Genomic DNA, 72,089 nt, shown 5'->3' on the forward strand with positions numbered 1-72,089 from the left:
CCTCTTCTGTACTTTTGTATCTCTTTTTGTCTGCCCTAAATCTCCATGTGTTCAGCCTACCCTGGTATATTTCATCCTAAATTCTAATGACAAACATACACCCAAATCTTCCTGTATTTTTCCTTTCTTTTACTGGCAGCTTTATTTTTCTTTTTACATTTAACAATCCCTAACATAGTGTTAAGTTCGGGAAGTAACGAGGCTGGAGACCAGGGTAGTGACAACAGCTCTTTAATATAGGGTGAACCCAGCAACTGGCTGGGGGAAAAACCTCTCCTTTTATACAGTTCTACTGGAGGCTTCGTCCAATCAGCAACGTGCTGATTTCCCGCTCAAATATTTAAAGGTACAAACATGAATACATAACACTCCTCCCCTCCCAGAAAACACTTTGCCTCTATTTACATATTTATTTACATGTTATTTTTCGACGTAGTCACGCAAATAACCTGGGCGTCTCCTAGTTCTTTCTGACCTGCGCGGTTCAGTTCTGGGTGGTGTTTTGAGCTGGTCGGAGGGGCTGTTTTCTCCTCCCAGCTCTTTCTCTGAGCCAACGGGCTCCGGATTATTGGCCGACTTTTTTTCTTGGCCATCCGGCCTTGGAATACTTTTGAAACTGTCCCTGCTGTTTCCCTCGGGAACCTGATGGCGTCGCTGGAACTCTGGGACCTCAGCTAAGTCTTGCGCCTCCCCCGGGTCATTGTCAGCTGTGAATTCAAATTGGTATTGGTCATGATCTGTTTCATTTGGTTCGGTTTGATCAGTTATTCGTTTCCTTATCTGATCTATGTGGCGCCTCCACACTCGGTTGTCTGGTAGCTCTACCACGTACGATTTTGGGCCGGTTATCTTTATTATTTGTCCTGCGAACCAACTAGGGCCGTCCCCATAGTTTCGGGCCCACACCCGGTCGCCTATGCTCATTTCCCTTGTCTTTTCTAGTTCCCCCTTGTAACCCTCTGGTGTGTAATGGGGATTCAAACGGTCAAGTGGGCATCGGAGTTTCCGTCCCATTAGTAATTCGGCTGGGCTTTTCCCGGTGGCCGTGCTTGGGGTTCTGTGCTGGACGGCTAGGAAAAAGTCTATCTTTGTTTGCCAGTCACCTGGCTTGAGCCTGGACAATGCCTCCTTAGCGCTCAGGACGGAACGCTCTGCAAGGCCATTCGACGCAGGGTGGAAAGGCGCAGAGAGGGCATGTCGGATGCCCTCCTCTGCCAGGTATTCTTCAAACTGGGCTGCCGTGAATTGAGGCCCATTGTCGGACACCAGAGTGTCCGGCAACCCGTGAGTTGCAAATAGGTGGCGCAGGGCTGCGATTACTGCTTCGGCCGTAGTGGATTTCATGAGTATGATCTCCAACCATTTAGAGAATGCATCAACAACCACTAGGAACGTTTGGCCGTGGAAGGGGCCAGCAAAATCAATGTGGATTCTTGACCATGGCCCTTGGGGCTTTTCCCATTCCTGACTGGGGCCGTTGGGGTAGAGGTCTGGACTCTTGGCAAGCCTGGCATTTCCCTACCCTCTCAGCAATCTCTGCGTCCATGAGTGGCCACCACACATAGCTTCTAGCTAACCCTTCATCCTTACGATCCCTGGGTGACCCTCGTGGAGGAGGTCCAATACCTTTCCCCTTAATTTATCAGGAATTATTACACGATCACCCCATAACAGGCACCCCCCTTGAGCCGAGAGCTAATCTCGTTTTTTAACAAATTCTTTGGACCGTTAAGCCCGGTAGCGGCCACCCTCTCTGTACCCAACCGAGTACAGTCCTTAACACAATGTCCCGGTATGATGCCCGAGCCACTTCCTTAGATGTGACTGGGCCAGAGTCCAAAGAGTCAATAAGTAGAATGGGCGTCCCCGGAGTAGGGTCGTCGGTTGCCCCTGGTAGTGGGCATCGGCTTAACGCGTCTGCATGCCCCACTTCTTTTCCTGGTCGATGCTGCAGCTTGTACGAATAAGCGGCTAGGAATATAGTCCATCGGGTCAGTCGTGGCAAAAGTGCCACAGGCGTTGGTGATCGCCAGCCAGTATCCCTAGTAGCGGTCTGTGGTCAGTCACGATTTCAAAATTCCGCCCAAAGACATATTTGTGGAATTTTTTAACCCCTGACACAATGGCTAGTGCTTCTTTATCTAGCTGGCTGTAGTTTCTCTCTGGGGAGGACATCGTTCTAGAGTAAAAAGCTATAGGGGCTTCTGTGCCGTTTGGGAGTCTATGGCTGAGTACAGCTCCCACCCCATAAGGGGAGGCATCGCAAACCAGCACTAGGGGTAATGAGTTGTGATATTGGATGAGCAGGCTATCACTTGAGAGCAGGTTCTTTACTGCTTCAAAAGCCCTATTTTCCGACTTTCCCCAAGACCAAACAGTATTTTTCCTAAGAGCCTATGCAGCGGTTCCATAGCAGTTGCTTTGTTCTTTAAAAGACCGCGTAAAAATTCACCAATCCCAGGAATGCCTGCAGCTCTGCTTTGTTTTTGGGCGCTGGAGCCTTCCTAATTGCCTTAACCTTGCTCTCAGTAGGGTGAATTCCTTTCTTGTCTATCCGGTAGCCCAAGAAATCGACGGATTCGACCCCTATCTGGCATTTGTTTGCCTTGACTTTTAATCCGGCTGTCCGGAAAATGCCCAAAACCTTTCTTAACCGCTCCCCCAATTCCTCCATGTTTTCCCCTGAAATTAGGACATCATCGAAGTAGGGAACTACCCCTGGGAGCCCCTGCAGTAGTCGTTCCATTAGGTTTTGGAACAGCCCTGGTGCCACACTAACCCCAAATTGCAATCGGGTGCACTTGAAGGCCCCCCTGTGCGTTACAATCGTTTGGGCTTCGGCCGTGCGGGCGTCTACGGGCAGCTGTTGGTAGGCTTGGGCCAAGTCTAACTTTGCGAAGACTTGCCCTTGCCCCAAAGAGTGCAGTAAGTGTTGCACCACGGGAACCGGGTAAGCGCTTTTCTGTAAGGCTTTGTTAAGCGTCGCCTTGTAGTCAGCGCAAATTCTAATTGACCCGTCCGGCTTTATTGGGGTGACGATTGGCGTCTCCCACTTTGCGTGATCGACTGGCACCAAAATCCCCTGATTTATGAGCTTGTCCAGCTCCTTATCGATTTTTGGTTTTAGGGCAAAAGGGACTCTCCTCGCCTTAAGCCTAATGGGGGCTACCTGGGGGTCTAAGTTGAAGGAAATAGGGGTCCCCTTGTACTTGCCCAGGCAGTCCTTGAAGACATCTTCGAACTCGTTAAAGAGAATGTCTTTCAGGTTACAGTCACTTCTGTAGATGCCAGTCACTCCCATGCCCAAAGCACGAAACCAGTCTAGTCCCAACAGACTGGGCAGAGTTCCTTCGACGATCGTGATGGGCAGGGTCTTCTTGTGTGGACCGTACTCGACTCGGACGGAGGTGGTCCCTCGAACAGGGATGCGATTCCCCTGGTAGTCGTGGACTCGTAGCCGTTGTGCTTGCAGGTGGCGCTTCGCGACAGGCGGCAGGGGCTTCGCCAAAGTGGCCCAGGACATGATGGGGGTCGGTGATTCCGTGGCTACTTCAAGCCCGCACCGTCCCCCCTCTATTTTGGCTTGGTGAAGATCTTCTCCTCCACTCGGGTCGAGGCGCGGCCTATGACCACAGTTGTTTGGTTGGAATCCGCGCCTTTTTTGTTTGAGCCAATCGCGGGTCGCCTTGCCGATTCCGCGCTCTGATTGGCCGATTTGAATTTTCGGCGGGAAGGTTGGGCCGCTCGACAAACTTGAGCTAGGTGCCCTTTCTTCCCACACCGCCGGCAGGTCGCGTCCTTAAACTTGCAGCGTTGCGCTGGTGTTGACCACCGCAGCTCCCGCATTCATCTCTGTCCCCTTTGTCGCGTTTCTCGGTTCGGCAGACCCCTTCCTCATCTTCACCGTCGGATTCGGTCTGAACCTCCTCCTGGTGCACCGGGTTGCCTTTGCGCTCGCCTTTGGTGGGACAGGCTTCTGCAGTGTCTCCGCCGCTTGGGTGGACATTTCATGTGCTCTGGCTTCGTCCAGAGCGGTGGCCAGCGTTAGGTTGCTCTTTGCTAGCAGCCGTCGCCGCAAACGGATGTCTTTGACGCCTCGGATGAGTTGCTCGAGGAGCACCTCGTCTAGGTCGCGGTATCCGCAGTCCTTGGACGCTTTTCTTAGGGCGGCCATGTAGTCACCGATGGTTTCGCCCTCCATCTGCCTTCGCTCTCCCAATTCAAACCGCCGCACGTATCTGGACGGCGTTGGTGCGAAATGGTTTTTAGTAAAGTCTGTAGAGTTGGCCATGACACCGACTGCAACGGCGTTGGCTCTGCCAGGGCTTCCGCGATATCAATGACCTCCGGACCACAGTGGCTTAAGAAATAAGCCCTTTTTCGGTTATCTGGAACTCCTTGCAGTTCGTTGGCTTCTAGAAAGCTTTCGAAACGGGTCATATACGTTCCCCATTTCTCCTTAGCCGGGTCAAACGGTGCGGGCGGAGTGTAACTGGCCATCTCCGCTTTTCTGCCCTGAGTTTGCTGGGTTCGGGTCTATCGTGCTTCAGCTCGGTTCTGGTTCTCCTTAGCCTCGAGATCCCATCCTCGTCGCCAATGTTAAGTTCGGGAAGTAACGAGGCTGGAGACCAGGGTAGTGACAACAGCTCTTTAATATAGGGTGAACCCAGCAACTGGCTGGGGGAAAAACCTCTCCTTTTATACAGTTCTACTGGAGGCTTCGTCCAATCAGCAACGTGCTGATTTCCCGCTCAAATATTTAAAGGTACAAACATGAATACATAACACATAGAATTAGTTGGTGTAGATCAGGGGTGTCAAACTCGATTTCATTGAGGGCCGCATCAGAGTTGTGTTTGACCTGGGGTGTGTGGCCAGGGTGGGCATGGCCAGCTCGATGTCACTCATGTCATGATGGCCTCCTGCAGCCCTCTGCCAATGAAAACAGAGTTTGGGAGCTCCATTTTCACTCACGGAGGACTGCAGGAGGCCGTTGCGTCTGAAAACGGAGCTTGGGTGGGGGCAACATTTGTCCCCACCCAGCTCCGTTTTTTCTGGCAGAGGCACCACAGGCCAGTCCTTCACTGTTTCCAGGGCAGCCCCGCAGGCCAGATCTAAACATCCTGCAGGCTGGATCCAGCCCATGGGCCTTGAGTTTGACATCCCTGGTGTAGATTATTTCCAACAAGTATACCACCATAACTATTACATTTGTTTTTAGACCAGTCATTATCAGTTCGGACCATCAAGTGATATTACAATTTTTAAAAATTGGATATTTACTACTTAATTTATGCTTTGCTTAGAATAAATGAATTTTTCTCACACAGACATGCATCACTACTTTTCCCAATCCTTTTTGAAGTACCAGTATTTGAAATCATTTTAATCACTCAAACTAATGTAGTGTTCCAGAAGAAGAGAGTATCTATACCTCAGGGTTGAATGTGAAGTTCTTGGTTCTTGCTGAGATTGGTGGTTTGCTCGTAAATGTTTCATTACCCAACTAGATAACATCATCAATCTAATTTGGTGATGTCAACAAATTTAGCCACATCATTATTCATGTTGGTAGATTACTCCACTGAAGAAAAAAAAAACAATTTCCATCTAAAAGTTGAACTTGAAGCTTTTTATTGTACAATTTACATAATTGTAAATTACAATCTATTGTCCATTTACATAAAAGACATTGTAATACAAATGTATTTTAAGGCAGATACTCAGTTTCCTTCACTCTCTTCTAACAAGGACGTGGAATCCAGGGTTCAAAGATTAGGGGTAAATATTGATAAAAGAAATTTACTGTTGACATGTAATAAAGTACATTATTGTTTATATGAGATTTCTAAAGGAAGTTCTTTACAAAATAACAAATATGTCTGTAAAATCCATAGGACATTAGGTTTAAGAAGATTTCCATCTCAGGAGGGAGAACACCATATGAATTACATAAGTCAGTGTGACTGCAAATGCAAAAACCTGGAAGAGAAGAGAAGAGAATTTAGTTGGGAGTTTGGCCAGTCAAAATCATGTAGTCCTGTGGTCATTTTCTAATTTTCTTCTGGCTTTTCCTAACACTGACCTTTTCCAGAGCAACAGTCTTGCTGTCATTTTGTCTTGCCTTTGCTGTTAATTTTCTGTCCCAGCACAGAAACATTTTCTGCTTAGCCCCTTCTCTCTTTTTACTTTAGTACAATCAGATCACAGGCACATTTATTGTATGCTGATTTTACGCACACACACACACACATCATGATCATCACAGCATAACTATCAGTCGATCCACCACACTTGGATGTTTTTACTATTGCAAAGTATCAATAAGGGCGTCTAGCTATGTGGACTTGCTCTTCTAATGTCTGTGTAGGTTGTACATAGATCCACTGTATCAATGTTGCTTTGCAGATGTCCTCTTAAGATGGCAATATTAAATATAATTAACATTTAAAGATTAAGAACACTTCTACTGTACCAGATTCTCCATTTCCTAATGTCTCTGATTCCAGGTTCAAATGTTCCCCAAATTTATCCGCAACCATGCACATGGACACATTTGGGAAACTTTCTGTTTGACTTTCTACCGACACGCTTGCTTTTGTAAGAATAAAATTAAAGGAGACCCTCAAGCAAACTGCCTTGAGATTTTAAAAAAAGTCTAATTTTAATAATTAACTCATAATTAAAAAAGCTGTATCGCAATAGCAAACCACTGATCACAAAGTTATATCGTCATCAGGGGGGTTATATTAGTGGTGAAATCCAAATTTTTTTATTACCGGTTCTGTGGGTGTGACTTGGTGGGTGTGGCTTGGCTTGGTGGGCGTCGCTTGGTGGGCGTGGCTTGGCAGGGGTAGCAGGAGAAGGATATTGCAAAATTTCCATTCCCACCCCACTCCAGGGGAAGGATACTGCAAAATCCCCATTCCCTCCCCAATCCTGGGGGAAGGATATTGAAAGATCTCCATTCCCACCTCACTCTGGGGCCAGCCAGAGGTGGTATTTGCTGGTTCTCCAAACTACTCAAAATTTCCACTACCGGTTCTCCGAACTGCTCAAAATTTCTGCTACTGGTTCTCCAGAACCTGTCAGAACCTGCTGGATTTCACCCCTGGGTTATGTCTGACCCAGGGCTGGAAAGTCCCTAAATCTGTTGCGCAACCAATAACCTGAAGAGCAGAATTAAGCAGGTGTGACTATCCAACTGAAATTAGTATAAATTTCTTTAAACTTAGCTGGTCACACTTTGGGGATTTTATGAGATTTATAAATGTGAGAAATAAATGTGAATCTCAGCTGAGTATCTTATAAGGAACCTTTAGAATCTGTATTAATTGGGGTTCTCACTAATACAATAAGTAGATGAGGAAATTCAGGTTAGAGATATAGTGAACTCCCTATACACATTCAATTGAATGCATATGTTAGAGGTGCCACTATGGAACCAGAATTTATTACCAAGGCCAAAGTTGTGGTTCCTAAAAGTATCATAAGTTAATTAGCACCAATATGGAACAAAGACAAAGGCCATGGACAGCAATAAAGACTTGTCATCACTCTTAATCTCAATGTATATTCCTCATAAGAATCTGATTTTTGTTTATTAATGAAAAATGCAAGGTCATGACTGTTATTACTATAATAAGTTATGTCCAATACTAAGTGTAACCCTATATAATAATGTGTTCTAAGATTTATATACTGTAATTCCTTATAATCTCTAATTCTTAATTGTTTGTTTTCCACAGTGACTTGTGTTGTACTGTTATTGTATTTTTCAGAGAGTGAAGGAAGGAAAGAACTTACCCTTGACTTTTGCTTTATGCAATAATCCATTTATATTCTTGTAGTTGACAGATTCACCCACATATGCCTTAAAAGTACCTGATTGTGTTCACATTCTGTTTTAGCCATTTTAGTTAAAGGCATTTTCTATCTATACAGTCTTTTTCTCTATAGGGTCACCCGTAGATAAGGATGAACTGAAAACAGGATATACATAGATAGTTTTGTTTGGGATCTTGAATTAAGCCCCAATTACTCCCAAACCATGCCAAAAGGTGTTATATATTTGCAAAAAACTTCAAATCACAGCCAAAGAACCAGCACTTCTTAAATCTCTAATTCCATAATGTCATTTAGCCAATTTATTTTATAACTATATATGCCTATCATTTGAGGAAAACCATAATTCAGAGGCACAGCACATTATGGTTTCAGAAAGTTCCAGACTCAACCTCGATAACTAATTATCCATGAAAAAAAAAACTGTAGGTAAGCAGACACTACTGGGATAAACAAGTAGTTTCACTCATTTTAACAAAATTCTTCATTGTAAGCAGAGCTGTCATCTAATCAGATATCTCAGCCTTATATCTGTTACTCCATTAACTGAATTTTCATATAAAGGTAAAAAACAGCTCTGAAGCAGCACGCAAATATATGAGAAACTGGCAATTGTCTCAGCTATTTTATATTTTACTAATAAAATAAGAAATTGTTACCAAATTAATCAAAAAAGATTTGTACCCAAAAAGTTTTTATCAAAAAAAAACACACCACATTCCATTCACTTCCAATTTGTAAATTAAACCCAGTTCTCTTTCAGTTGCCCAGTCCATCTGGAAAGCAGGAGATTGAAGAACCCTGCCCTAATTAATGAATCATTTCAATATTAGTTGAAGGACATAGTTGAAGGACATATACTCACCACAGCTGCTATATCTATTTGGTAATCCTTGAATTTGTCAGTAAGAAACTTCATTCCTATCGTTGTGTAGGCTTGCAAAACTGCTGCACTCAAATAGAAAAGTGATGCAATTACCTGGTAGAAAGCATCCTGGAAAAAAAGGACACCAGGGGGGGGGGAAAGTCTTAAGAACTCTGTAATTCTGCTATTTATAGGCAGCTACCAACATTCCCATCTCACCCTTTGCTACTATAAGCATCTATTATGAGCAGTTGATTCCATTTGCATTTCTTTTCAACAATGGCCATTTATAAAATGCTGTAACATCAGTAATGACTTTTCCTGCTTGCACCAAGCATAGCACAACAATATCACAGCCTCCTTTAGCTTATGCAATGTTCTCAAGTTGTTTTCCTCTATTCATTCATAAGCCACACTCAATCAGCTTCAATTCAACTCAAAAACAAATGTTAAGAGGAATACTGTAGATAAATAACTAACTACGCAAAAAGTGATAATAGGAGAAATTTGTTTTTAGCCACTGTCTAAATTATTTCATTGATGGACTGCTGGCACACAATTGGTTGTAGTAAGTAGTAGTATAAATGGCCAAAGCATGGTGAGCTTGATTATGAGAACTTCAAGAGTTGTGCAAGTTTATTTATTTATTTATTTGTCAAACATGTATAAGATAACAGATATAAATATAAACATGATTATGAATACAGGAAATGGATACGAATAAATGGGGACAGTAGGACAGGGACAGTAGGCACATTGATGCGCTTATGCACGCCCCTTACAGACCTCTTAGGAATGGGGTGAGGTCAACAGTAGACAGTCTAAGGTTAAAGTTTTGGGGGTTTGGGGATGTAACCACAGAGTCAGATAGTGCATTCCAGGCATTGACCACTCTGCTGCTGAAGTCGTAGTTTCTGCAATCGAGTTTGGAGCGGTTTATCATAAGTTTGTATCATTGTGTGCTCGTGTATTATTGAGGTTGAAGCTGAAGTCATTGACAGGTAGGACATTGTAGCAGATAATTTTATGTACTACACTTAGGTCAGACCGAAGGCGGCATAGTTCTAAGTTTTCTGAGCCCAAAATTTCAAGCTTTGTGGCATAAGGGGCGTGCATAAGGGGCGTGCATAAGAGCACAAATGTGCGTACCATTCCTGTCTTATTGTTCCCTTCATTATATCCAATTAATATAGTTGATGCATAATTTTAATTATATATATATATATATATATTCTTCAAGATATGCTGTTTTATATATGACATTTGTTTGTGAATACTGTTGTGACAAAAATAAATAAGGTATTCTGTTGTGAGTAGAGGAGTGGAGGACTCTTCTTGTGAAATACCTCTGGACTCATTCAATTGTATTAATGTCCGATATACAGTGTGGGATCCAGGCAGATGAGCTGTATTCGAGAATTGGTCTAGCAAAGGTTTTGTGTGCCCTAGTTAGCAGTACAATATTACTGGAGAAGAAGCTTCGCAAGATTAAGTTAACTACTCTTAATGTCTTTTTAGGAATGCTGTTACAGTGAGCTCTGGCACTTAGATCATTTGAGATGAGTATTCCCAGATCCTTGACAGAGTGAGTTTTAACATTTTTTTTAAAAAAAATTTAAAAAAATTAAGTTAAAAATGAAAAATGTAGTAATAGAACCCATTAAATAATGATTTTTTTTTAAATTATAATATTATTGAGTTTTGCTCCCTGTACATTCCAGAAAATTCATGACTTATCTTGCTGTTATTTTTATTTTTCTGAGGGTGAAGGAAAGCAAAAGATGATCAATTATCCTTGACTTAATACTAATCAACAGGAAAGATTCACTTGAAGAGGCGGGAGTATCAGAAAGAATAGGGAAACTTTCTCATGTTGGAACTCTTGATTTTAACAGAAAAGAAATGTGTATCTTGGACTTTAGAAAAAGAAACCCTGAACAATAATGAGTAGGATTTCAATAGAAAAAAATTGAAGATGCGTGGGAGTGCCTAAAAAGGAATACTAAAAGCATAATAGCAAACAAGCAATTCCCCTGGGGAGCGGGGGAATAGAGGACAAATAAAAGAAGCAAATGTGGCTATTTAAAAAAAAATATTGAAGAACTGAAATCATTGAAGAAAGAATATTTGGAGGAGTTGCAAAAAGGATCAGGTAAATGAAGGAGAGTACAGGTTGATAGCCTGGATTAATAAGAATAACATCAGGCAAGCTAAAATTCAGGAAGCAGTAAAGTTCTTTTATTTGTTTGTATGTTTGTTTTTTAAGCTTATATGCCATCCATCCAGTAGTGGGTTTCAAATCCCGGTGCTATTGGTTTGCTTGTGGCCATGCGCGCGCACCGCTTCTGCACATGTGCAGAGCCATCTGGGCTGGTGGGTGGACCTCCCGCCACCGCTGCCATTACCGGTTTGTCCGATCCGGAGTGAACCAGTAGCAACTTACCACTGCATCCATCTCACTGATTTTGGGAGACTTACAAAATGATAAAAAAGATAAATATAAAAGCAGTTAAAATTAATAAGACTTAAATAAGAACTAAAACCAAGGGGGTAGATAACATGAGGGTGGGGGTTTTTCTCTTATCCCATCAATTGCCTCCGGTGAAGAGCGCCCCCATGAGGGCTCAAGCTAGCCAGCAAAACCAGGTTTTAAGGCTCTTGGAAAGAAAGATGTCAAAATAACAAAAACGGTTAGGATTAGAATAAAATGCAAAAGAAAAATAAAAGAATATATATATATAATATATATGCTCACTGAAGACAACTAAATACTAACAGATGATGTTTCAGTTTTCTTAACAAAACAAATGCATGTGTTTCACCAGAAAATTGTGCAGAGAAGGACAAAGTTGAAGAATTGAATAATGAAACTTGGGGGGGATCATGGGAATATCCCCAAGGTTGAGGAATTGCATCCTAGCATATCTGAAGAAATTAAGTGAATAAATGATTTGATCAATGTTTCATTTATTGACTTTGAAAATTCCTGGAGAACTTATGAAATATCAGATGTGTGGAGAAGGAAAATATTGTCCCTATATTCAAAATTAGGAAACAGGAGGATTCTTTGAGTATTATAATGCTAATACTGATGTCTGGGGAGATTCTAGAAAAAAGCATGAAGTGATTGATCTGTAGCAGAACCAGTGGTGGTTTGTTCCCAGTTCTGTCTGGTTCTATAGAACCAGTAGTAAAATTGGTGGGAGGCTCCGCCCACTCACCCGGACATCATAAATGACGATCTATGCATGCACAGAAGCTTCTGCACATGCGCACGCAGCCCTATTGCGAACCAATAGTAAAGGTAAGTAGAACCCACCCCTGAACAGAACATAATGTAGGTCTGATAAAAACAAGTCTTGCTACACTAATATTATCTCATTCAATCAGGTAAATTCATTAATACATAGGAGAGTACTTGGAGTAGTTTCTAAGCAAGTTCTTTGGAAATGATTTGCCATTGCCTCCTTCCTGGGCCTAATAGAGAGTGACTAGTCCAAGATCATACAAGTGGGTTTGTGTCACAGGCAAGACTAGAACCTCTGGTCTCACAGTTCTTAGCCTAATCACTACACCAGATTGGCTTTTGTAAACATTATATGACTTAATTGGGTATATAATAAGGGCAATATGGCCTAACAATTAAATGAATGCATAGATAGTTCAAAAATCTTATGTAAAATGAGTCCATCAATGGTTCCAAATCAAACTGCAGAGATGTATCAAGCACAGTGCCATAAGATTCACTCTTCAGTATTTGACAGACAAGAATGCATACCAATTTTTCAAAGAAGACTGCAATCGCCCTTGATTAATTACAGAAATAGCTGAAAGAAATATTATGAAAGTTAACTAAGATCAATGTAAAGTCATGTACTTAGACATCAATGACTTCACGGTGATATTTTTGAAAATATTGAAATAATAATTAAGTGAATCTGTAGTATAATGTGGCTGCAAACAAATGCAAATCTGGTCTACATCAATAGAAATACAGTTTCTAACTCATAAACAGTAGAATTTTTACTGATTAGGTCTCATCCTGAGTTTTGGTTTGGACATAAAATTTTAGGAAGATTTCAGAAAAACCGAAGGGCAAGAATAAAAGAGGATCACGACCAACGATCAGCTTAATCAAAAAGTCATGCTAGAACAATTGATCCATTTGCTGACATAACTTATGAATGAAGTAGTTCTAGAATGGGCAGGAAGACCTTTTCTGTCCCAAATTATTGGATGAAATATGGGCATAGAATGGCTAGAAGGAATAAGAGTCTCAATGATCAGTAGCTGAACTATTCATTCTGAGGTATGGTGGCATTGTGGAAGACTAGAATCTGAAGATAAAATTCCAGAGATCAGTGAAAATGGTTTGTCTTTACTCAATGTACTCACTAGCCAAGAATTATAGTTACTAACATCTTCCTACATCTCAATGGACAAAAAGATGATTTGTTATCAGTTCTTCTTAAATATGCACCTAATGACAAATAATTTTATATTGTTGGTTATTTTAATTATTTTTAACTAGGAAGGAAATTCAGGATTATAAGTCTAAGTTTTCATGTATATAATTTAGGGCTCAAAAATTGTTAAGTAATAATAAATATTATAATTTGGTGGTATGAATGTTGCACATGATACATGAATGAGAAGTGAAGAAGAGAATGGAATTTATAAGGGTGAATAAGCTGGATACATCCATGAAGTCCAAAGTTAGGATTTCTCACACATTCTGATCATAATAAGTTGTGATGAGGGGACAAAAATGGCTAGAGCAGGGGTCTGCAAACTTGGCTCTTTTAAGACTTGTGGACTTCAACTCTTAAGAGTTCCTCAGCCAGTTGGCTGAAGAACTCTGGGAGTTGAAGAGCCAAGTTTGCAGACCCCTGGGCTAGACTGCCAACATCTGAAGCCATTATATATGAAGCCATATACTTTGAGGATGCATCTTCCTTTTGTATAGCTCACCAGTTTTCTGCATCATGTAAATTAAATTCAGGAGTGAAGAAGGATATGATGCATTGTTGTTAAGATCTGATAATTTGGAAAGAGACAAGATTTAACATACGCAATATTAGTCTCTCTGAAGTGACTTACCAAAGCAACCCAAGCACTTTTTCCACCGTGAGCTCCACACAAATATAAGAGGAAAAGAAGTGTAGAAATTACAAAGCAAAACACTGAGACAAACATCACCCAGCCTTGACTTATTGTGATATAAACTTTGGTAGAAGCCACAAGAATCCAGACCAGGCCACCAAAGACCTACAAGAAAATATAAAAATAGTTTATCAGTAATAAATAACATGTTGACTAGATTTTCACAATGTACTAGACCAGGGGTCTGCAAACTTAGCTCTTTTAAGACTTGTGGACTTTAACTCCCAGAGTTCCTTTAACTCCCAGAGCTTTGCTGGCTGAGGAACTCTGGGAGTTGAAGACCACAAGTCTTAAAAGAGCCAAATTTGCAGACCCCTGTACTAGACTATGCTAAAACAGACAAGTTATAGAAATCCAGACATGGTATCTTTACAAGACTTAAACAGATTTAGAAGAATGCAGATAATTTTTTAAAAAATCATTTATATCCATTTGTTCTCCTAGAACAGGGGTGTCACTCGATTTCATTGAGGGCCACATCAGGGTTGTGTTTGACCTCAGGGGGCCAGAGTGGGTGTGGCCAGGGTGGGCGTGGCCAGCTCAATGTCACTCATGTTGGGGGTGCCTGTGGTGGCCTGTGTGCTCTGCCATTTTCAGTGTCCTGCAACTCTCTGCCAGTGAAAACAGCTGAGGAAAGCCACGTGCAGCCCTCCAAACTCCTTTTTCACTGGCAGAGGCATCATGGGCCAGTCCTTCGTTATTTCCAGGGAGGCCCCACAGGCCATGAGTTTGATGAATTCCCATTCTATCCCCTTGCCTAAATTTATTTATTTATTTGTTTGTTTGTTTCATCAAGCATGTATTTTATAACAGATACAAGTGTAAACATAATTATAAATACATGTAAAGGATATAAATAAAAGAAAACATTAAGACAGGGACGGTAGGCACGCTTATGCATGCCCCTTACAGTGACCTTACAGACCTCTTAGGAATTAGAATATTGAAGAGTACTTAGCCTAAGACAGAGTCTGGGGTACCCACTGCATATTTCTCTCCATGTAGATACAGTTCCATGGAGGACTACACATTGAGTGCAGTTGGTCAGCCAGTTATGAATCCATCTGGTGGTGATGCTCTCTAACCCACATTTTTCTATCTTATCAAGTAAGAGGTTGTGGTCTACTTTATCAGTCCAAGTAAAATATATCCACAGCATCTCGCTGGTCCACTAATTTTGTCACTTTGTCAAAGAATTCAATAAGATTTATCTGACATGATCTGTTTTTGACAAATCCATAGTGGTTTCTGGTTATGACTTTGTTCACCTCTAGATGCTTGCAGATCCATTGTTTGGTTATCTTTTCCAGAATCTTCCCAGGTATTGATGCCAGGCTGATAGGTCTGTAGTTCTCTGGATCTGTTTTTTTTTTCTTTTTTGAAGATGGGAACTACAGCAGCCCTTTTCCAGTCCTATTGTAGTTCCCCCGTGCTGCAGGATCTTTGAAAGACATGGTTCAGTGGTTCTGAGAGCAATTTCTGAGTGGTTCTGTCTGCCAATTTCTTCAGAACCTTGGGGTATAATCCATCTAGTCCTCATGATCTGAACTTGTCAAGAGTGGACAGTTGTACTTTACCATTTTCTTGTTTATTTGACTTGCATTTTTAATCTGCATTTTACAGTATTTGGGGGAGGGAGATAAGTCGGACTGTTTTTTTTTCCTTTTGTGTAAAGACAGATCAAAAAAATAAGTTAAGCAATTCTTCTTTTTCCTTGCTGCTCATCGCTTTTTTGTCATTTTCTCCCATTAATGGATCAATCATTTCCTTGATTTTTTTCTGCTTTTTACATGTTGAAAGAAACGGGGGCGTAGTGGTTAGAGTGCAGTACTGCAGGCTTCTTCTGCTGACTGCCAGCTGACTGCAATTTGGCAGTTCGAATCTCACCAAGCTCAAGGTTGACTCAGCCTTCCATCCTTCCGAGGTGGGTAAAATGAGGACCCAGATTGTGGGGGGCAATATGCTGACTCTGTAAACCGCTTAGAGAGGGCTGTGAAGCACTGTGAAGCGCTATATACTGTAAGTCTAAGTGCTATTCCTATTGCTATTTTTTGCTATTTTTGATTTTTGTCACAAGCCTTAGTTCATTTTGAGGCTTAGTTTTCCTGATTTTATCTTTGCTGGTTCAAGCTATTTGCTGATATTCTGCCTTAGTTATGTGCTCCTATTTCCACTTTTTATACTGTATTTGTCCTTTTTGTCTTTCAGTTTATTAGTGATGTACTTTCTAGGATCCCAAACCAAGGCACATGACATGAAAATATAGCTATAGCTTATAGCACATTTTCCCTTATCATGAATGATGACAAAGTGTCTATCTGAAATCCCATCAGAACAAGCTAAGTACTGGGTGATGTCACTTACCACCAAAGGAAAAGCATTATGGATATATCTTTATGTAAACATTGGTTCATCCATATATCAGTTTCCTTCAGGGGCCTTGGAACAGCTTACTAATGAGTTACCAGTGTGATAGAGTGTTTACCGTCTTCTGCAACTATATTACTCTTGGCGGGATTCGGATTCTAGATGATGTTGAACCATTGACTCAGTTGGCACAAACTCATTTTCTTAGTTTCATATTTGCCATCCAGCACTTTGCTCACAGTTACATTCCTTTGAAGCTTGGGTTTGAAGCTTTTCCAGCTCTGACAATGTACAAATACCTTTGTATCTCTACTACTGATACTTGCTTTATTGCTTTCTTTTTAGCATGTAATAGATTTATGATCTAACACTTTGCTTACAGATTTTACTTTACATGCTAAAAAGAAAGTAAGTTCAGAAGTTATAAAGCCTTTTCCAGTGGGGCAGAATTTCTTCTTCTGGGCCATGAGAACAACAAGGGCTATAGGAGTTTGTTTGTTTGTTTACTGGATTTAGGGCTCTGATCTGCTCAAAAGCAGTAGAAAAACTGAATCAGTCAAGTTGTCAAGATCCAGAAAGTATAGGCAGAATATATATTGGGAATATTTATTTCAATTCTCTGTGCTCAGAGAATTTCTGTCTCTCTCTATCTCTTTGCTTATGTGCCTGCAGCAGAGTAATAAATGCAAGCTTTTGTAGGATGATCCAGGCCCCTTATAACTTGGTATAGCTAACTTATTCCCCCACTACTTTCTTTGTTCTAGTACTGTTTATTTCAAAAGCACTTGCCCTGATAATGCTGGTTAAAAGGGGAAGCTGGAGTTATTTATTTAAAGGCTTAGCCTAGAGAAGAAATTTCCTGTTCCATTTCCTTCAGATTCCAGGTGAAAGGATAGGGCACCTTCTCTTCAAAACAGATTGTGGAGATTTAATTACCTGCCTGAGTAGGTCCCTTTCCCTTGGGAAACAGGTCTCCTGGAACTCAAAGGAGATATGAGAATAAAGCTAAATATGGCAGGTTTGTACCCTCCGTTTCCCATCAGACACCTTGCTACAACTCGCTACTGATAGAGCTATAGTTTCCAGGAGAGCTAATAAGGTACCACATTTGCATATTGTTTACATTTTCCTTTCACAACAAAGGCACAATGGCCCTAGTTATCAGCCGCAATTGAATCACAAGTATGAGACGGGTGACTATATAAATTTAATAAAGAAATGCAATTAATTGTTACACAGTAATTCTGCATTGACTGCCAAAGCAGACCCAGGCTTTGTTCACACAACTCTAGTTATAATTAATCTCTTTTCCAACCCTCAGTTGAACTATAGCAGTCAGCTCAGGGGTGAAATCCAGCAGGTTCTAACAGGTTCGGGAGAATCGGTAGCGGAAATGTTGAACTGTTCGGAGAATCAGCAGCAGAAATTTTGAGTAGTTTTGAAGAACCGGCAAATACCACCTCTGGCTGGCCCAGACTGTGGTGGGAATGGGGATTTTGCAGTATCCTTCCCCTGCCATGCCCACCAAGCCATGCCCACCAAGCCACAACATGCCCACCAAGCCATGCCCACAGAACCGGTAGTAAAAAAATTTGGATTTTACCACTGAGTCAACTATAATTCAACCCTTCCCAAGAAAGGAAGGGCTTTGGGTTCAAGGATGCTCAGATCACCTTGCATTTTTATCATGGGCAGATACACAATATTTCATAGTTTATAAACATTCCCTATCAAGTAGCTACTTTGCCACTGCATCAGTCTTCCCTTACCCAATTCATTGTGTTTATTGCTTACAAGGTCTTCTACTTTGTATTTGTGTTTAGCAACACAGCAAATAACAGAGAAGCAACCAGTGACAGGCAGTTTTAAGATAGGAAAATAGGCCGCATGTACTTAGCTATCACATACTTTATTTGAATCTGCTTGGTTGAGCTTTGACAACCATGATTTGGGACTTTTAAAATGTTATGAGAACCCAGCCAACTGTGATTCAGTAAATATTTTTACACAAACTATGGCTTCATATGGTGTGTCAATTGGACAATACTTTATCAGCTCCCCACTTGGGACAGCTTCCTTGTTCCTTGGTTTCTCAACCTTGAAAACATTGTCATTTGCCCTTCTCAGCTAGTTTTGGTTGCTCAGCTAGTAGTGTGGGTTCTTTCAAATCTTCTTGCTTGCATAAATGGATAGAAATTCCTCTTAAAGCACAAACATGTGGCTGAAACTTTGATTATATGCTACATCCTCTTCTGTCAGCGTTCCTCCCCTAGGTTTACATCTTACGATTATTAGATTGTAATAATTTACTCTGCAATTTTCTGGTAAATTGTTCTGTTGGGGTGACTGAAATTTGATTTGGGGAGGATTTCTATCAGAGTGCAGGAATTTATCACCCAAGCATTTTGTGAAGACAAAATAGGGAGAGAAAATTCTAGTTAAATTTTCTCATCTTGGATTACTCAGAGTAAGGGCACTAAATATACAGCATTGCTACTTTTCTGACCTGTGATTTCTATCCTGCTTCAACTGGGCCAAATCAACAAAGCAACTTAAAAAGTCATACAAAACAAAGAAGCAACATAGTTCAAACCACGATCATACTTCACATTTCCCCTAAATTTTGTACTACTTCTTACTCTGTAAACAAGACTTCAACACTATCAAAAATAAATATTTTCTACACTATATAATAAACAAGAATGGTACTTTTGAAAAGATTGTTCTCTAGGTAAAATGCATGGTTCTCCTGACATCTCTCCCAGCTAATAGAGAAAATAATTCCAATTCTAATTATAAATCATCCCTGTAGAAATTTACCCATAATTTAAATTTTCCTGGACAACATACATTGGAAAAGGAAGTTGTGACTGAAGACACATATTTTGTCTGTAGACTGTGTCATGGCTCTTTTCACTTGAGCCAACATAAGTAGATTAATCAGAGTGGAGAACTACAGATGATCCAAGACGATGCATGGATATTTACCATAGCCTCTTGGAGGAAATAAATAGGAGTAGGCAATTATGCAGTAGGTGAGAAAAATTGATTACTATAGCCCCAATACATCTAAAGGCAACAGCTTTAGAAAAGGTTGCATTGTTTGCCCACATTCCAGACCCCACCTCTCTCCTAGGAAGAAATGTTTTCAGTTCCGGGACCTCCATTTGTTTGTGGAGAAAGAGAAAATGGTGATGCCCAAGTGAGGCCAAGTAAAGTAGCTCCAGGTAATGCAGGTTTTAAGTTTTTTTCCAGGTGGAAATATTTGTTTTAAGGTAACACAATAACAATACATTATTAGCACTGCTAACACGTACTGTTTAGTTTCCTTGTACTAAATTATAATCCCCGAATCTTGAGGTTTCTGATCCATTATTTGAAGGACATCTATGGGCTCTGCCACAAAAGAGCTTTCTATTGTTTCAGAAGCATCTCTGGACGTGGGTGCTTTTATGATATGAGATAGAGATACTGTAGATGAGAGTGGGAACGGGGAGAGAAAGGGAGGGAGAGACAGAGACAGAGACAGAGAGACAGAGACAGACAATAACAGAGAGTAGGAGGGAGAGAGGGAGAGGCAGAGAGATGATGGACTGGACTGGACTGGACTGGACTGGACTGGACTGGACTGGACTGGACTGGACTGGACTGGATTGGATTGGATTGGATTGGATTGCCTTTACATGACTTGACCTGACTTGACTTGACTTGACAGACAGACAGACAGACTTTGGAAGCCAGACCATTTTTAGTACAGCTCACTTTCAACTCATCTACAAGCAAAGCAAGGGTATTCCCTTCTTCACAATATCATGAAGTTGATGAGTGACTTGTTTTCCCAGGGATACACTCTTGCCTCAGCCCACACCCCAAATTCAAGGCAGCCACAATCTTCCCCATCTGCTTCCCCATAAGCTCAATTGTATGGTCTGCAAAGAAGCTTTCACCCCACTCTCATCAGTGGGAAAACATGTTACCACTATTGAGAGAAAACCCACATATTACCTTCACCAATTCAAGTTGCTGGATGCAGCTAGGAAATAGAGCTTGACAGCTTTGCATCTGTTTCTTTTACTAACTGCTCAGGCTTTCTGGTGAACAGATAAATGTATGCATGTGTTGAAAGCCAGGATGGCACACAGTTATTTTATTTCCTTTAAGGGTGGTGGCTAAGGAGATTTTTTTAAACCCAAGAGCTGCAGCAATTCAGGGACCAAACATTTATTATATTCTATCCTGATAGCTGCATTCTACCAATGGGTAGCTATTCCCAGCAATTAGAGGTCAATGGAAATGAAGAATATTGTTCTGAATTGTTGGCGAAGAAATGGAAAGGGAAAATCATTGACAGTGCCCTATAACTGTGGGTAGAGTTACTTGCAGAAGTACAGCAAACATTTCCACTACCCATGTTCTAATCACTATTTCACTCAATTCCACTTCTCCAGATGGCAAGAAGTTCTAGGGGCAAAGATTCACTGGGTGATGAAAGATTACCAAGTTCTTTGTACTAAGTACAAAACTAGTGTTTTGTAATATTTGCATTTATTTGCACATATACACATATAACCCTGAAAGATGAATAACCTAAATATTTTGAAAGGCAGGCGTACCAGAAGACGTCAGCAATTTCAAATCTGCCACACTAAGATGTCTACGAGTCCAAATTTGTCTTTTCTTTTTTATACTTAAGGTGTTGGTTATGCAATTGCCCTACTTAATTTGCAGAAAATAATGTCTTCGTATATGTAAATTTGTATTGCTTCCTACACCTGATGCACATAAAAAAAAAGGCAATGCTTTAGTTGTACAGTTGCAGCTGCAATTTTGTCCTCCTCTGCCCCACCGACACTTCTGGTGAAGAGGAAATTCTAGGAGTACAAATTAGGACAAGGAAAGTTCAAGCATGCAGAGCCAGCTTGTCGTTGTTTTGCTTCTGACCAATGAAGTCAAGATTTCCTTTTCCACTGAGCACAGCATTATAGCTAAAAGCTCTTACTGAAATGCATAAGCTGTATGTAATATCCAAAGCTGTAGCTTTACAGTATATTGTGAAAGGAGGGCACAATCTGTAAGTATTTTAATTCAGCCAGTAGTTGTGTTTGCAGAACATACATATTCATACGTAACTGAACTCGAGTCGATTTCCTATGTCTACACAACAGGATGACCCATCAGCTCACCAAGGGAGCCTGAAGTTCCACAGCACATTACCCTAAAATCAGTGGCTTCTGGTTCAGTACACCATGATGGAGGTGTCAGCTTTGGAAGCCATATTAGGCTGGAAGCTTCTGTGCTGCCACTTTCTCATGTGTGGGAAAGTAAGGGGGGGATTTAGTAGAGGGGTTGTCTTTAGACATAATAGCATTCTTCCTGTCAGTCAAGGTCAGGCTGATCCTGCATCTGGAGAAGGAGTGGTTGGAGTGCTGTCTCAAGATGGGATGGTTGGCAATTGGGGCATGTGATTTGCAGTGGAGTCAGGGGGTAGTTTGGGGTTTTTTGATTTATTGAGGGAAACCCAAATCTCTCAAATTCGGGTTTTCCCAGATGTGCCAGTTTACCTATCCTAATAAATAGAACTTTGAAAGATGCTTGCTTCAGAGTTTTTACTTGGAGTGGGGGTTTTTTTCTGGAATGCTGGCAGGAGGTTCTACACTGTGAATCCAAAATTCAGAAAGTACTGGTAAGTAGGATACAAGGCTGAGCACTGGGGTATTTGGGAATGAGGAGAGACTCACTCAGCAGGTCCTAGATATGAAAACTGGGATATTCGAGAATGACAAGATGTCATGTTTCAAAAAGGTCTCTCCCTTTCTCTGAACAATATCAAAGAGCATGGCTGCTGCGCTTGCAGAATAGGCCAAAGGCATTTTTTCTCCCTCTCATCTCAGACCTCAAATGGCATCTACAGCCCTTCTTCTTTTTCTTTTTTTACAGATGACCCACATTATAGCTTGGACTTGGAACCTATTGCAGGACTTAACTGCAACCAAACTCTACTGTTAGTCAAGAAGAAGTTCTGACTTCATGCACAAACTGGATTCCTCTGCCACATCATACAATTTTCAATTGTACGACAATGTGGTGGGACAAGAATAACTGCTCCTGAATGCAAGATTGGCTTTCTGAGATACAGTAAAAGGGGCTGTTTTAAAATATTTGTTACAGGGTGTGTCACCAGATTGTGCAATTCCTTTTGACCAGCTCCTGCTCAATGCCTAACAGCAGCTCACTAGCTTTCCTTAGATAGGGGTAGAAATACCTCACTTAGCAACAGAAATGTTGAGGCCTCGTAAGTCAGTTGAGGCCTCGTAAATCAAGGACTATGTCAGGGTTCCAACCAATGCCCTAATTAAAATATGAATCTCAAGACGAGGTTCAAAAGAAATCCAGTTATTTATTAGGAGCTTCATGTTGGCATGTACCAAGTGAAGCCAACTCTGACTTCACTTAATTCGCACCTTGGTTCTGACCCTGTTTCCCCCGCCCCCCAAGGTGTGTCATCAGTCACATTCCCCAACGAAGCAATTTCACGGGTTGTAGAAGTCACTCCCTCCTGCCACTGTGGTTCTCCGTGGAGATGACCTTGACATTTACCGGCTGGAATGTGCTTTATTTTGTCTGAGGTGCAAACTCAATATAGCTGCGAGGCTCAATTCTCCATCCCTCTGCCTATGGCAACTCAAGAGCAGGTTGCGAAGGCTTCGCTAGTTGGCAGACTACCTGTACTGAACTCTGTTGGCCATTTTACTACCATCCTTCCATTCTGGAGAGATGCTGTTGGAATCCTTCACTGTCCCCTTTTAACCTTCTAAAGAATTTATTAGCAGTAACAAACTTGACTACTTCAGCTGTCACCCTTACTTTTATCCTATAGTGTAAAACAGCACCAAGGCTATCCACATAGATTTTCTTGCCTGAATGAAGTTCAATCAATCTACATCTTGGCCAGGCAGAACCATGAAATCATTTAGTGGTGGTAAATACAAAAAAAATAGCAAGAAGGTTAAGACCAACCCTGGCCTACAGTATGTATCTTTGCCCATATAAGTGTAAGAATAAAGGATTCTTGAGATGTTCAAGCCATCTGGAAAACAAGGATCTCTTTTAGAACAGGTTTTCTGAAGAAGAGGGATTTCAAATCATGCATACAGCATCCTTCACATCCACAGTGGTATCTTCCAGGTATATTATATTACAACCCATTCTTCCCTTGCCAGGTACATTTCAGATGTATTGAAATTATAATTCTATAGTTCCTAACCAGCATGAGTCATTGGATATTCTAGATGGGAATACGGGGAGCCATTGTCTCAACACATCCAGAGAGCAGCAGGTTTGGAAAGGCTACATTCATTAGATGCGTAAAAGTAAAAAGACATAACTTTTTTTTTATTTGTCAAGAATGTATTAGGTAATAAGTATAAACATGGATTGAATACATAAAATTTCAAATAGAGGAAACATTAGGACAGGAATGGTAGGCACGTTGGTGTTCTTATGCACGCCCCTTACAGACCTCTTAGGAATGGGGTGAGGTCAACAGTAGAGAGTCAGGTTAAAATTTGGGGGGTTTTGGGATGAAGCCACAGAGTCAGGTAGTGCATTCCAGGCATTGACCACTCTCTTGCTGAAGTCATATTTCCTGCAATCAAGTTTGGAGCGGCTCACTTTCAGTTTGTATCTATCTTACTTTACCATACAGTGGATTGCTACTGGTTCGCCCCAGATTGGGCGAACAAGTAACAGCAGTGGTGGGAGGCTCCGCCCACCCACCCAGATGTCTCTGCACATGCGCAGAAGTATTACATGTGCGCTTGTGCGCATGCACACCCACAATCAAACCAGTAGCGATGGGATTTGAATCCCACTACTGATGCCATATTCCACCTTGTGAATATTATGAAGGATATTGAATGTCCCAAATTCAAAGACGATGACAGTCAATATTTCTCAAGTGACCATGTGAATTTTAAAAGAAAGGGCAGACACAGGAGGAGGAGGAGGTGGGAATGAGAGAGAGCTTTGCAGATTAGTAGCCTAGACTTTGCAGATTCATGGCATAGGAGCATGCCTCTACATCAGGGCTGTCAAACTCCCGGCCCGCGGATTCAATGTGTCACATGCTGCCATGCCCATGCCCATGCATGGCTTGAAATAATTTAGCAATTTTAACTGGGGTTTATTACACTTTTACTTTTGTTTTTAAATTTTACATTCGTCCAAATTGAATTAGTTTTTAACATATTTTTAAATTTTATATTATATATATATATATATGTTTTATCTGGCTGGAAACCGACCTGAGTCCTTTGGGAGAAGGGCGGTATAGAAATCAAATAAATAAATAAATAAATAAATAAATGCCCAGTTTAGCAAAGGGGGGGAAAGTCCCAATACGTCACATGACACTGCCGTGACAATGTGAGTTTGACACCCCTGCTCTATATTCTTGTTAGCTGTTCTACAAATGCTCTCAATAAAGTTTAGGGTTTTTTTTAAGACAGCCTGCATCAGTCTATCGCAGATTACCTGGTTTAACAGGTTTCTAGCAGCTGCTCCACACAAAAATAAAATGGGCCATTAATTCTTCTTCCCCTTTCCTTATTCTCAGCATTGAAGCCATAAGTCTGCCCCCTCACTCACTGCTCTTGCACCACCCTGTTCTTTATCTTTGCTACTATCAGGTTTTCTGCTATTGTATCAGGTGGGTGGGAAGCTAATTTTAAATAACCGAACTATGTACCCATTCTGTAATCTTTCACTAAGTAGGCACCACCTCTATAAGCCTTACTATTTGCTATTTCCCCATGTCTGCAGTTTATTATCAGTTTGTTTAATGGTGAAAATAAAGTTGGGTGTGCTGAGATCTTAGACTTTCGCAATAGTACACACTGTGGCCACCTCTTTCCTGCTACCCTTAAGCTTTTGGGATAGGTATATTTGCCCAAACACATCAACTGTTGGGGGAAAGTAATGTTAGAGTACATTGCTTTTATGAACAGCAGCTTCTAAGCTACACTCAGGTAACATACTCATTGCTCATTTCAAAGCGATAACACTCCCATTAAGAAAGTATCCCATAATGATTCTCATTAGGAGTAATAAAGTATAAGGAGTCCAGAAAATTTCTTCATGGTGGCCAAGCATGGAAGCCTTCAGGTATCAAACCAAGGCCAGAGCACTATCCCATTTTGTCCCTTAGTACCTGCTATTGAGAGATATGGTACTTCTCCTTCTGGAGTCAGTATGTCTCTATCAGTAGCAAAGACAGAATACTTCTATTTTGTAATCTCCCTCTGAGTCCTGTAACAGTTCATCATGTTCCATCTTTTACCTTTTCCCGTCCTTCCTTTCTCAAACACTTATCTTCTGCTGCAAACACAGAAACTCCAATGGAATAGATTTCTGCAACCAAGTACTTATATACTGTTGGCGTTTCTGTTGTTTGATCTTTTCTGTTGTTTGAGTCATTTAAATAATAATTTTAAAAAACTCTTTTCTTGAGAGACAGACAGAAATGCACAAAGGGTTGATACTTCTGATAAAATAGGTTAAAGTTGGCCTGTAAAAGCCTGTGTTATAATCAGGTAAGTTTTAAATCCCACCTAAATTTGTTTCCAAGAATTATAAAAGTTCCTCCACACGCTCTGCTTGCCTTCACCGAAAAATACCACTAACCTCCTGTTGAGGGCATACATGCTATTTCCCTCCTAGGTGGACCACCATAAAGCCAATTTCCATCCATAATTTCTTGCTCTGTTACAAAAACCGTGTTTTTCAACTTCTGCCAGCACTAGCCATTCCAAATGGCAGGCTTCAATGAACTGTCCCAAAATAAACTGCCCTCTCTTACTGGTCACCTGAAGCTACTGCCGGCACATTCCCTGCTCTGACCGCTGGCCACTTGTTTTCAGAGCTGCTCATCTGTTAGCAGGATTCTCTGTACCAAAGATTTCTGTTACCTCTCTTGCCAATTTAGGCAAGGTAGGAAATATGGGGAGAGAAGAAAGGGAACTGGATATTTTGATTGCCAGTTCTCCTAGCTCTACAAAGACTCTCTTCTTCCCTAAAAGTGCAGAAGGGGAATGCAGGTTTTCTGCTGTCAGTTCTTCAATCTTTGTGGTGTTGGTGAACTGGTAGCAAAGGAGGAATTCCCCACTCTCACTCTTCCCTCAACACACAAACTTCTGATTTTTTATTTATTTATTTTGTCAAACACAACAGTATATATAAGTATAAGCATGAAATAACCATACAAATTGGATACAATCAAAGGGAACATTAGGACAGGAACGGTAGGCACGCTGGTGCTCTTCCCAGGCAGAATAAAGGCTGAAAGTGCAGCTATGGCTTCTTTAAGGCAGCATAGTATTTTTGTCTGTTTCTTTACTTCAGATGAGATTATTATGCTGTCTTGTGGAAGAGCTTAGTTTGTATTATAAGGCTCAGAAATTTAAGTACAAATCAGGAAATTCCTGATTCAAATAACACCTCTGCCAAACACAAGGTACAGCTAAGTAAACCAGTCCTTAGAATATGGAAGATAATTCCCATTTAAACTAAAATAACAAAGTCCCTAGGGGTACCACAAGAGGCTGTGATTTAAAAATGTACGTAATTTTTGAATTTTGTACATTATGCTAATACATAATGTCAGAATTTTTACACACTGTAACATGGCCCACACACTTCAATTTAGCCATATTGCTACTGTTGTAAATGTTGGAAAAAGAGAACTGTGTAGGTTAGAGGTCTATGGAGATTCTCAGTCATCCAGGTCATGGTGGTCCCAAAGGTGTTTTTCAAAAGGCAACTAAATTTTCTTGGGGGGGTTTTCCTTGAAGATGTTTTGCTTCTCATTCTTGGATGAGAAATAAACGTCTTCAAAGGAAAAAACCAAGAAAGTCCAGTTACCTTTTGAAAAATACCTTTGGGACAGTGTAGGTTAGAAGTAAATTGAATTGTGTTGTTTTCATGTTTGTTCGTTTGTTTTTGTGGAATGGATTCCCTGAGATCTGAAAATCAGAGTGTATAAAGGCTGCCTTAGAGAGTCAAGAAAGTTGCAGACAGATCAAGAGCATGATGGGAAAATAAAATAGCAGATAACATGTCATCATTCAACTTAGTGTGCTGTGTTATCCAAAGGCTATTTTTAAAGAAGGACTTAAATCTGGATTCAAGTTGGAGAAATTTCTTGCTTGTCAAAAAAAAATTGAGTTTGGGGAGGGGAGTAATCTTGCTACATTAATTAGATGTGATTCAAAAGACGATCAACTCCATCTTATATATCAACTTTCCCATCATATGATTTTCCACATCTTGGGACCACAGATCACAAAACTCCCCCCCCCATATACTTAATAAAGTCCTATTAATTCTAATCTCAACACATCTGGAAAGAACCAGGTTAGAAAATGATAACATGGAGCTGTGACTGATCTGGTGTAGATTGTTATTCACATATTTTAACCTTTCAGTAGGCATTATTGTATGAAAATGAATATAACTTTGCTGCTTCAGTATTCATAGTGTCAATCACTCTATTCAGAAGTCTCTTATTTGCTTACATATCCACAATATTTTATAGGCAAATACAAAGTCTTGCATTTGCTTTTAAAAAGCTATTAAAACAGATTTATAGGATTCCCAGGTTACTGGGAACAGATTACTGTTGGCTTATTTTTCCCTCCATAAACATGCCAGGAATTTTACTTTCATATCTGGATTTCTGACACATCCCGGTATTTGTTTTTTAAAAATGCAATCATATCTGTTGCATGAAATGTTTCTTACATGTAACAATAATTTTAAAAATGATGATTTAAAAATGCAATCCTATCTATTGCATGGAATGTGCAATCTGTTCCTTTCAAGAGTCAAAGGACAAGAGATGCTGCTATTCGTGTTGTATAGCAATACAAAAAACTGACTCTTTCAGCAGAAGTATAAAACATGTTGCAATTTAAGCAACTTGAATTTTCCCCACTTCCCAAAAAAAACCAAAAACAGGCATGCAGTACAAGCTAAATTTATTTATTTAGTCGAGTACGTATTAGATAATATATATAAGCATAAGCATGAATTGAATACATAAAGTGAATATAATTAAAGGGAACATTAGGACAGGTCAACAGTAGACAGTCTTAGGTTAAAGTTTTGGGGGTTCTGGGATGAGACCACAAAGTCTGGTAGTGCATTCCAGGCATTAACAACTCTGTTACTGAAGTCATATTTTCTGCAATCGAGTTTGGAGCGGTTCACTTTAAGTTTGCATCTATTGTGTGCTCGTGTATTGTTGTGGTTGAAGCTGAAGTAGTCATTGACAGTAGGACATTGGAGCAGATAATTTGATGAGCTATGCTTGACCTTCCCAACCACCCCCTTAGTGTTCTTCTTGACCAAGAACATATTCACACCTTGCTAGATTTCAGGCTCCCAAGAATCAAAATATTTTCATTGTACAGGGTTAACTTGACTTCTAAGCTAGGAATTGGTAGAAATCTTATAGGCATGGCACAGCTATATTGGTTGATTATTTATTTATTTATTGAATTCTATAGGGATTATGGAATTCATAGGGCCATCCAACTCAAACAGTGTGATTCTGAGCAGTGTGCAACAGAAGTGTAACTATAAACCTAAAGGACCATGTGACATTCAAGCCGTGTAACATTACAATAATCATACAAGAATAAGATCAAATGACACTTTTTAGTATGTGCTTTCAGTGCACAAGTGCCTCTTTATACCACTGGTAATTCAAATCTTTAGCATTTTCTTCTCACTCTTTGTGCAGCACTGGATAATACTGACGCTGAGCAGAGTTGAGGATTCACAGAACTGTCAAATCTAGCCTGAGAATCACTGGTACTTAGCTTCTCACATGCAGTCATACCTCACATGTGCAGTTTCCAGTGGAGTGTACCAAGTGCTTTTACTGACATTTCTTCCCACCCTAATCTTTCTATCCACATAGCTTTGGAATAACAAGAAAAAGCTAACTGGAAAGTTTGAACTAAATAAAAAAGACCATATTTTCTAAGTGTGATCTATCCAATTCTCTCAGTGTTTGAAAATGGCAACTTAGTAATTATTAACCGTTGCAGAACCCTTTATGAAATAAAATACCTGAAAGCAAGTATTCCAACTCATTTCCCAATATAAGAGGTTATATGTCATCCTGTTTCTCCTCTACTATTACCTAAATAACCTCATGACAAAACATGGGGGTTTCCAGCATGAGTCATGGCTGACTGAAGACATCTCAATGAACAAGAGGAGACAACAACCACTGTGAAGAATGAAGGAAGGTAATAGACAAGTCTTTTGGATTTTTTCAGAGAAGGGGAGATTGCCCATGAGTGCTCTCCATCTAAACCTACAGGGGATTCTGTACCATTAGGCCGGCACTGCTACTGAAAAGATAAACTTGGGCATTCCACAAGATGGCATTAAATCTGATAGCAATAGCACTTCGACTTATATACCGCTTCACAGTGCTTTACAGCCCCCTCTAAGTGGTTTACAGAGTCAGCATATTGCCCCCAACAATCTGGGTCCTCACCTTACCAACCACAGAAGGATGAAAGGCTGAGTCAACCTTGAGCCACTCATAATCAAACTCCTAGAGTGAGCAGTGAGTTAGCCTGCAATACCACATTCCTACCATAGCTTAGTGATGGAAGGGATCCTGAGTATGCTTTCTCTGCATGCCATCACCTTGAATTGAATTGATCCTAGAAGCCTACTCAGAACTAGCACAACTCACAGAGCAGTGATGATACAGTGGAATAATAAGAGAAGCCAAAAACTACTCACAAAACTATATTCTGGACCAATTGCAGTTTCCAAGTGCCTTTCAATGGTAGTTTGATGTACTGGTACAATAGAGCATACTACAGTAATCCAAATAGGAGGTGATTAAGGCGAGATTCACCATGGGCAAGGACTCCAGATCCAAGTACAGGTGGAACTAGCATGTGCAAGATGTGCAAAAGCCCCCTTGGCCATGGCTGCCATTTGATCTTTGCTCAGAAGCTGAGGAAGACCTCTAAACTAGGCACCAGCTTTAACTGGGAAAATGCACCATCATTCAGAATTAAGATGTAAAGTCCCGAGAATCAGGGTGCCCTAAAACCCACACCCATTCAATCTTGGCAGGGTTGAGCCAACATCTGTTCTTCTCCTCCAGACCATCATAACCTCCAAGCAATGGTAAAGGTCTTTGTCCATTGCCTGGTTAGTCCAGAGTGGAGAAGTACAACTGGATATCATCAGCATACTGATGATAGTGGCCCCCATGTTGATGATTACCTTGCCCAGTGGCTTCTTATAGTTGTTAAATAGAACAAGGGAAAAGGGTAGAGACCTTAGGCTCAACTTGCCTCCCTCCACACAACACTGACTGGAATCAGTTCTGGAGAAAGGAGGAGAACTACTGTAACACAGTGCCTCCCATGCCCAACCCACTGAAATGTTGCAGACTGATTCATGATCAATGATATCAAAGGTCACAACGAGATCAGGAAGGACCAGGATGGATGCACTATCCCCATTTCAAATCCAACGTCATTGCCAAACACTATCAATGTTGTCTCAATGCAATATTCAGTCCTGAATCCTAATGGAAAAGATTCCAGATAATTTGCTTCTTTCAGTGCCTTCTGGAACTATAATGCAACCACCTTCAGTAAAAATTGTCCAAATGCATTGGGTCCAGTATACTTCTGTTAAGAGGGGCAAGCAACTTCCTCTTTCAACACACAGCCACACAGCCACCCACCTCCCAGAGGAGAAGTATTTACCTCTGCACAAGCCCAGCCACTTCCAGCCCCCAAGAGACCTTAATCAACCAGGAAGGATAGAAATCTAAAATACAGGTGGCTGAATTCCACTCCAAGGACCCTACCCAGTTCATTAGAACCGACAGAACTCTTAGCACTTTTTCCAGTTAACCAGGCAAGACCGTGCCTCAGGCAACTCCACAGAACCTGTACAACTGGATTCCAACTCTGAATAACTTTATCCAGTAAATGTCTAGAATAATCTTCTCAGGGGCCCTACAAGAGTTCCTGTGGCTCCTCCTTGCCCAGAAGGGGCTGGGTCGTCTTAAACAAGACCATTGGCCAGCTCTCTTTGGACACCATAAAGGTAGAGAAATAACTATTCTTCACTAGAGATATCACATAAAGTAGTCCTTAAGGAAGGATTGTAACATGCCAATCAAATTCACTCTTTGTTTTTCATTATTTCACATACTGTCATCTGGGCCTACTAAAATTCAAAAATTCAAAAAGTACAGGGAAAAAAAGAGAGAGGAAAAAAAGAAAAGAAAAAAGAAGACCAATAGAAAAGAGATAAATCTCTGGTAGCTCTTAGTGGACTTTTTGCTTAGGACTGTGTGAGGATTTGTTTATGGATACAATATGGGAAGAAGCGATTTTTTTCTCTGCTACAGTTTTATTTTTTCTTTCACAACATAATGGTTTTCCAAGACTAAGTACAAATCTCACACTCTCACTTTACAATATAGCTGGGGATTATCATTATGGCATGCTGTACATTTCATATTTTTTATAAATATATAATGCAGGTGGAATTCATCATATTACATAGTCCAATTGGAAAAGATGTCACCCAGTTCATATATGAATGGTATGAATTCAAATGTTAAAGGTACGGCTCCAACCAGAGATTAGACTCTTAATTGACTAATATGGTGACCTGCCACAATCCCAAGAAATACCAGAACTAATGGACCAAAGGTTTTGGAATTTCCCCATAGTCTGTCCTGTTCAGAAGTAACTAAGCAAGTCTATGTAAACAGCTGGAGACTCCTAAAACAGAAGGAACTGGTAAAAACAGCTGATTTAATGTGGTTTGCATGTCAAAGCTGAGATCTGACACAATTCTGTGGTTGGAACTGGAGATACTTCTCAAGATGCTTTTTACTCATTATAAGACAGTTAAGGACATAGCTTTCAAAATATGTCTTTCAATTAGCATATATTTTTGATGAATACCCTGGAAAAATACTATTTTGTTAACATATCAAAATTTTCTTTTCACCTAGGCATAGGTGAGTTAGTCAGTCTCTCTTATTGTATTTGTAATGTTATTTTTATTTTGATTACTAAAATATTTATGCTTTGTAGTTAATCCTTATCTTCGAGGAAAGAAAAGGTTTGTGTGCCTTCTGTTATGAATGGGAGGTTTAGACAATAGATGATTTGAAGGTCAAATTGTACATGAGAATGATCATGCCACTGGCATTTTTGAATGATTGGATATGAAATTCCATATTTTTCTTCTTCTTGAGAAATCAGCAACTAATGGCCCCTCCAGGTGCGAAGAGAGAATTTTGAGAGTCTTTTAAGGAAACTGTAGGACTAGAGTGAAAATCCCCCCCACCTCCTGCTGACAGTATACTTGGCTATAGTTAAAATTTTAGAAGACAAAAACTGAATCATTCAACGCCCAAAATTATGCTCAAATGGGATTGGGTACTTTGCCATTCAGTCTATTGTGAAATAGTTTTCTTAGGCTGTGTAAACTAGGCTAGTACACTAATGAATAAAATGCTTCTCCGTTTGGGCAGAGTTTGTTAGAAGAATATAGCAATTGTGTTTTGATTACCTGGGATTAGACTACTGTGTGAATCCAGTCACAGAGGCCCAATCAGTATTCATAAGGAAATAACCTGATGTTTTCAAATAATTGCTAGGACATGGGTTGAGATTAAAGCTTGCAAAATGTTCAATGCAGCATACATACAGTAATAAACATTGAAATCCCTTTACCTGAAAAAGCATATCCACAACCGAACCCCACCCTGCTAAGTCACTAGACTTGATTAATCTCTACGATCTTGTATTTATTATGAGCACTTAACATTTGGAGAGGATATCAAGTCTCCCGCTGAAGAAGGAAATACTATCTTTCTGGGTAGCTCTTTAATAACTCCACTCTTAAGTCTTAAAAAAAAATAATAAGTAGAGCTGCAATATAATAGCAGACATAGGTAAGAGAATCTACAGGCTGTTTTAGCACGCAGATCTAACAGGTAACTCAAGGCTGTTGTGCCAATTAACAGGGTTCCTATAGAGGTAGAAAGTCACTAAGCTATCATATTTTCAGGTATTTCCCTGGGAAACCACCTGTTGAATGCCTACCTTAAGGATAAAGCTCCTTGAGGATAAATAGGCCTCCTTGTAAATACACAGATTATTAGAAACGCAAGTTCAAAACCTCACTCATTCTTGAAGTTCAGGAATGGAACCTCAATGGCTCCCTCTGACTAATGTCTTACAGAGTTGTTCTAGGTGAACAGAAAGTAAGCTCTATGTATATACCCCTCCAAGCACCCTGAAAGAATGAAAGTTATAGTTTCCCAGGATGGATGTGGTGAGCTATGAGAAAAGAATTCTCCACTAAATTTGATCAACTCAAAAACCTGGGAGCTGCATTGGGCACAAGACAGTCAATCTCTTTTAGCCTTTCAATCACTGCAAATGTAGCTACTCCTCTAGTCATTCACATTCCAAGCATATGTTCTACATATTCTAATATCTATTAAAAGACCTCCACATACAAGAATGGCATGCCTTGTTTCTCCAGGAAACAGCAAAATCAATAGACCTTGAAGATTGGTTTTCAGTACACAGGTCACCAGTTCAACCAAATAATTAGCTACTTGAGTGCTGCACACCTGCACAGTGTGCACCTGCTATGTGCATGAATTAGCAGAGTATAACCTTGAAAGTCAACTAAACATGCTCTTGGAATTTAAAAATAGAGATTTTTAACTCTGAAACTCGTCAACATGGGATGGAGGAGGGGGGGCATGTTAGTTACCTCCTTGCTAGTGTAGTTCTTTAAAAAAAAAACTTGATACACAGACTCACGTTATTGTTTTCAAAATATAATTCATTCTAGTAAACTATAGCTTATTCCCCTAAAAATGTATTTAGTGTTGGGAGGAAAGGTATTAGCAAAATTGGAAAATCTAGATACTTTGCTTTCAGAATCCCTATGAAACAAATCTGAAGGCATCTAATCAGGGCTTTTTAAGATACAACCTTACCATCAGAATAAAGACAGACAGTTTTTATATTTTAAAACAGAGCAACTAAGCTAGATTTTTAAAAGAAAAAGCTATACTCACAAACTCAGGAATAACAAGGATGTCAGGAAATGAAGCCAGGACTGAAGCACCACTGGGTAAAGCAGCTGTGGCAGTCGCTGAAGACATTGTGCTCTTTCCTTTTCAAAATCGCACACACAAGTCCTCACGCTACACAGCTAGATTCTGGTTTCCTTTCTTCCTCTTGGGTATGAGAGATCTTAACTGTTCGGCTACTTTAAAGTTGCCTGCCCTCCAGGGATGGAGCTCAGCATAGGTGTGGCTAACCAACCACAGGTACCTGCCCATACTCTTTATGTGACCTTAGGAAAGTAAAAAGACTGTTCCAAAGAATAGGTCTTTTTTTGCTGTCTCATAATTCCGCAAGCACATTTGAATGATCATGTGTAGAAGGCAAATGTAACTAGAATAATGGGCAGCTAGCTCTGAACCTAAGATGATCAGTTCTTGAATAGCATCACTGGAGCTATGTTGCTTCATTATTCTGGTACATTCTGGTATGAGTTTTAATTTCATATTTTTAGGTAATCTTATTGTGCTAGGATACAGAGCTAAATAATAGAAGCCAAAATAAGAAATAACTTTATGGAAACAGCAGAAATCATGTCTCTAGCTCAGTCATGAGAGATGATGCCTCAATCAGAAAAGGTGGCGCAACACAGAATACCCAGTTAGTAGTCTGGGAACCAGGATTCAAAGCTTCATGCTACAAAGAAGTTTGGGATCAGTGGGTTAGGGATAATGGAGAAACCAGTGTGATTTGCTTGTTTTATACAAAGGTAATTTACCATACTCCTCCTTAATTAGGCATGGACAAGCAGTCTGAAAGTTCAGGTTAGTTGATTATATATGGTTATTGTTTCATTTACATTAGAATAGAATAGATTAGAATTTTTTATTGGCCAAGTGTGATTGGACACACAAGGAATTTATCTTGGTGCATACGCTCTCAGTGTACATAAAAGAAAAGATACGTTCATCAAGATACAACATTTACAAAACAAATGATGGGCAATATATAAATATAAATATAAATATAAACAATACAAATCATAAGGATTACCCTCAATATAAAATACTTTACTAAATGCCAGACTGTTTTTCAAGAAATTCCCAACATATAATTTAATGCAAGAATTCAGCAGAGGAAAGGAGGCAATTTAAAGGCAAAGTGGGATGCAATAGGCAGCTATTCACTACTATATACTCAGTTTCAGGAAGGAATGGAAATGCTTCCCAAAAATGTGAGCTTTCAAGAGTGATTTGAAGGAAGAGATGTGAAATCAGTCAGATTTAGTAGACAAGCACTTTTCAGGTAAATAGAACAGGAATAAGGAACACAAAAAAAACATTGTCATGGAACTGGAATAATAAAATTGTGACTAGGGATCAATTGGTATATAAGAACAGTGTTAAGAAGCAGCAAAATTATGGATGACTTCAGCAAAAAAATATAAGAAATTTATGTTAGAACCTGAATCAGATAAGAAGCCAGTCCCAGATTTAAGGGGAGACACCTGTGATCTGATTGAAGAGCAAGGTGTGTGATGTTGTAATACGAATCACCCACCTCTGTGAGGGGGCCAAGTTGGGACAAACAGAAGACCTGTCAGTATAGGAAAATTCTGTTATTTATCTATTTTATTTATTTATCAAATTTATATGCCACTCATTTCACAGTGCAAGATGACACTGGTTATTATAACATACAGTATAATAAAACTTATTTTATTCCCATATTCACAATGATTGCAACTGGCTATTCTAGTCTAGTGAAAAGAAGGTATTTGAGGGAGCTGCCAGAAAGCTAAGGGGGACAACCTATTTTCCAAAACACCAGAAGGCAAGATGAGAAACAATGGATAGAAACAAATCAAGGAGAGAAGCAACCTAGGACTAAGGAGAAATCTCCTAACAATGAGAATGATTAACCAGTGGAAAGGCTTGCCTTCAAAAGTTGTGGCTGCTCCATCCCTGGATGCCTTTAAAGAAGAGATTGGACAGCCATTTGTCTGAAATAATATAGGTCTCCTGCTTGAGCAGAGGGTTGGATTAGAACTCTGTTATTCTGTTATATGGAAGTAATATAGTTATAAATACAAAAACAGATTAAAATGGCAAGAAATGAAACCAAACTAAAAACGCATTTAGAGCAAAGAGGTGGTGGTGGCTATATTTTACAGAGCAATTTTTTATTTAAAACACCAAATCTTGTGGAAGCAGCCTTTATTGGTCAGTCTGAGTGTCTAATCCAAGTCCAGTCAAAAAGACAATCCTAAAAAGGGAAAGGCTCTTCAGCTTTGAAATGGAGATGAGCACTGCCCCCTAGAGTCGGGAACGACTAGCACATATGTGAGAGGGGAACCTTTACCTTTACCTTTAAAAAGGAAAAAGGGAGACTTTGACATTATTCATCAAGAATTAGCATAAAATTCAGACATAAAAGACTATTGTATTTAGAAGATCATGATCTGCAACTAGGATGGCATGCTTTCTTATGGTATGAATAAAATTCATAGATATTTCTAAAATCAATATGTAGAAAATGCGCTATTTTTAGTATGGGAAAAGATAAAAGCTAAAATACATATGAAAATACCAGGATGGCTTTCAACAATGGAAGCATTTGTTTACCCAACCCAGTAAACCTTGAAAAAATTCTAACCTATAGAGATATTTTAAATAAAAAAAGGAAACTAAAAACCAAACAAGAACTACAAGAACAGGGTGTTGATTTATCATGGTGGCCACAAATGCAAATGTAATTGAGGTAAAATAAAGATGCTAAGATATATGACTTTTATAAAGAGCAAACAACATTTTACCAAATACTGTTAACGGTAGATGAAAAGTTAATTAAGAAACGATATAACTTTTTACTAAGCCTAAGAATGGAAGACGAATGAGAGTATGGACAGAATTTTTTGGATATAATATAGAACTAGATAACTGGCAAAAACTCTGGGAAAGAAACTATAAATTGACGATGGCAACTACTTACAAAGAAAATTGTATAAAATGTTTTATATATCAGAGGTATCCAACCTTGGCAACTTTAAGACTTGTGGACTTCAATTCCCAGAGTTTTGGGAGTTGAAGTCCACAAGTCTTAAAGTTACCAAGGTTGGAGACCCCTGTTATAGATGACACTTACCACTGGCTAGGTTAGCAAAAATGTTTAAAAATATGTCTGCCAAGTGTTGGAAATGTAATAAAAAACCAGGCACATATTATCCTGTGATGGATGTGCCCAAAAGCAAAAAAAAGAAAAGAAATGGGCAAAAATGCATACTTGGTTAGAAAAAATGTTAAGACATCATATAGATTTCAAGCCAAAACTATTTTTGTTAGGCATAATACCAGAAAAATATTCTGATTTTTGATATTGCATGTTTTAACAGCAGCAAGAATTGTATTTGCACAACATTAGAAAAGCGAGTAAACACCTATGGAAGAAGATATAATTTTAAAAATATTGGACTGTGCAGAAATGGACAGATTAACACTGAAGATAAAAGAAAAAGCAGACACAGAACATTTTCGTACTTGGGACTTGTTTTATCAATAGTTGGATAAAAGGGGCAGAAATTAGGAACTTAAGAAATATTACTATGTAAGCAAACTGACATATATTAAATTATAACTATTTTTAATGGTTCATCTCTCTGTAAAATTTGTATATGCAGGATTCGGGCAAAATAGAATTCTTTGTCCTTTTTTTAAAAAAATGCACAAATGATCAAGTCCACAAGTCTTAAAGTTGCCAAGGTTGGAGACCCCTGATTTATAGTAATGCTTTGCATAAAAGATGATCAAGGAACAAACCAATGTATCATCCAGAAAATGAAATTAGTGGAGTGATCCTTTTTTTTTTTTTGTAGGGATATAGGTTGTATTCTTCACATGGAAATGAATTATTTAAACTGCATACCAATTGATAAATAAAACAAAAATCATGATAATTTCACAATCTTGGAGATATGCTAGCTGCCTTTTCAGCCTTCTTACTTTCTTAATCTTTTGCAAACTCTATTAATAAATACAGTGTTCACTTTGAGTTCTCCCAACCCATGAATTTGAATTTTCCAACTGATAATTTGCACATTGTGAAATTTGTTCCTTCCACCCAAAAGGAACATTTGGTTCTAAAACTTACACTCCTCAAGCAAAGGTCATCAATGTGTTAGGTGCCAATCAGCCAAACTGACTCCCAGCACAATTGCCATTTCGGTATATCTCTAATAATATTCATTTACCAATTTATATGCCGCTCATCTCACTAATCCATTATATCTCTTCCAAGGATACACTGAAAACTACTTAATCCCTCTGTCTACCAAATTTCTTGTCTTCTTCTACTTCCCCTGAATCCTCGACAAATATATTTGACCAGAGTTGCCTTATCAGTGAAATGGGTGGCATATAAATTGAATAAATAAAAATTTTCCTAGGCTGTTGTCTGCTTGCAACATTTGTCCAGAGAACATGAGTTTGCATTGAATGTCACTTTGGGGAGGACTCTGTCCTTATTTGACCAAGAGGGAGAGGTTGCTTCTTCTTGCAATCCATGATAACCATCTACAGATCCCTATTTAGAAGGAATTTATTGTAAATTATCATTGAAAAGATATTTAACTATTATCATGATCTCAAAGATCTTCATTTGTAGAAATATCCTTATACTTCAGGATCATGTCTAAGTTTGTCATTGTCAATCTCCCTAAAATTAATTTTCCTTTTATTTCTCCAGCACATTATTCACATTTATCTATTCCGGAGCTCAAGAAATCTAAAATATCTTTACCTTTGCTTCCAGGGTTGAGGGAAAATGGTGACAACAAACAAGTCCCCACTATTCTTTATGCATGTCAAAAAAAAGTAAAGGTGATTGCCACAACCATACAGTCGTAGTCCTCTTCCTTTTTTATGTAAATCACTGCAGGTAAAATAAAGATAAAGCTTTCACCACATGGTTGTGATATTGTTGATGTACACTCCCCAAGGACACCATTTCTTTGCTCTTAATTGTATCTTCACTAAGCTTGTTGGTTAATATTATTTTTAGGCAATTGTGCATTGCGACTTAAGTTTCACATCTGCCATATATAAATCAGCTTAAGATATTCTTTTCCAGATTTTAAGTCCTTTCTTCCTTGTGACTACTGATTGCAAGTTGTGTTGTCAGACTGTGGTCAACATTGTGCACAGTGGATGAATTTAATAGTAACCCAGATTTTTTGCTTTCTGTTTTCATTTTCATATTGAGCTATTCCCATTCTTTTTTTTTTTTTATTTGCATTTATATCCCGCCCTTCTCCGAAGACTCAGGGCGGCTTACACTATGTTAGCAATAGTCTTCATTCTATTTGTATATTTATATACAAAGTCAACTTATTGCCCCCAACAATCTGGGTCCTCATTTTACCTACCTTATAAAGGATGGAAGGCTGAGTCGACCCTGGGCCTGGTGGGACTAGAACCTGCAGTAATTGCAGGTTCTGCTGTTAATAACAGACTGCATTAGCAGTCTGAGCCACAGAGGCCCTTTTTTCCATATATCAAATTATGCATCTTTTGGACTCCTGTTTTATCCTTGCTCTCACCTCTTCCAGCCTTGCCATCTTTGTAGTACATTTGCTGCATGTGTTAAAAGAGATATGAGAACAATTTATATCCTCATCTCGCTCCCTTCCTCATACTGAGCTATTTTATTCCTCCAGATTCAGTTACGGCAACCTTTAGCAAAGGTTCCTGAAATGAACAATCAGACATTATCTTTAAACTGTATGATCTATATAAAAAATCAAAGGCTTAGTTCTAATTAAGTAATTAAGTAAAGATACAATTCCTGATTTAATCCTTTTGCTTTCTCCAATACCTTATACTTAACTAGATATCAGTTTTCTTGTCACTCTGCCTTTCCTTTTTTTTGAAAACAGGATATGAAGGGAGAGAATTGCCTGGGGGGTGGGGGGGAACCACAAAGTAGGAAGTCTTCAGGCAAATGCCACAACCTACGTACAAAAATCAGATATCATGATGTAAATACAAAATGGTGGTATTTGCCTGATAACATCATCATGTGTGTGGCCTTATTTTGGTATCATTGCAATTTGCTGCAGAGGCTGCTGTCAAAAACTTACTTGGTCATTTGGCATTTTGTTCTCCATATATTGCTCTGTTCTTCTTTAGCAATACTGTACTTTGCTTGTGCAAGGAATTAGTGCAATGGTTTGGAAAGGTGTGAATTCTCTTACATCACTCTTATTCAAGATAGGTAGGTACAGTGTTCTTTTTCAAGCCTTAGGCCACAACCTTCTTCTGAATGTTTTTCTAGAGAATTGTCATCAATCTAATTATCTTTTCTCTTGTAAGAATTTATCTTTTGTAAGAAAACTATCTTTATTCTTGTAAGAATTTCATCTGTGCCAGTTGCTTTGCAAGCTGAAAACTGTTTTATTGGTCTCTTGTAACTCGCTTTCCAATAAAGCCAATTCCTGAATATTCTGTGTACATTTTTCCCATTTGCAAAGGATTTTTATATAGTTCTATATTTCTTTAATCACCTTTTTATTACATATTTTAAATGATTACTCTTGAATGGTTCTATCTTAGCTATAAAATTTCCTATGATTTCTCTAATTTGCTTATAACATTTCTTTTTCTTTTCTTGCTTGTAGCGGTGACATTCTTAAGCCTTTCTTGTCATTTATTCCTTATTTGTGTTCAGTTACTGTATGTCTGCTTTATTCTTCATCCTATTTTGATTAGCCTTCAGAGGTTACATTGAATGCTATTGTCCACGAAGATAATAGTTTTAGCTATTAGGTGACTATGTGACCCAATAATTTTATGTTTACTTTATCGTTAGGAAATTTTACTGATGTGTTGTTGGTATTATTGTGAGTTGCAGTGAAATGGGTGGCAAGGCAAGGCAAGTTCCTTTGGCCAGAGCAACAGCCAGTTGCTCATTCATATGGCTGCTGAATGTCCTCTGAATATTTCTTCCTATCATAAGTCCTTGTACTGGGTCTTTGTCAACCTCATTTCCATCAGTTATCTCATGTTTATTTTCATGTCTCTTTTCCTCTTTCCCACAGCCCTACTCAACAGTTCCGATCTGGTTTGCAATAGATTTAGCCTCAGCTCACTGTTTTATGTTTTTATGACTTATTCTGATGACCTGACAATAACCAACCTCTAACATGTTCATGGCACAATCCTACACACACTGGTTCAAAAATATGTCACATTTTCTGAATTTTAAGTATCACTGGTCAATAGGCGATATTGTCATTGGTTTGGTTCTGATTTAGCACTGGTCAATCCAGCTGCTACATTCAGTGACACTAATTCCTAAATAAATACTTAGAGAAGTGAAAGGAAACCTGTTGCCCTCCAGCTATTATAACATAGTATAAATAATAAACTCTTAGCCATTCTAGCCAATGATGGAGGTTGCTGGCAGCTGTAAGTGAATCACTATAAGATTGTTGAAACATCTGAGAGCCTCTCACTGGGATATTCTTAAAAGAAAACAAAATTTGTCACCCAATTTACTTTTTTTCATTTAAATAGTATAAATAGGTCAAACAAAAAAGGCAAGTGAAATAATTCATAATTAGCAGATAGTCAAGTTGATTATTACTTAGTTTCAGAAGTTTCATAGGTCCTATTGTTGGTCTGAAGACAATACAGGTAGCAGGCAAATATATGCATTCTCTGATGTCATACATGAAGTCAGAATTAAAATAATTTCAAATTTGGGGACTTCTCAAGATTTGGTTCTTTAGGACAGAAGATGAGTTGCAGAAAACATATTAACTTTTATCATATATATGAGTTTGGCAAGTGAGTCTCTTACTCTCCTCCAATAATTAATAAAAAGGAAACTTTAAAGTATGACAATATTCAATAAAAATTTAAAATAGTTAGGTAATTTTAGTATTCTATATTTTAAAATTCCATAAAAATTGGGGATGGAAGTGAATTTGCCCACCATGGGGAATATTAACTAATAAAGTATATTAAGAGGATTCATTTATAATAGCACCTGGATCTAGTTTTTCAAAGAGTGGAAACAGGTATTTAGCCCACATACAAAACATCATGCATAGGTTCTGAGAATGTAGGGGTGTCTGCAAGAAGGGTTAAAGGATTAAGATGGCAGTTCAGCTGTGCAATCAAAACCCTGCCCCTTTTGTAAACTAATTTCATAAGACGTGATGGTTGACTAGTTCTAGAGCTTTTACTGAGCATGCTGTTGTCATGGAGATAAGCTAAAGTTGAATGTTAAGGCAGCATTCCGATCTCTTGCCTAATATCACAAACAAGGTATAATCTTATAAGTCTTGGCAGAGAGACATTTAGCGGTTGGAGCCTGATTTCTGGCAAAAGTGATACCTGTGGCAGATAATTCCTTCAATGCCATTTTCTTCCATATGAAAAGGACTTAGAAACTTTTCTAAACTAGGCTTCAATCAACCAAATCAAGCCAAGCAATAACCATCCTTAAAACAAAGCATGTAAAATAGTCAGCTTTGCATGACATAATTCTTGGATTAGATTCATCCAATCACATTGAAAGTATAAACCCTCTACGGTTTTTCTCCATTCTGTTCTCAAATAATATTTTGTTGGTGTTTTGCAGGATTAGTAACTTTACTCTAGATAAGAAATACAATGGTATGTATGAGAATCCTTTTAAAAAATTGTTTACCTGTGAAAAAGGATTATGAGGAGTCACTTGAAATATTTGATTGGATCATTTATTTATTTATTTGTTTATTTATTAAATTTTTATACCGCCCTTCTCCCAAAGGGACTCAGGGCGGTGTACAGCCAAAAGATAAAAAACATAAAAAATATACAATTAAAACAACAATTTAAAACAGAGCATATTAGAAAAAAAATGGCCAACATTAAAAAGTTTAAAATTTAAAATTACGAACCCTAAAATAATAAAACCCCAGTTAAAAATTTGAAAATATTAAGCCAGTCCCGCTTGAATAAATAAGTGCGTTTTCAGCTCACGGCGAAAGGTCCGAAGATCAGGCACTTGACGTAATCCAGGGGGAAGTTCGTTCCAGAGCGTAGGAGCTCCCACAGAGAAGGCCCTGCCCCTGGGGGCCGCCAGCTGACATTGTTTGGCGGACGGCACCCTGAGAAGACCCTCTCTGTGTGAGCGTACGGGTCGGTGGGAGGCATGAGGTTACAGCAGGTGGTCCCGTAAGTACCCGGGCCCTAAGCCATGGAGCGCTTTGAAGGTGGTGACCAAAATCTTAAAGCGCACCCGAAAGACCACAGGAAGCCAGTGCAAGCCGCGCAGGATTGGTGTTACATGGGAGCAACGAGTTGCTCCCACTATTACCCACGCAGCTGCATTCTGGACTAGCTGCAGCCTCCGGGTGCACTTCAAGGGCAGCCCCATGTAGAGAGCATTGCAATAATCCAAACGGGAAGTGACAAGAGCGTGAGTGACCGTGCATAAGGCATCCCAGTCAAGGAAGGGGCGCAACTGGCGAACCAAGCGAACTTGGTGAAAAGCCCTCCTGGAGACAGCCGCCAAATGATCGTCAAATCCAGGAGCCCATCCAGGAGGACGCCCAAGTTGCGCACCCTTTCCATTGGGGCCAATAATTCGCCCCCGACAGCCAGCTGCGGGCTGGCATCCACAGCCACTCCGTCTTGGAGGGATTGAGCTTGAGTCTGTTTCTCCCCATCCAGACCCGTACGGCTTCCAGACACCGGGACAGCACTTCGACAGCTTCGTTGGGGTGGTCCGGGGTGGAAAAGTACAGCTGCGTATCATCAGCGTACAGATGGTAACTCACCCCGAAACCACTGATGACCTCACCCAACGGCTTCATATAGATGTTGAACAGGAGAGGCGAGAGAATCGACCCCTGCGGCACCCCACAAGTGAGGCGCCTCACGGTCGATCTCTGCCCCCCTGTCAACACCGTCTGCGACCGGTCGGAGAGATAGGAGGAGAACCACCGATAAACGGTGCCTCCCATTCCCAAACCCTCCAACCGGTGCAGCAAGATACCATGGTCGATGGTATCGAAAGCCGCTGAGAGATCTAATAGGACCAGGGCAGAGGAACAACCCCTATCCCTGGCCCTCCAGAGGTCATCCACCAACGCAACCAAAGCTGTCTCTGTACTATAACCGGGCTGGAAACCGGACTGGAACGGGTCTAGATTTTTAGGTCTCAGATAAAATAGAAATATATGTACAAATCTTTAAACATGGATTGATTTAAAATAAATATTACTATTGCTATTGCTTCTTTTTTAACTGAGAGCTTGATGGTTATGGTGGTCTATTTCAAATTTCAAGAATTTGATTTGGAAATGGAAGAATTCTGCACTGGATTTAGAGAGTCAGTGTGTTGATTAAATGGCTGTCACACAAATAACCAAACACCAAATTTATCAGAAAGCAGAGACCAAGAATGAATTCAAAAGACATAGTCCAGTATAGCACTAAAATAGCTTTGATTGTTCTCCTTTGTTAGATAAGAGATGAAGGAATATAACTTTTAAAATTCTTCTAGATATTCCTATATTCTTTAGCATAAAGGCCATAGTGTCGTACCAGATCAACTAGGTGACTTAGATACAGAAAACACTATGATGAAGTAATTTCCTTTCTACATAAAAAGTTGCAGAAAAATATTGGGGGATTTCTGATCCCTCCATGGCAATTGGAGTGGATTGTTTTCCTTTTGCTTCACAGTGCTTTTACAACTCTCTCTAAGCGGTTTACAGGGTCAGCATATTGCCTCCAACAATGGGAGTCCTCATTTCACCAACCTCAGAAGGATGGAAGGCTGAGGTAACCTTGAGCCTGGTGAGATTGGATCTGCCAAATTGCTGGCAGTCAGCAGAAGTAGCCTGCAGTACTGCATTCTAACCACTGTACCACCATGGCTTTAAATATATAAAACTAATGGGATTGTCATCCTGGAAATTTAGATGATAGTTCTGAGAGAGTATTGATAACACACAATTTTGTAATTTTGTTCTTCCTGAATCAGAGGAATTATGTAGGTGCAGGAAAGCTAACTTAAATCATTGGAGGCTAAATGGCAGCCTACATTGATTTATTATTGTATATGCCAGTAATGGCTAATATTTTTGCCATTGTGTGCCAAAAGCAGGGGAGCACAGGGGAGCGCACGTGCCCACACCAATAATTCTATGTGCCCCATCCCACCCCGCATACATGTGCAATCCCCCCCATGCTCCCCACGCTTTTGGTACATGATGGCATGGTGGGCATAGTAGGCCTGTTTTTCGCTCCACCCAGGCTCCAGAGCCTTTCTAAGAGCCTGGGGTGGGCAAAAACGGCTCTGGGGAGCCTGGGGAGAGTAAAAAATGGGCCTTTCAGTGGGAGAGAAAATCAGCAAATGGGCCATTTCTGGCCTCAGGATGGCCTCCTGGGGGTGGGGAAGGCCATTTTCACTCTCCCCAGGCTCCTAGAAAGGTTCAGGAGCCTGGGGAGCATGAAAAACAGGCCTTTCCCACCTCCCAAGGCCCTCCAGAGTCCAGAAACAGCCTGTTTCCTGACCTCCGGTGGTCCCAAAAGGCCTGAAAATCAGCTGGCCGCCACGTGCATGCGCACCGGAGCTGAAAGCGTGTGCCCACCGATATGGCTCCATGTGCCACCTGTGGCACATGTGCCATAGGTTCGCTATCATGGGTATATGCCATTAAGCTGGTTTTTATTCTTAGATAGATTTCCTCCTTGATGATCTGTCCTATTTTGGTCCTTCAATAGTGCACTCTATTGCACTTCCAAGAGTGCACCCTCACTACTGTAATTAGTTTGTCTATCTACCTTGCTATTGATCATCCTCTTCATTCCTTCCACTTTTCCCACCACTAGAGCCTTCTCTAGAGAGCCAGATGGTCACATAATTGTATCCAAAACAAGATAATTTGAATCTGGTCATTTATGACTTAAGTGACACCACAGGTTGATTTGTTCATCAAGAAAGCATTTTAAATTATTCTCTGCCCTCACTTGGCTCTTCTGACCATCTCTCTGTGCTGTTTATCCCAGGATATAAGCCTCTATTACTTAGAGAGAAACCAACTGTGAAGCAAGTGAGGATTTGAGAACATGGAGCTATAGAAGCATTACAAGATTGCTTTGAGTGCATGGATTGGGGCATGTTTGAAAAAAGCTGCAAAGGATATTTGCATATTAATGCAAACATATTAATGTAGAGGAATATGCCACCACTGTGTCTGCATACATTCAGGTGCACTGAAGTTGTCTGTGTCCTTAAAAACATTGTTGTGCAGGCTAATGGAAAACTTTGGATGACACATGAAGTTTGCAAAGATGTTGAAATCACAGAATGTGACTTTTAAATCCAAGATATACTGGCGCTTAGAACTGCTAGAGCCAATTTGAAAAGCACCATAAAAACAGCAAAGCAAGCCCATTTTCAGAAAGTTCAGAACTTTTTTCAGGACCCTACAAACACCAGGTGTATGTAGTAAAGCATCAAGGCCATTATAAACTATAAGGTGGTTCCATTGTCTTGTAAGGGCAACATGTACTTTTTAAATGAGTTGAACACATTTTTGGGAAGATTCATTGCATCAGATAGTATCCCGTGAGGAAACCTACACCTCATTCTGACAGGCAAGTGTTTAGCGTGCAAGGAATACGCAGATGAGTTGGCTTGTGTTCTTACAGATATTTTCAATCTTTCATTGCAGCATGTAGTGGTCCCTTCATGTTTTAAAACTACAATTGTTTTGCCAGTACCTAAAAAGTTTACAATCATGGTTCTTAATGATTATCATCTGGTTGCACTTATGTCTGTCATTATGAATGTTTTCAAAGGCTGATAAAGGATTTTATTGTATCCACAACCCTCCAGCACTTGATTCACATCAGTTTGCTTACTGGGTGAATCGCTCTACAGAGGATGCCATTTGCTCTCTTCTCCCATCAGAGCTTGGCACACTTAGAGGAAAGAAATACATGTGACAACAGAGAATGAGGTTGCTGGATGGAGTCACTGAAGCAGTCAGCGTGAGCTTTAATGGACTCCAGGGGATGGTAGAGGACAGGAAGGCCTGGAGGAACATTGTCCATGGGGTCGCAATGGGTCGGACACGACTTCGCAACTAACAACAACAACAACAATTCAAAATAGACTGTGATTAACACATACACATACACACAAACATACACACACTACATTCAGAAAGTATTCAGACCCACCTTCACTTTTGTCAATTTTGTTATACTACAGCCTGATTATACTACAGTTGTTGAAATTCATTTTTTTTCTCATGAATCTACACTTAGTACCTCATAATGTCAAAGTGAAAACAGAATTTTAGAAATCTCTGTAAATTTATTAAAAAGAAAAAAACTGAAATATCACATTGGCATAAGAATTCAGATCCTTTGCAACAACACTAGAGATTTAGCTCAGGTTCCTTCCATTTCTCTTAATTGTTGCTGACATGTTTCTCCACCTTGATTGGAGTCTATCTGTGGTAAATTAAATTGATTGGATATGATTTGGAAAGGCATACATATAGAAGGCCTGACAGCTGACAGTGCGTACTGTAGCAGAGCAAAAGCCATGAGGTCAAAGGAACTGCAGCAGATATAGACAGGATTATTGCAAGGCATAGATCTGGGAAAGGCTACAATAAAATTTCTGCTGTACTAAAGGTTCCTAAGAGCAGTGGCCTCCAAAATTCTCAAATGGAAGAAGTTTGGCACAACCAGGACTCTTCCAAAAGCTGGTGGCCCAATCAAACTGAACAATTGGGGGAAAACAACCTTAGTAAGAGAAACGACAAAGAACCCAATGGTCAGTCTGACTGAGCTCCAGAGATCTTGTGTGGAGATGGCATAGAGTTCAAGAAGGACAACCATCACTGCAGCCCTCCACTGATCTGGGCTTTATGGCAGAGTGGCTAGATGGAAGCCGCTTCTCAAAACACATGAAAGTTCACTTAAAGTTTGCAAAAAAAGCACCCAAAGGGCTCTGATTGTGAGGAACAAGATTCTCTGGTCTGATGAAACCAGGACTGAACTGTTTGGCCTCAATTCTAAGCATTATGTCTGGAGGAAACCAGGCACCACTCATCACCTGCCCAACAGTGAAGCATGGTGATGGCAGCATCATTTGCAGCAGCAGGGACCAGGAGACTGGTCAGGTTTGAGGGAAAGATGAATGGAGCAAAGTACAGGGACATCCTCAATGAAAACCTATTCCACAGTGCTCAGGACCTCAGACTGGGCTGAAGGTTCACTTTCCAACCTGACAATATTCCTAAGCACACAGCCACAACAACACAGGAGTGGCTTAGGGACAACTCTGTGAATGTCCTAGGGTGGCACAGCCAGAGCCCTGACTTGAAACCTATTGAGCATCTCTGGAGGGACCTGAAAATCGTTGTCCAACCTGACTGAGTTTGAGAGGATTTGCAAAGAAGAATGGCAGAAAATTCCCCTAATCCATTTGTGCAACACTTGTTGTGTCATACCCCAAAAGACTCAAGGCTATAATTGCTGCCAAAGGTGCTTTAACAGAGTACTAAGTGAAGGATCTGAATACTTATGCCAATGTGATATTTCAATTTTTTTCTTTTTAATGAATTTACAGGCATTTCTAAAATTCTGTTTTTTCTTTGTCATTATGGGGTACTGAGTGTAGATTGATGAGAAAAAAATTGAATTTCAACAACCGTAGAATCAGGTTGCAGCATAACAAAATTGACAAAAGTGAAGGGAGTCTGAATACTTTCTGAAATGCACTGTGTTTGTGTATATGTTCCTCTTTTGAGAGAGCATTGGAATTTCATATTAATGTGCGTCATTGTGTACACAGAAAAGTAACAATAAAAGTTATTTTATCTTATCTCTTATCTTCAGTGAACCATCTATTTGTTTTCTTAGCAGTTCATACTATTCAGCAACCCATAGACAAACCTCAAGTTTAAGGAAGGCAGATGTGGATAAACACTTTCAGGTGTCCTGGTCAAGTTGCATCCCCTGAAGGAACATATACGGTATTTCAAGTTCTTACTTGATTCAAAGCAGAGGTTCAGAGTGTATCAATAGCAAGGCTTGTTTCTGCCAGTTTATTTGCTAGATATATGTCTTCCTAGACCAGGTTTTTAGTTAGCTATGCTTTTAATTATCTTTAATTATTCATGACCAATATTCTGCCCAGTTAGATTGCTAGAACTCACAGCCAGTACAGAATACAGTTATGAGGTGTATCTTGGTGGGCAACTAAAATCATATGGTATAGATTTGTTTATCTGACGTATAGCCAAAGTCAAGATGTTGGTAGTTACATATAAAGACATATAGCAAGAGTGAGAAATGTGTTAATGCCATTCTCTGCTTTGAACTTTGCACAGGCTTCCAGAAAACCCTTCCTAATTTGCAGTTAAACATTAGCAGTGATTTGGATTTCAGCAACAAACCACTTGGAAATACTTTCCTTAATGTTTAGAATTGGTGAGTTACTTATCTAATAGACTAAACGGCAGTACAGGGAAAAACAACATTAATTCATAAAAACTATTAGATATTTCACATGATAGCAAAATGGGTTGATGCTTGCTTTCTATGTTATATACCCATGCCCATACACATGCATAGCTTTGTTTTGCTTTGAAACATTTATTTTTAATTATTAGAAAAAATGAGCTCTGCAGGCACCATTTTGCATTGAAGTAAATTGTCCTATCTTCCAATGTTTTCATGCCTCTCTTCTAGAAAGCATTTGGCTTGCCATTTCTAAAAGTAAAAAATGTATTTCAATTGTTCACATACTTAATTTAATTATCCATTACTATTTTAATTAATTATAATCCCTACACCATGGGATGAGATATCATCAATATACTGATGATACTCAGCTTTATATTATGTTTCCATAGTTGGTGATCAAATGATGCTGTAACTGCCCTTTCATGGATCCTGGAGACTGTGGGGACCTGGATGGGGGACAACAGGCTTCAACTGAACCCTGGTAATACAGAGTGACTGTAGGTATGCAGAGCCTTGGGATCCGGAGGCTTATCCTCTTTAGTTCTGGATGGGGTGACACTACCCATGTCAGGGTATGTAGATTTAATAGCTGTAAGCTGATGTAAGGTTGTAAGTGGAGACAACCGGAAGCTGATGCAATGGGAATGAGGCAGCAGGGTTACTGCCACTTTAAGAAGCTGGGTAAGAAGCTGCCTATATAAGGGAAGCCATTAGAGGGCATCTCCCTTCTCCTCATGTTCTCTCTCATCGTGTATCTCATTGCTCTCCATGTGTCAGTAGCTGCATGATAAGATATTTACCACGTATAAGTCTGTATATATTTAGCTGTATATAAATGACTGTTATTTAACTAAAGGCTCTGTGTGCTGTGGTTTTGCTCCTGGGTTTATCTCATAATACTAGTTACACTGCCTAAACTCTGACAACCCAGTAGCCCCATGCAGAGCATGTTGCGATAATCCAGCTGGGGTTGGATTGTGAGTGATGGAGTGCAGTACCTCACAATCCAGAAAAGGGTGCAATTGGTGTACCACATGAAGTTGTGTGAAGGCTCTTGTAGCCACGAATACTACCTGATCTTTGAGCAGGAATCGTGAATCTAGTAGAACCCCACAATTTACTCACTGGCTCTTCCTGGGTGCTTAATACCCCTCCCAAATCTATGTGCATTTCTATGTCATGACAACCCGATCCCCTACACCACAGGTGTCAAATTCACACTGCCGTCACGTGATGCCATCACGTGATGCTGCAAGACCAAGAAAGGCAGAGTACACATTGAGAGCCAATGTGGTTTAGGAGTTAACTAGGATTTAAGACAGGAAGACAGAAATTCAAGTCCATCCTCAACCACAGACAGACATGGGATGATTCTCGGCAGTTACTGGATAGTGCACACACAGTGGGCCAGTAATGGAGATATGTTGTTCTAGGTATATTTTAGTTCAAAACAGATCTAGGATAGGGTAGACTAAACTAAACTCTACCTAATGTGAATTTTGCTACTAGCCCTTCAAGAAAAGGAGCTGGAAAGAAAGAAGAGCTGAGAAAAATAAGTTTTTTCATTACCTATCCCCAAGGCTTGGTAGCACAGAACAGGACACAAGCCACAACTATTACTGAACTGCCTCCCTGGCCAGTTCGGAAGAACCTAGTGATATAATGAACTTTGCTAATAGTTTCCTGGCACAAGTGCTTCTGGGATAGCAGGAAGTTCCTGAAGAATTTGCATTCCTCAAACAAAGACTTTTGATCCAGTTGGTGTAATGGTAGACTACCTGAACTGCTGGTAAGAAGATGTGACTAGGTTAAGCATGTGGATGGGACAGGGCCACCAGCTTTCAATCCAATCCAACACAGCTCATGGGGTTATTCTAGTGGAGAAAAATTGACGAAGGGAGTACTATAAATAGCCCCTTGGGCTTCTGTGAGAAAGGCAATATAGAAATCTAATCCACTGTGTATATATATATATGTAAATACCCACTATAAATACCCACCAGTATTTATAGAGAGACGGCAGCTCCGACCACGCTTTGCTCACACAAGCAGGAAGCCAAAAGCACCAGCCTGAAGGTGATGAGTGAGACCTCATCGAAACGTCGCCAAGATACTCTCAACCTTACATGGGAAAAGACCCAAATACCTATACCCGTGAAAACCTACAAACATATATATATAACAATAGATAACAGAAGGGAATAACAGAAGACTGCTGCTGGAAGGATTCAAATGGGAGGAACTATATGCCATGGTCTTGATCCACTGGCCCACATTTGCAATTTCCTATATAATTTAGAAACTGTGTTATGGCCGAAACAAGTTTAGATTTAGATTTGTTTAAAGAACGGAGCCTCTGTTTCTTATACCTACCAAATGAACACCAAAACACATTTTTTACACCTGATAAAATAACTGTCATGCAATCTCATGAGAAAATGGTCATTTGTCACCAAGAGACCAAGGATCATATTAATATGTTGTAATTCTGTGATTTCTTGTCTAGCTTACAAGATACATTATTTTTCAAAATACTGCAAGAGAAATGGAACAGTCAGTATGGCATAGCTTAAAGAGAACTGCCTTTAAAGAAAGCTGCCCTTAGGTTGGAGAAACATGGAATACTTCCAGGGAAATAATTTATTACTCAGTTGCCTTTCCTTGTATACAAATTTTTGTACAGAGCTTGGACAACTTTCTCTTACATTTGTTACATGTCACATTTTTTCCATCAAGATATTGGTCTTTTCTTTTACCAGCAAAATAGCATAAGCAAGTAAATAGTTGGCAATACAAAGAGCCATCTGCTTGGAACCAGTACCTTACTTCAATTCTCTGTCCCTTTCCTTTTAGGTCCCTTATTTTAGGTCCCATTCTGTCTCTGCACTGCAAAATATGGTAGGCCTTGTGTTGGTGAAAGCAACCATTTTCTCAGGCAAAAAGCTCATTTCTCTTACGTAGTAATCAACACGGATTTCTCAGGAGCTGCTTTGAGGAATTAATTTCTTCGTTTCATTATTCTCTATTTATATCCCACCTTTAATATTTTTTTATAAATAACTCAAGGTGGCAAACATACACAACACATCTTCCTCCTTCTATTTCCCCCACAATAACAATCCTGTTGGGGGATGGGCTGAGAGAGAGCGACTGGCCCAAAGACACCCAGCTGGAATTCATGGCTAAGGTGAGACTTGAACTCACAGTTTCTTCCTTTCTAGCCTAGTGCCCTAGCCAATAAGTGGCTCTCTTTTTGGATTGCATTGTCAAAAGCCTCATCAGAAGGACACAAAGGCATGTTATGAAAAGACATATGGATTAATGCCCCAGGTATATCCATGGCTACCAGATAACTGTCTCAGGTCCAGAGGTAATCTAAAGGAGTTTCTATGCAGTTATTCAAGAAACAGTACAGTGAATCTGAAATGTATTTGTAAATAGATGAACTTGTTTTTTTCCCGCAAAGATTACTTACCCCCTTTAACCCCACTTATTTCTAGAGACATTTCTGCTAGGTATTCAGGAACAGCTCCAAATCATAGGCGGTTGGGTTGATGGAAGGAGAAGTTTGACTTTTTCAGAAGAACTGCATCTTGGTACAGCTGAGCATAGAAGAAAGCCTATACTGTATTTTGTAGTTTTTCAGCAGACCATTACAGACACCTGGTGGCTACTCAGACAATTACATGTGGCAGAATAAAACTATTTCATATTCATCTATATTTTGAATTAATAGCTATATTAAAATGGGTGAGTTTGGTCTTCCAAAGATAGGAAGGTTGCTAAACAAAATGTGTCCATACTGATTTCCACTTCTGGACCAGAACATAAATTTAAGGAAATCAATTGGTGATATTCTTCATGGCTGGGGCTATGCATGCCTCCTGCCAATTGTTGAAGTGCCAATTCCTGCTACAAGAGCAGAGCTTCCAGGGTCCTATCTCTAACATTTAGCTTCTTTTTCTTTAAGAGTTCTCTAGTTTTGGTTTTTTTCCAAAGATACATAAAGAAATATGTAGTTCATGCTCTATTAAAATGCTCAATAAGGAACTATTTTCTTATGGTTGCATTTTAAGAGTTTGCAATTTTTGAAACATGTTATCTATTCTTATTTAATAAATTAGACAATGCCTCAGCAGGGTTTTATTTATTTATTTACTTTATCACATTTTGAAACCATCCATCTCTCACACAGAAGGACTCTGAGCAGTGTATATGGACTGAATTGAGCTTTGAAGTGTAATTGCTGTTATCTCCAAGTCCCAACTCCACGGGATTTAAGCTATTGCAATTATGAAAACAAGAGTACGTCCAAATAATTCTGAGATGAGGTGAAGGGGGGGTGGCAGTCATTTTGCGATTGCCAAGAAAAAGAGAGGCACTATTGGAAAAAATGCGCAAACAAGCAGCAGAGATTAAAAATGACTGAAGAAGCCTCTTCTTCAGCAAAGAAAGAAAAGAAAAGCATGTACCCTAAATTAAAATAGTTTAAAGATTAGCCATTTCTAAGGAGGGGCTACTTTGTGAATTTTAATCTTTTTTTTCATACTGAAAGATACAAGGTTTTTCACTGTTTTCTTTGTTTTCTGGCCAATTACCTCTTTCTCTCCCATCATCTCAGTCCACATTGTTTCTCTCTCTCTTTCTCTCTCTCGCTCTCTCCCTCCCCCTCCCTCCCTCCGCAGGGCAGCTGCCCCTCCCTTTTAATCCTGGGTTTCTTCTTTCTTTTTTGTTGTTTCTTCTGGAAAAAGGTGTATGTAGGTGCATGTGTATAAGCATGTGCATTTACATTTATGTGTCTGAGAATAATTTGTGGGCACTGAAAGGGAGAAGGGTTGGCATAAACAGGTGGAATCAATTTTGTTACCTTTAATTGATAATTATACATTGTTAATACTGTTTTTAAGCACAGCCTCTAGCAGGTATATATGTACACATGTAGTTATGTATATGCATACATATGACCTATAAGTATATGCAGTTTATATAGGTGTGTCTGCATGTGCATAATAATACTGGTAGTCCTCATAGTTGAGCCCAAATTTCCTGTTGGTAACTGAGACAGTTAAGTGAGTTTTGCCCCATTTTATGGCCTTCCTTGCTACAGTTGCTAAACACTGAATCACTCTGTTCTAAGTTAGTAACACAGTTGTTAAGTGAATCTGGTTTCTCCACTGACTTTACTTGTCAAAAGGTACAAAATATTATATAGAATTTCTGTCTGTGTTTATAATTTTTTTACCCATTCCTTTCCGAGATCTTAAAATTTGGCTTCACTTCTCTTTTGCATGACATGCTACGAACTACTTAATGGATTACTTACTAATTAATTACTTTCTAATGTAGACTTCTGTGTTGGTGAAAACGGCTCTTTGGGAACTCATCCAATTCTGTAATTGCTAATTCCGTTATTTCTGTGTTTCTTACTCTCTTCTGATGATGACTCTCTGATGAGGGACATGCCCTGAACCCTTTATCTTAAAAATACATCCAGTGGATAATTAAGCAACTCGTTGGAAAAATATCAAATCTCTTCTAAAGGAATTGAACAATGCAACTGACAGCACTCTGATGATTTTGTCTTGGCGGCTAACCAGGGTGAGAACGGGTTAACCTTTAGATGGGAGAGTACCAAGGATTACCAGCCCTTCAGATAACATTAGGAGGTGAAAAAAACTTTCCAGAAGGAAGCAGTGTAAATGTTATCTTTGTTACATGGGTGTGGATGAGAAGTCACCAAGCATCAAACTCAATCAGGAGAAGTTTTTGCCCCATGTTACAACCTTTCGTGCCACAGTAAAGTGAAACATTGCTCTTGTTAAGTTAGTGGCCCTGTTGTTAAGTGAATCTGGCTTTCCCATTGTCTTTGCTTGTCAGAAGGTCACAAAAGGTAATCGCATGGACACTGCGACCATCATAAATACATGCCAGTTGCCAAGCATCCAAATTTTGATTGTGGGACCATAGGGATGCTGCAATGGTCCTAAGGGTGAAAAATGTTTATAGGTGCCATTGTAACTTTGAATGGTCCCTAAACAGATGGTTGTAAGTCGATGACTACCTGTAATGACATCCTTAATGTTTTCAACATATGTGCATGTAACAGTAAGGTTTGTACTATTTTTTATAGATTTATAATTGGTACTGGCAATTTGGTCATTAAGTGAAGTGGTCTTTAAGTGAAACCATGGTTGTGCTTATGATCTTACTTCAGTTTTCCTTTACTTTAAAGACTGAGGAGGTTGTAAATGCATGGACTAGTTTCAGCATTAATTTTTTATCACAAAACTGCAAATAGTCACTGTACAAGACAGTCAATAAACAAGGACTACCTGCATTCATAGACAAGGCAATGCGTACTAATGTTCTCTTACTAGAGAACTGAAGGTACAGGTATTCCTTGCTTAATGACACTAACTGGGACAGACAACTCCATTGCTAAGCGAAATGGTTCTTAAACAAGACATCACATGACTGCAATCTGTGACTACCTGCCACTTTCTGTCATGCCCCTCTCGGAGTCTGAATCCGAAGGGGAAGAGGAACAGCTGACAGAAAGTAAGAGAGTGGATCCGTTGGCTGTGGAAGAAACTGGGGAAGTGCAAAGTCAGGCTGGGCAGAGCAGGGGAGAGGTAGAACAAGGGAGAGGGGGTTCAAATGAAGACCAAGATCCACCCCCTCCTCATCCCAGGCAGTGCAAGGGGAAACAGAGAAGAGAGCAATGTGGGTTGCATGGCTTACGAGGGAGGAAAGGGACCCGATCCTCTTTACAAGGCACAGCTGCTGATGGAGTTTAAAAGTAGAGGCAAATGGAAGGGGAGGTTGCTGGGAACAAACACTGAGTTTATCTGGTTTTTTTTTTGAATCCTGGCATCCTCCCAACTGGTTTGATTTACTGCCGTGCTACTTTACTTGTGGAATTCCTTAGTTTGCTTGCCCTGCCAGATTAATTACCTTGTCTTGCCTTTGGATTTTTTGTTAGAAGTTTTCTGCTTACAATGTTTGGGACTGAAGTATTGCCAGCCAAAGACTATTACAGGTTGGTGGAAGAGCTCTCTCCAGGTCGGAGAGTTGAAAGGGACATTGGGGGCACAGTTGGTGATAATAAATATCGGTTCTTTGGCTGTGTTGCTTTGTGTCATGCCCCAGGTCATCACAGTTTCCTCATTGACTTTGCTTGTCAGGAGCCAGCTAGGAAGATTGCAAATGGTGATCGCATGACCACATGCTACCACAAATGCTGGTGGTAGCCAAGCTCTCAAAATTGCAACAGTAACCACTGGGAGACTGATGGTTGTTGGTTCAAGGACTAAGTTGTAAGTTGTTGTTTTTTCAGTGCCACCATAACTTCAAACAGTCAGATGTAACTTGGAAGAGCTGAACGGTTTACCGCTTCAGAAATCAGAAATCCTCTCGTCTCGAAAATAAAGTTGCTTGAAACCTCACTTCAATACTTAATTGCATGTGTTAATGCTAACTTTTCATGGAAAAAGGTTGATGTAGCATTATGCTGATTTTGTAAAATTTTAGCCACTTAAAAATATATGTTCTGATTTGATGGGAGGAGGCATTTTCCACATCGGAAAGTATTTTGTAATGTTGACATCGTGATGACAGACTTCGGCAATTGGTGGTAAAGCAAAATAAATAAAAGATATCACAGCACTTCAAAGCCATAAACCCAAATGAATTCTTAATTACCTTTAAAAAACTATCAAAGTAATTTCAGTGCCTACATTTCTCCATGTGCAGATATAGAAGGAATCCTCAGTATGCCTTGTGAGCTTAAGGATAAGTTAGAGAAAAGTGTTTTATCCCATAAATCTTGGCGTGCTTGATAAACAGATCCCATGAAAAAGAGGAAGCCCAAATTGAGATTAAGACTTTGATTGAGCTATCAAACCAAACAGAAGGGACATGTACTATCTCTCAGGATTGGTGTTAGCATTACTTGTCAGGGAGTAGCAAGGTCTTTGAAGCAATGGCACCAGCAGAAGGATCCAAGGGGGCTCCGACTGAAGTCCGCAGAATCTTGACACATTGCAATACAAGTCACATCCCCAACACATCCCCATATATCTCATGGGGGGCTGAGTTTGTGACCCAGTGCTGTTTTATCCTTCTGACAAAAGCTGGAAACAATGATGGACACCACTATTTTGAATCCAGAGAAAGAGGGGTGAAGTTAAAAAAAAATTATGGCCTAATTTCAACGCCTAATTGTCACATACATTTATAAATGTGGGGAGGTGCATTTTACAGCGAAGTTTTGGTGGGAGTTCCTAAAGCTCCTTAAGGTTCATTCTTGACATGTACATCTTCTGTAGTTCCTATATAATAGTTTAAAATTGTTGATAAAATTATGGGCTTAATACATTTTTTTTGCATCTGCAATGGCATAACCCCACCAGTGGTGGAATTCAAATTTTTTTACTACCGGTTCTGTGGGTGTGGCCTGGTGGGCGTGGTGTGGCCTGGTGGGCATGGCTTGGTGGGTGTGGCAGTGGAAGGATACTGCAAAATCTCCATTCCCGCCCCACTCCTAGGGGAAGGATATTGCAAAATCTCCATTCCCGCCCCACTCCTAGGGGAAGGATATTGCAAAATCTCCATTCCCGCCCCACTCTGGGGCCAGCCAGAGGTGGTATTTGCCGATTCTCTGAACTACTCAAAATTTCCACTATTGCTTCTTTGGAACCTGTCAGAACCTGCTGAATAGCACCCCTGAACCCCACTCATAAATCAACGATTAAAACACTTGCATGATTTGGGCAAAGGAGGAAAGTCAGTTATATTCATTGGCAAAAGATAAGTTAACTGAAACATCAGTATAAAACAGAACTAAAAAAACGCAAGTTTACCAATAAGTTACTTCATGTTTCTACATCAAAACAAACGTTCTATAAATTGTAATAACAAAGAGCGGAATACTTTTACATATATTAACATTACCAAAAGGGATACTGTTTGCACAGCATTTTCAGATTTAGTTAACATCAGGACAAGATGAGTCTGCTTCAGTTCACAGGAGGAATCTTGCTTTTTTTGTGTGAATGTGCACCCCAATAAGTAAACAGATGGTATTTTGTATGATGTTGCCACTTTAGCTACATGCTTACTTAAGATAGAAATCACACATAAAGTTAATGAAATAAAAATCATATATATCACAGCTACCATAATGTGTGTGAATTTCTCTTCCCAGACATCTTGATAATTATTCCCCAGGCCATTTGGAGGCAACAGATTATTTGCCATAGCCTTAATAAATGATTTGTTGCATCCAAATGGGAAATAATTTTCAAGCAGTGTTGTAGAGGAATCTGAAATTCTCTGGAAGCTTTATCAATTAGAAAACAGACCCAAAGTTGCCAACCACTACACAACCTTTCCTGTGACTTGCAACTACAAGAGATTGGATGACATAAAGGCATACACTGAATTGTGTAGCATTATAATATATACTATACACCAGCGTTCTTGGCAACTTGAAGATTATGTGGACTTCAACTTCCAGAAATCCTCAGCCAGTTGAAGTCCACATATCTCCAAGCTGCCAATGTTGAGAAACATTGCTATACACTATTTCATTTAGGGTTTGTGTGAATCGGGAACTGGCCACCACAGAATATGAACTCAGAATCTACTGCCATGTGCAAGATACTATAGCAAACCAACAAGGATTCCTTCACAGAAGAGGAAATGTGAAGATAATTCACTGAAGACAGAAAGCTCAAAAATCCCCCCTATTTTATGTACATTATTTATGGAAGGTTTGATATAAGGGGGGAAAATAATTATTTGGGATAATTTGCAGGCATGAGAAATCAAGGATCAGATTACAGTAAATTGAGTAGTTTTACATACAGAACTCAGCAATATGCTATCATACAGGTTTTAACAAACATGTTTGCTTCACCTAAAATGAGATTGTGCCAGGTGAATTCCGTTGCAACTGAATTATCTTCTTAAACGTTAACTATTTGTTCGAGTATACAGACTCCAGCTCATGTCATTTCAGTGGTAGTAGTTGCTGAAGGCATGCAAAATATACAGCAGTGTAGTGATGAAGGCAAACAACTGAAAAAAGAAACAAATGGCAATGTTATTATTCCCATTCCCAAAGCAAATTAGCATATCAGACTAGGAATAGTTCTAAATTCAGTTTCAAATTCAGTTCCAAATGAGTCAAGAACTAACCTCACCTTGCACCTGTTTCTCTTTCAGCTACCCAGCTTGCTGGGTTGTTGAAGGATAAAATGAAGGTGAAGAAATCTGAGACAACACAGTAGAAACCAGTTTTGTCACATACCATAGTTTATAACTTTCCAGGCTCCTGGCCTCCGAAAGTGTTAGCATACAACTTCTATTTTTATAATGGCACGTGAGCTGTAGTCCCTTCCTCCCAGGTGTCAAAGAGCAGACCTTCCTAATGGACCATGAGTTCCTTTGTATACCTGTTTGGCTTGGGAAGCAGATTAAATTTACCATTAACCAAAAGGAACTTGTGGGATGAACTTGTGGGATCTTACTTGTGGGATCTTACGCTGGGAATGCTTCTCTGATGCTCAGGGCTTTGTCCTCCCCAGCACTTAGGCTCCTAGTTCTCTTGTTGAGTTAAACTCCTACAATCTGATGGAGTAGTTTAGCTTGCAAGACCATTACGCTGTTTACACTCAAAACCTCCTAATCTCTATCCTGAAATAATTATTTTGTTTCTTAATTGGAGAATTTATAGAGCATTTGACAAGTCTATATATTTTATCAACTCTTGCTCTGTATTTTCATGTCTTGTTTAGCCTACAACTCTATGCCAAAGGAAAGGGAAGGCTTCTTCTATAGAAAAGTGCTCTTCGTTATAAATCCAGTACTAAATAGGTAGGGTTAGACAGGCTTGACCCATAAAGCAGGCCATGTGCTATGTGAAAGTTAATACTGTTTTACAACAGGCCTTTGTGCATCCTTGAGCCATTAAGAGTCACATTTGGCCTTTGATGTGTAGGGCCTGTATTCCAAAATGTAACAGCTGGAGCCAAACCAAAAGTAAATTTACAAAATTGTAATGTGATTTAATTTAATTTACTCAAATTAGGTGGAATTTGAGTATAATAAAAATATTATAATACAGTATAATATATTTAAAAATGTTTTTAAAAATCGAAGGAAGGAAGGAAGGAAGGAAGGAAGGAAGGAAGGAAGGAAGGAAGGAAGGAAGGAAGGAAGGAAGGAAGGAAGGAGAGATGTATATATATTATAAAAATAATATCATTAAGTTTAACCTTTATGTCATTTCAACGAATTTCCATTGGTAATTTCATCAACTGTCATCTTAATAGGAATACTTTGGGAGATTTACAAATATTTTTTGGTACACGTGGCAATCTTTAAGTCAATTTAAATGTCCCTGTTTTGGATTTGTGTGTTATTTTCCAAAGAAAAACTACTTTTTACCCAGAATTGGGTAATTTATCCAGGTTAATTAAACAGCGATTTAATGCAAACAACGGTTCAGAATAAAGCTTACCTAGCTTGTGACCTATGAGTTGAGTTGTCCCAAAGATGCTTTTTTTCAGGAGGCAACTGGACTTTCTTGTCTTTGAAGACATTTTACTTCTCATCCAAGAAGCTTCTTCAGTTTTACAGGATAGTGAGGAATGGAAAGATTCCACTATCCTTCAGAGCTGAAGAAACTTCTTGGATGTGAAATTAAATGTCTTCAAAGAAAAACAAAGAAGTCCAGTTGCCTCCTGAAAAAAGCACCTTTGGGACAACCATGACCTGGATGACTGAGAATCTCTACGGACTATGAGTTGAGTTGTATCTATTAAGAAATTCCTTACAGTGGCTGGACTTAATACTTAGTACTTTCTTCATAAAAATAACAAAGCATGTATTTAAGTGAAAGAGTATTATGATGGGAAACAGATGAAGCATCTGAGTGGGCAAAGGAACACTTTTTGAAATGTTGAGCCGAGCAGGGGCTGCCCTGCTATTTTCATTCTGGTTCCAGCAATAAAATGTCACCAACTAGAACTGAAATATGAGCTTTCAAACAGAACAGGTAGCTGCTCAGGTGATGTGAGGTTCTTACCGTGGCTGCAACATTGAGCTGATAATAGCGAGGGATAAAGTCTGCTGGCACTTCCGTCTCTGAATGAATTGTTGCATTTGCCTGCAACACAGCAGCGCTCAGGTAAAAAATGCCTGTGGCTCCATGGTAAAGACTGTCCTAAAAGAAAAGAGACATAGATATGGACAGTGTTAAAAAAACAAGAAGGAAATTGGAATTCTTCAGGCTATATTCATTATTATACAGAATTGCATAAGAAGTACAGACCAAAGTCATCTTAGTAAGCAGCCCATTCACAATCTGAGAGTATTTACCCACTTCAAATCTTTTTAAGCTACAAGAGTTGTTGTCACCTTACCAGAATTCTCCAGGATTCAAAGTTTTTATGGAAGCCAAACAAGTAACTCAGGAGAAGCAGAAAGGAGATGACAAAGGAGCTGACCGAGACGTACATGACCCATCCTTGCAGCAAAGGGAAATACACCGTGGTAGCTGCTACAAGGATCCAAACCCAGCAGCCAAAGATCTGTCACGGTGAAAAATGTTGAAATGCAAATGTTTATCATTAAACTTTTTTACATTTCAGATTGTCAGTCTCTGATTTATGCCTGTATTTATTTATTTGGTTGATTGGTTGATTTATACAATTTCATTAAAATGTAACTCTGAAGCAGAAGGCTAAAGTACAAATAATACCACCATATAAAATGATTTATCTTAAAACAGCATAGTAAACACACTGAAAGCAACACATCCATGCACAAAATGTCCAACTGAATAGAATAGAATAGAATAGAATAGAATAGAATAGAATAGAATAGAATAGAATAGAATAGAATTTTTATTGGCCAAGTGTGATTGGACACACAAGGAATTTGTCTTGGTGCATATGCTCTCAGTGTACATAAAAGAAAAGAAAAGATTGGACAAGTGTTTCATATATAATCTTAAAAGCTAGCAGGATGTTGCACCAATCATTGTTGAACAATCTCAGGGGCACCTTTCTATATCCTCTTCCTTTTCCAGTATTATATTGGCTACATAAGGAATGATCCTCAGGAAGAATAAGTATTTATATTATTTCAATAATGAATTGTAAATATGTTTGCAATAGGCCATTATGAAAATATGCAACATCAGCAGGGTTTTTTCCCCCCTAAAAAACTTCTAGTCCAAATTAAAAATAATTCTCTTGGATGTGCATATACTGTGGTTAATATGAAGTGGACAAAGGGCAAAACCACCAATAATTGTTCTAAGAGGGCACAAATAGAGAACCAGTCTTCATCTCTTTCTTTGTTTCTTCTTTCAACAAACTTTTTTTAAAAAGCTAAATCAAGAACAAAATAAAAACAAATGCATGAGAGAGGAAAAAAGTAAACTAGACAATGCCCACAGTGTATTTATATTATATGAATTCACATTGAATCCTAAGGAGAAATACTAATATTTTAAACAATGATATTCAGTATTTCCATCCTGAGCAACTTATACCGTAGTACAAACTAAAATAATCCATTAAGAAAACTGTTGTTAAAAAAAGTAAAACCTGAAGAAACCACTTGGGAGAAACCCAAAGGTGCTTTTTCAAGAGGCAACTGGACTCTTTGGTTTTTCTTTGAAGATGTTTCCCCACCATCCAGTCAGAGCTGAAGAAGCTTCTTGGATGAGAAGCGAAATGTCTTCAAAGAAAAACCAGAATGTCTACTTGCCTCTTGAAAAAGCACCTTTGGAACAACCATGACCTGGATGACTGAGAATCTCCATAGACATTAAATCTGAATGTCTGTTAAATCCAATTTTAAATAAATGGATGTCACTAATTTATGTCACTTGTGCCATTTGAGTCATCATTTGCACAAATGAATGCAAATTCCATTGAAACATCAATTATGCAATGGTATTGCATATTAATAGTCCAGTCTGCTTTGGAAACAAAAATGTGAAATAAAACTGATGTCTGAAGAAATGTACAAAGTAAAATTTTGTCCATTACATCCAAATTTCCCTAAATGGCTGTCTGAGGAATTGAGACTTTCACCCTATAGCTAATACTTGGTGACCAAACTGGACTATATTTATTCTTCATTGGAAGGTTTTATTGGTGTTCTATGCTGTGCTACATTATCTGCCAAAGCAATTTCCAAAGAGGGTCAATCTTATTATGGAAGTATCATGAAAAATCAGTAAATGACATTGTGTATTTTAGTGTTGCTTTTACTGATGTTGCTGCTGCCACCAGAGCATTTTGTAAATAACAAGTGGAGGGAATTGGGTCATTTTTAATAGGTTGATCCTTTTTGTCTATTGTTTATTTATTTGTATCCCACCTTTATTATTTTTACAAATAACTTAAGGCAGCAAACATATCCAACACAACTTTCTTCTCCTATTTTCTCCACAAAAACAACTCTCTGAGGTGAGTTGGACTGAGAGATAGAGTGACTGACCCAAAGTCACCCAGCTGGTTTTCATGGCTAAGGAAGGATTAGAATTCAGGTTTCCCACTTTCAGCCCAATGATTTAACCAGTAGACCTAACTGGCTCTAACACAATAAAAAGCGAGCAAAAAGTGTTTGGGTACCTATGGGATGCTTGCAGTGGTGGGATTCAAATAATTTAACAACCAGTTCTCTGCCCTAATGATTTCTTCCAACAACCAGTTCACCAAACTGTTCAGAAAGTTAACAACTGGTTCTCCCGAAGTGGTGCGAACTGGCTGAATCCCACCACTGGATGCTTGGAAATGGAGCGGGTGGCTCTGTTTCTAAGCATCTCATTGGTGCCCAAACACTTTTCATCTGAATGGAGAACTGACACAGGCTGGAAACTTCATTTCCTTGCAAATGGGGCATTAAAAATGGAGCAGATGGCTTTTTACTTTTCTGGGTGAAAAGTGTTCCAGTGGTAGCAGAAAGGAGTTGGGGGGGGGGGAGGAGAAAAGCACCGCAAACATTTTTCACACCCAGAATGAAAGTTTCTGGGGTCCGTGATCTCATGAGAGTTCAAGCACCCAGTCTCTGCAAAAGAGGATAGGTGCCTGAACTCGTGTGATATTACGGCACTCAGGAGCTTCCATCAACTCTTTCTCTCCCTCAAAGGCACAGGAACTGCGGCACAGAGGAGACAGATCTTGTAAAGTAAGTGAGTCTGGCATGGCAGGAAGGGAGGGGGAATCATGAGCTATCTTAGTGGGTTAGAGAGGCCTTGGGGGCCTGTTCCACCACTAGCCCCCCCCCATGGCCTTCCCCACCCTCATGTTCACTTAATGAACTGCGCATTCAATTAGCAAATGCGTGGGCAGAAAGCAAGGAGTGATCTCATTCGAGGTATGAGATTCACTCCTACAAATCCTCACGGTAGGAATGGAATGGGCAGGCTCCATTACATTCATTCCTTCAGGACTACCTGTACAAATTGACAAGGAAAGGTATTTTGTAGTTGAAAAGAGTGAATTTATTTATTTATTTATTTATCGTATTTGTATACCGCCCTATCTCCCTAGGGACTCAGGGCGGTTCACAGGCAAATAAAAAGGTACATATAAATACAGAATAAAATATCAATTAAAAAACTTATTCTACACAGCCAAATAGTTAAAAAATATATATATAATATATAAATAATATATAAAATATATAAATAATATAAATAATAAAGCCCATTAAAACCCGTATAAATTTAAAATGTAATCCAGTCCTGCGCAGATGAATAGATATGTTTTAAGCTCGCGGCGGAAGGTTCGGAGGTCCGGAAGTTGACGAAGTCCTGGGGGGAGTTCGTTCCAGAGGGTGGGAGCCCCCACAGAGAAGGCCCTTCCCCTGGGTGTCGCCAAACGACACTGTCTAGCAGACGGCACCCTGAGGAGTCCCTCTCTGTGAGAGCGCACGGGTCGGTGAGAGGTATTTGGTAGCAGCAGGCGGTCCCGTAAATAGCCCGGCCCTATGCCATGGAGCGCTTTAAAGATAGTTACCAGAACCTTGAAGCGCACCCGGAAGGCCACAGGTAGCCAGTGCAGTCTGCGCAGGAGAGGTGTCACATGGGAGCCACGAGGGGCTCCCTCTATCACCCGCGCAGCCGCATTCTGAACTAACTGAAGCCTCCGGGTGCCCCTCAAGGGGAGCCCCATGTAGAGAGCATTGCAATCAATTTTTCTCATAGGTTTACAGGTTTATATTAAAGCTATGTACTAGGGCAGGTTGAAATCAACTAATGTAGATACAGTTACTCATCCAAGGTCAACCACTCCCTTTCACATTCAGGTTCAGGAATTCAACTATCTGATCTCTTAATATTGTTTATCTTATCTTGACACTGGAATGTGGAAACCAGAACTTGCAAGCAAGGCTCTACACTAATTTAACAGCTAATGTGTGCATTGGCTAAATACAGAATATATGATTAGAACATGAAGCTGGCAGTTACAATTCCAATCACATTTGTTCTTTGTGAATTCGGTAGAAGGTTAGCTTTATGACTAATAGTCAAAATGTTTGGTTTGATCTCTCTCCTTGATTATGAACAGCAGGACAAATTATGAAAAAAAGCTGTATGTCACAAATGTATAAAAAGTTGCTTAAAATTGTAATATACTTTAGTCTATTTTTTTTCTAAAAATGGTAAGGCATTACAAATCTTTTTTTAAAAAAACACCAATGTGCATAATGATAAATATTTAAAATGACTTATTCCATAGAGAGTAAAGCAGCTTTGCAAGTATATAAATAATTGTGCTAAACAAAGGGTGGTCTTAACACCTTAAACAACAACATTCCTCATCATCACCATCTGTCACCATATTCTGAGCAGCGGGACAATAGTACATTATTAGTTCAGTTTTGTGCATATTTATTGTATTCAATAAGGTTTCTCCTTTTAGAATTGCGATCTAAATAATCAGCATTATATTGTATTTCTTTAAAATACAATATTATTATATTAGGGCCAACATAAATTTGAATTCCAGTCTCACAAACAGCCTGCTTTATCCTTATCCATTTTTCACTTATCTTGATTGTGATTGTCCTCAGAGGGAAGGGTGGACAAATGACATCATATGCATCATTACGTCGGTGCAAATCATATGCATCATTACGTCGGTGCAAATGATGCTATGACATCATTGTGGCTTATGCTAGACCTGTGGCTGACTTAAAATTGCAATCCTATCTCTCCAGACAATAGTTTTATTATTATTATTATTATTATTTATTTGATTTTTATACCGCCCTTCTCCCGAAGGACTCAGGGCGGTGTACAGGCAAGATAAAACATACAATGTACAAGTTAAAATGCATTTAAAAAACTTATTTTAAATTAGCCTGAAAAAATTAAAATATACCGTGAACTAAAAACCCCATTTAAAATTAATCAAATTTACCAAATTTAAGATTAAAATTCAATTTAAGCCAGCCCCGCGCGAATAAAAAGGTGTGTCTTCAGTTCGCGACGAAATGTCCGAAGGTCAGGTATTTGGCGTAAGCTCGGGGGAAGTTCGTTCCAGAGTGTGGGAGCCCCCACAGAGAAGGCCCTTCCCCTGGGGGCCGCCAGCCGACATTGTTTGGCGGACGGCACCCTGAGAAGTCCCTCTCTGTGAGAGCGTACGGGACGGTGGGAGGCATGTGGTAACAGCAGGCGGTCCCGTAAGTACTCAGGCCCTAAGCCATGGAGCGCTTTAAAGGTCGTAACCAACACCTTAAAGTGCACTCGAAAGGCCACAGGTAGCCAGTGCAGTCTGCGCAGGAGCGGTGTTACGTGGGAGCTACGCGTAGCTCCCTCTATCACCCGCGCAGCTGCATTCTGGACTAACTGAAGCCTCCGAGCGCACTTCAAGGGGAGCCCCATGTAGAGAGCATTACAATAATCCAAGCGAGAGGTAACGAGCGCATGAGTGACCGTGCACAAGGCATCCCGATCAAGGAAGGGGCGCAACTGCCGAACCAACTATATACATACAGTTGCATGTATATTTGCCTTTGTGTGCAAGCTCTATGTAAACATGCATAAAGTTGTACTGGGGCTGCACCTACCTATAGTTCCCTGCTAAAGACACATATTTCTAAGCTCTCATGCATAGGATTGTGTTACATAGGCACCTATACCACAAACCTAACCAGATTCAGTGTTATAGTTGTTTTGGTGGATGTTATCCATGAGTGTTATTGACTGCCTATCTTTCCTTTGTGTCATCAATAAGCCATTTCAATAAATCCGCATTAAAATATCAGCCAACAGCAGTGATGATCAACCAGACCAGAAACCTGACTAGTCCAACATTCCCTTCCTGTTCCGACATTTCCATAGGAAATAGGACATACTAACATCCTCCTTGTGATTTCCAGCAATTGATATTAAAAAACATGTTGCTATTCATTTGATAAAGAGGGAAAGAAAATGTAGGATAAAGATTAAGCCACCAAGCCATGCCATGCCCACCAAGCCACAGGATATTGTAAAATCTCCATTCCCTCCCCAATCCAAGGAAGGTTACTGCAAAATCCCCATTTCCTCCTGATCAGCTGGGACTTGGGAGGCAGAGAATAGATGGGGGTGGGGCCAGTCAGAATTTTTACTACCAGTTTTCCGAACTACTCAAAATTTCCACTACCGGTTCTCCAGAACTGGTCAGAATCTGCTGAAACCCACCTCTGTACTAGACCCTAATAAAACAGATTCCTAATGTTGATAATGTCCCAAATTCTGACACTGGCTTCTGTAGGTATAGCAAGAAGAAAAAACTCTTGCTCAAAAGCTTGAAGAAGTCAGCAGTGTAAACAAAATGGCGTTCCCCAAGGTAGTGTTCTTGGTCCAACGCTCTTCATACTATACATAAATGATCTCTGTGACCTCATCTCAAGTTATTGTGTTCTCTTTGCTGACGATGTCAAACTATTTAATACCACTAACAATACTTCTACCCTTCAAGAAGACCTCGACTTACTTTCCGATTGGTCTAAAACTTGGCAACTCCAAATCTCTACCAGCAAATGCTCAGTCTTACATATTGGAAAAAAGAATCCTATCAACAAGTACAAACTCGATGGTCATTACCTTACTGACAACCCCCACCCTGTCAAAGATCTTGGAGTTCTCATATCAAATGACCTTAATGCCAAAGCCCATTGCAACTACATAGCAAAAAAGGCTCTAAAAGTTGTAAACCTAATTTTACGCAGCTTCTTTTCCAAAAACTCTACACTATTAACCAGAGCATACCAAACATTTGCCAGACCTATTCTTGAATACAACTCACCTGTCTGGAACCCATATCACATCTCTGACATTAATACAATCGAACGCATCCAGAAATATTTTACTAGAAGAGTTCTTCGCTCCTCCGAAAACAACAAAATACCTTATACCACCAGACTTGAAATCCTGGGATTAGAAAACTTACAACTCCGTCGACTTCGACATGACCTGTGTTTAACACACAAAATCATCTATTGCAATATCCTTCCTGTAAAAGACTACTTCAGCTTCAATCGCAATATTACAAGAGCAAAAAACAGATTCAAGCTTAAAGTCAACCGCTTCAAACTTGATTGCAGAAAATATGACTTCTATAACAGAGTTGTTAATGCTTGGAACTCATTATCTAACTCCATAGTCTCTACTCAAAATCCCAATATCTTCAACCAAAAACTGTCTACTATTGACCTCACCCCATTCCTAAGAGGACTATAAGGGGCGTGCATAAGAGCACAAAAGTGCCTACTGTTCCTGTCCTATTGTTCCCTTCATTATATCAAACTAATATAGCTGATGCATATTCTTTACTTATATATATATATATTTTCTTCATGATATGTTTTTTTTATTTATGACAATGTTTGTGTATACTGTTGTGTAAATAAATAAATAAATAAATTTTGTCTTGAATAGGAGCGGTGATTTGATATCCGATTCTGATCTGTTTTGCACAAAATGTCAACTTAGAATCAAACAGATCCTTAAATGGGATTTCCTGAAATATTATATGTATAAAACTAGTCATTATTCAGAGAAAAGGTTATGAATCAGACAAGTAAAAACACCTGTGATTACATTTGACAGATATGTACAGATTGTGCACTTTAAGGGTAATTAATTCCAAAGAACATGATGGCCCTGCAATTCTCTTTGGCTGTCAGGTTCTTGCATACCTTTTTTCAGCATACTTTGCAAAGGTGTTTCCAGACATACCCAGCACTCCCACTTCATTTCCAAGAAAGAAAGAAAAAGAAAAACTCCATCTAAAGATGTTGAACTCTTTTGATTACCCACCAACAGGCAACACACCCGCCAAATGCCCGGAAGCAAGGATCACTGTCAAGAAAGTTAATGCTCCCCCTTGCTGAGAAATTATCAAACAGGTTCTTCAAGATGGAGAGTGTAGGAATATGCATTGAAAATTAAAAACATTCAAAATGAAACTTCCACATATTATTTTAAAAGCCATAATGCTATCTATCTGTGTTGTTTTGTTGTTTGTAAACTGCAGGTTCTTTGCATAGGAAGTACCATTGCAACTATATTGTAATTGTGGTTTCTATACATTCTCCAAGAAAAGTTAGCTAGTGCAATATTCACATACACAAACACCATATTTTACAAAACTATATTCTAAACCAGGGGTCCCCAACCTTGGCAACTTTAAGCCTGGCAGACTTCAACTCCCAGAATTCCCCAGCCAGCTGGGGGATTCTGGGAGTTGAAGTCCGCCAGGCTTAAAGTTGCCAAGGTTGGAGACCCCTGTTCTAAACTGAACCAGCCAGGTGCGGGTTCAAGTCTAGGCTTAGCTATAGTATTACACTTTGTGCCAGTCATTTTTCTAAAGCCAATTTTACTTCCCAAAGTTGTTACAGTAAATCAGGGTATGTAGCTTTGAGCTCCTAGAAGAAAGATAGGATAAAAATTCAATTAAGAGAAAAATCTGTCTTCATTGAGCTGCAGATACTTTTAAGTGCAGAATATTGCTGCTCTAATGACATTGTCTAAGTTGCTTCTGCCCATACACACACAAAAGTAAAGAAACATCTGGGATCCAGATGTGCTTGAATATTTTAAGGAACAGGGAGAAATTTTTAAAAAAAGAATTGGGGTAAAGAAAATCAAAAGGCATGTTCCTGTATTTCATCTTAACTTTGATTCCCACATAAACAGCCATATTCCAGTTTATATTTCGTTTTTGTCACGATATCGTTCATAAATAGCCTTCCTTGCCCCAAGAACTAAATATTTTAAATATATGTACCATGCAAATATTTTAAAATATATGTACCATGCAGAATTATGCAATTTAAATCAACCTCTTCCCATAGGCTTGTCATTTGTAGCAATTCACCAGACTTTCATGTTGCTCAACTGTCAATTGTGTCACTTGTAAAAACAATTGTGAAAAACAGAAACCCTCTTCCCCTGAGCTGTCCATGTTTTATGCCTGAGTGAAACCACTGTTATTATAGCCATTGGGTTCTCCTAGGCCACCATGGATGTGAAGATGCATTGCCCACATTGAATAATGGTTTCTGGAGCAATATTGCAAAGAAGACATTAACTAACATGCTATTGTTTTCTTGCTTGCTTCAATTTTTATTATAAGCCCTCAGTCCCACTAGGTCAGGGGTTGGCAACCTTAAACACTCAAAGAGCCACAAATGTCCTAACCGGAAGCTCCCGTTCAATTCTGGAGCCGACCAGTAGTTCGGTTCCCCCATCATAGTCTCCTCCTAGCATGGCGTCCTTTTTCCTCTGCTGACCGGAAGTCCAATTCCCCGATCATAGTCTCCTCCTAGCACAGTGTCCTTTTTCCTCTACCTGTCCTAACCAAAAGCCCTATCAATTGTGGAGCCGACCAGCAACAGGGAGCCGCAGCAGAGGGATGAAAGAGCCACATGCGGCTCCAGAGCCACGGGTTGCTGACCCCTGCACTAGGTAGACCAGACAAAAACATCAACTCTACAAGAAGGCTAACTCTTTTATTAAGATTCACCATGATAACAGAATCTTCAAGTCTGGTTTTGGTGTACCCTCCTCACTTTTATACTTCAATGAATTAGGGAGGTAACTGTGCTGCTTCCAAATGTTGTCTGGGTAGCTTG

General features: G+C 39.6%; 2 protein-coding genes across 2 annotated transcripts in view; both read right to left on the reverse strand.

The window, feature by feature from the left end:
* Positions 1 to 5,639: 5,639 nt before the first annotated feature.
* On the reverse strand, positions 5,640 to 34,560 carry MAL (mal, T cell differentiation protein). The gene is made up of 4 exons (XM_058163692.1): positions 34,407 to 34,560; positions 13,811 to 13,978; positions 8,711 to 8,839; positions 5,640 to 5,982 (listed from the first exon to the last, which is right to left on the reverse strand). Exons 1-4 carry the CDS (start codon positions 34,491 to 34,493, stop codon positions 5,908 to 5,910), a joined length of 459 nt encoding a protein of 152 aa, XP_058019675.1. The 5' UTR covers positions 34,494 to 34,560; the 3' UTR covers positions 5,640 to 5,907.
* Positions 34,561 to 58,700: 24,140 nt separating this feature from the next.
* MALL (mal, T cell differentiation protein like) overlaps positions 58,701 to 72,089 on the reverse strand; it is a 16,127-nt gene continuing 2,738 nt past the window's right edge. Inside the window, exons 2-4 of the mRNA XM_058165078.1 lie at positions 62,366 to 62,533; positions 62,029 to 62,166; positions 58,701 to 60,017 (exon numbers count right to left, since the gene is read on the reverse strand). Of these exons, the coding sequence (XP_058021061.1) occupies positions 59,955 to 60,017; positions 62,029 to 62,166; positions 62,366 to 62,533 (369 nt within the window). The 3' untranslated portion in view covers positions 58,701 to 59,954. The remainder of the gene's footprint in view (positions 60,018 to 62,028; positions 62,167 to 62,365; positions 62,534 to 72,089) is intronic.

Source organism: Ahaetulla prasina, chromosome 1, assembly GCF_028640845.1.
Source record: "Ahaetulla prasina isolate Xishuangbanna chromosome 1, ASM2864084v1, whole genome shotgun sequence".
Lineage (NCBI taxonomy): Eukaryota > Metazoa > Chordata > Lepidosauria > Squamata > Colubridae > Ahaetulla > Ahaetulla prasina.

What these genes read in the sequence shown, in the direction of transcription:
- MAL (XM_058163692.1), bottom strand. Translation starts at nt 34,493, where the DNA reads ATGTCTTCAGCGACTGCCACAGCTGCTTTACCCAGTGGTGCTTCAGTC. An exon ending in TCCTTGTTATTCCTGAGTTT is followed by an intron (nt 13,979 to 34,406) that starts GTGAGTATAGCT and finishes ATTTTCTTGTAG; the next exon opens with GTCTTTGGTGGCCTGGTCTG. An exon ending in AAAGTGCTTGGGTTGCTTTG is followed by an intron (nt 8,840 to 13,810) that starts GTAAGTCACTTC and finishes CTTTTTTTCCAG; the next exon opens with GATGCTTTCTACCAGGTAAT.